Below are 72,089 nucleotides of genomic sequence, written 5' to 3'. Positions count from 1 at the left end.
TTCAGAACAAGGAGGTGAAGCTGGTGAAGGTGCAATGGCAGCACCACAGGGGCTCCGAATGGACCTGGGAACCGGAGGACGAGATACGAGACCACTACCCGAAATTATTTGGGCCAACAGACTTCGAGGACGAAGTCTAGTTCAAGTGGGGGAGATTCTTAACGTCTGTTCCAGGTATTGTTTAAATTATGTAATATTTTAGGATTTGTGCATGGCCTCGATGAGTTCGAGAGCTCTGAGTCGTCGAGTAGAGATTATTAGGAGGACGCGAGATTTGAATCCTACTCGACAAGTCGGAAGGCTCTGACTCGAAGAGTAGGCTCTGTAGAGAGAAACCCTAATTTTCAGGGGTTTGTACCATATTTAAAGGATTTATGGCTCATTTGTAGCCTCCCCCATTGTCTTTACAGCCCAGAAAGAAACCCTAGCCGCATATTTTGTCACACCCCCGAACCAGGACGATGGAAACGCCTGGGGCGGATGACTTCATGTACAACTGAATATGAATGGAACTTATCAAACAAACATCATACATTGGAAACACACACTTACATTTTTTACATATTGAATTTGTTCATCAATTACATAAAAGTAAGAAAAGTAAAATTTCTTGAAGTCGCACCACGTGATCTCATAGCCGAGCTTATTACCTGTTGTTGGATCCCTGAGAATACAAGTCGTTTTAAAAAGCATCAACTAAAAAGTTGGTGAGTTCATAATCATTTTTGTATAAAAAAATAGATTTGTACTTGTATAGAGTAGTTCTCATAGTGCTTTCAGAAATCCGATATTTCAATTTAAATAATTGGAAAGTCTCATTCTGATATTGCCATATTTATACATAATTTTAGGCAATATTTATATACATTTCTATTAATATTTTGGTTATTTGCATAGAATTATAGTACTTATAGGGTTAAATTGTTATTTGCAGCGAAAATGGAGCAATTTCGAAGAAAGGGACCAAAATGGACAAAGCATGGAGCTATGAAGGCTTGAAAGAAGAAAGATATAAAAATCAGCAATAATACGTACTCACGACGTGAGAAATTATAGATTCACATCATGAGTGGAGTAATCTAGAAGATATGCATCATGATGAAAGAATCATTGTCGAACACGTTTTTCTCATATTCACGTCATGAGACTTATTGGTTTACAACGTGAACTCGACAAAATCAGAAACTATAAATATACTTGGCCATTACGATTTGGGAGACTTTTGGCTGGTTGGAACGTTTTCAGAAGACGATTTTTAGCAGGAGAGAAGTTCTAGAATAAGGGTTTCAAAGCCAAAGGAGTAAAAGTTCTTAATAGTTTATTTGTTTGGTACTTATGAACATGTTTATTAATTTGGTTTATGTTTGTTTGATTGTTGCTATGAGTAGCTGAATCTAACTACTCTTGTTTAGCTAGATGAAGCTTCAGACATATGGTTTAGCTTAATTATTAATGGATTTGATTAGTTGGTAAATTTCTTATGTTTGATTTGTTATTACCTAGCATGTTAATATTTGTTCTTTAGTTGCTTGAATTCATGTTCTGTGTAGCTTAGTGATTATTAGATTACATGAACTTGAAACCTAGTGATTTATTGAACATTAAATTGCTAGAGCTAGGATCGACCAAAATCTTAGACTGTAATTGAAGTAAATAAATTTATTTGTGCTCGAGAACATAAATTATAACCATAATTGTGTTTGCCTAATCTTACATAGCAAATTCATAATCTACAACTTATTATGTGTTTGACTGTGTGTGACCATATATAGTTTTACATGAATAAGTTAATATTTGTAAATTTAGACTTAAATTACTAATACAATAATAACAAACTTGATAATCCATAATTGTTAGCTAACCATAAATAAGAAGTGGATTCGAACCAAACAAGAGTGTTTTTAGTAATTGATTGAAATTGAGTTAAATTCGTCTGATCTTGCAAAATCAGATAAAAACCCTTCCTTTGTTAGCAAATAGGTTAATTAAGTGGTAAATAGAATAACTAGTTAGCACTGTTCCCTATGATCGACACCCGACTTATTTCACTATTCTATAAATTTGACTAGGTACACTGCCTAAGTGCAATTTAGTTGGTAAGGAAGTTAGGTTATAAATATTAAAATTAGTTGTAGCTAATTTCACGCATCAAGTTTTTTGCGCCGTTCTCGGGGAACGACTTAGTTAATTACTATTTTATTTAATTTAAATTAATCGATCCTTTTTGTAGGGTAAAACTTGCAGAGAGTTATTTTTTCTGTTTCATTTTTTTTCCTGCATTACAGAACTCACGAAGTGAGCCTTATTGCTCACGACCTGAGAATTGGATTCTTAGTTTTATTTGTTTTAAGTTTGTCTTTCTTAGTTCAATTTTACGTTTTTATCTTTTTGTTTTATTTTAGGAGATCATGACCAGAGGCTCTAACACACCTTTGGTACCACCACTTGAAGATCCAGATTCGTCCATTCATAAAAAGAAGGATAAGAACATGAAAGAAGATCAAACACCAAAGAAGACACCCTTACAAGAATTCAAGTCAGTGTTCTCAAAGAAGCCGGGGAAGAAAACGGAAGAGTCGATTTCATCTTCAAAGAACAAGAGCAAGGTTGAAAACTTAGATCAAATACCTATCCAAATCGAATCCAAATACGATATTGAGCATGAATTTGAATTACATATGAGTGAACCCAGAAACGAGCCAAGGAACGAGATGACGAACATTGAAGAAATGTCCATGGGAGCTTACAGAAAGAGAATTTGCGATGATGTTGGTCCAGGTTTAGTACAACCTGCCATTCCTACCACTGCCACATTCGAGCTGAAAGGACATATCCTTTAGGGATGTCAAAAAGTCTCGTGGGGGCTCCGTCCCATTTGGGGGATTTTTTTTAAAAAATCACGGGCGAGGGCAAAGTTAACCCCCGTTTTAATTTCAGGGGTGGGGGCGGGGGTAGGCAATCCCATCCCGAAATCCCCATGGGGACCCCGTTAATAAATTACACATATATTTGCATATATTAATTATATAAATATAATAAAAAATAACATGATTTTGAGCTTCCAAAATTCATCAAAAAACATGTTTTTAAGTTGTTAGTATAATTTTTTTAAATGCCATAACTTTTTTATTTTTAACATATAAAATTCTGATATAAATAATTATTTGTTACCTAAAAAATAACTTATTTTAGCCTAAATAACAACTTCTTTTAGCCCAAAAAAAAATAGCCCAAAATCAATTGGGGGCGGGGGAACGGGGGTGGGGCGGGCGTAATAAAGGGGATTCGGGGGCGGGGGCGGGGTCTCGCCCTGGAAGGGCACGATACGCTTCGGAAAGCGTGGAAAGCTAAACCCGGGATACATAGGGTTGTTTGAGATTCTCACTAGAATCGGCCCTGCAGCTTACAAACTCAACTTACCCCACGAGCTAAGTAACATACATCCTACCTTCCACGTCTCAAACTTGAAGAAATGCCTGTCCAACGAGACTCTCGTGATTCCCATCGACGAGATTGAGGTCAATGAGAGCCTCAACTTCATGGAAGAGCCTGCAGAGATTATGGATCGGGAAGTAAAACGAACGAAGCAAAGTCGTATCCCAATTGTGAAGATTCGGTGGAACGCCAAGCGGGGACCGGAATTCACTTGGGAGCGCGAGCATCAGATGAAACTCAAATATCTCCATCTCTTCGCTTAGTAGTTCTATAATAACTTATCTGTTGAATTCTAAATTTTGGGGCGAAATTTCCCTAACGGGGGATGATGTGACAACCCAACGTTAATCCGTTATATACTTTCGTTTCCGCTAACGGAACACGTCATTTACAAAAGTTCCGTAATTTGGAGTCGTAAAATAAATGGATATTTAATCATTTATTTATATTTCATGTGATCATTATCATAGTAAATTAAATATAATGCGTTAATGTTATTTTCATTTAATGGAATAGAGTTATATTATTCAACCACTTAACCCGGGTAAAAAGTTTAAACCCCGTTAAACTTTGGCATCGGGTAGTCGTGTACCGGGTGCAATACCCGAGGCATATATAAGGAGAGTGAACACCTCTTGAAAGCTTTTTACCACTCAAACACTCTCTCTCTCTCACTACTTTCTCTCTCTAGCTCGTTTTCGACTCCAAAACCGCAATTTCCGGCTCCTAAACGTAAGATCTTCAACCCTAACTTGTTCTAAGAATACAATATTGTCTTTATAACTCAAAAATCACATTATTGAGACATGGAAAAGGATTTTACGGCCTAAGAAGCTCCTTAGGCCGTAAACACCCAAAATGTGCCAAATTTCCTTCTTATAAGCTTGGATACTAGTTAGGGGTTTTACCTAGGATTGTTTTAACATCAAAACCATAAGTTCTAGGGAATTGATAAGGGTTTACGGCCCAAGCACATGCTTAGGCCGTAAACACCCTTTTTCCATGCAAAATGCCCAAAAAACTCATCCAATGCATGTTAGACTTGAGATATGATTTTTTAGGAAGTGCCATTTTAAGTTTAGGACCATTAAACACCCCATTTTGAGGGTTAATTTAGAGGTTACGACCCAAGCATAACCTAGGACCGTAAATTCCACCAAACAACACTAAATGAAGGTTTAAAGCCCCAAATTGGTCCTAGACATTAACGAGAAAACATAGGGGATTGATTTAGGGCCTTAGCATCCATTTTTGGGAGTGAACAAGAGTTCACGGCCAAGCTTAGGGGCTTACGGCAGTAAACTCCCAAGTAGTGGCCTCTGGGCCATAAACTCCAAGGGACTATACTCTCGGACTCCCCCGTAATCCCTTTTTGGCCTTGTACAATCCCCGAGAACCACTTCTAAGCCCTAAGACCTCGAATCAATGCTAGAATGTCTAAATGTTTTAATAAAAAGCATAAATGGCTAATTTCTTGTAAAACACATATTCCATGTGTTAATAGGGTCTTAAAAGATGTACAAGTCCTTATTTGGCACCAAACTCTCAACCGACACTTTCACCCGATTTACCGATTTACTCTGTTTCGGGTGAGTTCATACCCCTTTAATGAACCTTTCAAATGTTTTTTTATATGTTTTAGGGGGGATACAAGTAAAATATACATGTTTTTGAAAATTAATCACATGTGATTCACTATCTGTAGTTCAAATCACATTTGAATTACCACTATGCCTTATAAAGGAATTTCGCGTTTTCAAAACTATTTTGGATAAATAAACAATTTTCTAAATGTTCCCTTTGGACAAGATTTTTATTAAATAGATTTCCTTATAAAATGTAACCACACTAATATATTTATATAAGTGAGACTTGAAGGACTTAGGACCGATGGCACGCCTTATTTCCTGTTCTTGTTTGATTGTGGGCTTAGGGTAGTTGTTATCCGTCTGACTGTCGTTGACTTCTTAGTTATATATCGTCTATATTAGTGTTAGATATGAGTATTTTCATTCCATTTGGTACCTAAACCACTAAAGTGATAAGAACCATACACACTAAGTTGACTATAATAGGTATAGTTAAGTCCCCTACTACTCACTACTGCTACTACTTTACACACTGTAATACACACTATTACGAGTTAATATACGAATAAGAGAACACACTACGAACTAGATGAAAGACTACTACACTATAATACAAGATAAATCACTAATTCGGATGATGCACACTAACTCACTACAAAATACACTATTCCCTACATACTATGCCTAGAGTTTTCCGACAGGAAGACGACGCTACATGTATAGATCTATACGGTGCAGACACTATTACATCCCGACTATTAACTTCAGTCCGAGCCGTGCAAGCCCAGGGATGACACTACTTCACTACATTATGCATGACCGAGATGGTCATGGGGTTCTCTATTACTCTCACTATCAGTCATATACAAGGAAACACACTATATCCACACTAAAATACTAAACTAAAGTATGAGTTAATATCCCGAAGTAAATTACTAAAACGCTCTTACAATAAACAGTTTTTCATCAATGAAACTTACTTGAAATATGAAGATTTTCACTCACGATGTATTTTCTGGAAAATATAGGATTTTCTAGGGCTTTTCTACTACTTTCAAACTGTAAATCGCAGCCTACATACTATATGTTCTAATGCATTTTATACAAAAATTCACACTAAACTCTTATGAACTCACCAGCTTTATGCTAATAGTCGTTTTCAAAATAACTTGTATCCTCAGGTCAAAGATAGATAGGTACAGGTGCAGCATTTTGGAGAAGATGGAGTATACAAGATCCATCTCTTATTTTTGTATTACTTTTGGTGTTTGTTGAACTTTACAGAACACACTTGAAATTAAATTCACTATGTAATGAAATGGTTGTATGTTCTTGTTTTTACTATTATGCAATTGTGATGATACTGTACATGACGTCCTCCACCCCAAAACGTATTCCCCCATTATCAGTTTTGGGGTGTGACAAATTGGTATCAGAGCATTGTTTATAGTGAATCAAGTATATCGACCTATAAAAGATATACGAACTATAAACACTTCGGGACTAAAACACTCTGAACAAGAATATATACTGTTAAGTATTTAAAAGATTTAACTAAGTATATATATACACACACCACTATAAAATACAGAAGTCAGTATCGCACTAGAACAGAACAAAAGTATTAAGATTGTTGGACAGCACAATTGGGCTTAGAGACATATGGTCACATCTGGAGGGATGTAGCCTGATCAACTACATTTTTCTGGGAGTGACTAGCATATGCCTAAGTTTGGTTGTGGTGCTGCAACAAGTCTAAAACTTACCAACACTACCACAATAACGTTAGCATAAGAATACTATAGGAGTATTATGTACCTCTAAAATATACAGGTGTGATAACCAAAAACGGTCGTTGCTGGTGGAGCAATAGTTGCTAAATGGATACTTTCCGGTTACATGTGACTAGGGCGTTATAGACTTAGAATCTGTGATCTTTGCTTTACTTCCTGTTCCTTGTTTGGTTGTGGATTTAGAGTTAGGATCACTTATTCGACGGACTATCCTACCCCGGTCACATGTAATTAGTATGCATTATGCAAGTATTGGTCTAACTCGTGACGATCATCTTATAAGTATTTTAGGTTAGTGCGTCTATTAATCTTCCCTTCCCCTTTTCTAGCGTAGATATCATGGCTGGCTTCCACCTTCCCGGCGATCCGTACTACCCAAACCAGGGCAATGGAGGATGGCTCGACGAAGACTCGGACGATGATTACCAAATCCCTCTGGATGACCACCGAGCAGAAGGCTTTTCGGATAGCTCCGACTCCGAGCCAGAAGTTAACAACCTACCTCCCGGAGCTCCGAACCCCAACCCCTGTCCGGTATTTCAGGGTCCCACTCCCTTGTGGGCAATATCCCTGAACCGATGGAGCGAGGAGCAGGGCCAGCCCTTACCTTACAATGAAGACCGAGTTCTGCCCATCATGGTCCGAAGGATCACCAGGAATGTTGAGCAGGGTCAAGCAGCCATTGGTCGAGTTGTAGAAGTGGATGCCAACTCGAATCTCAACACTGTTTGCATCCGCCAACTCGAAGAAGCCATGGACAGGACAAGGAGGACCAACGAGGCTCTGCAACATCAACTAGCCGCATCCCGAGCTGAAGTTAGGAAACTCCGAGCACGTCAAAGGATGCATGATCGACACCTTCAGGAAGTTATGCGTCAACTAGCGGATCTGAGGGTTCGCCCAACAAGTATCCGTCGCCAGTAGAAGACGTCTATTTTATCTCACTCTTTTGTTTAAAGGACTAGCCTTCCCTCTCTATGTTTCGTAGATCACTTGTCTGTAAACATTCCTAGCTTTAAAAGTACTCTAACTAGACCTCTAAATTGCCAACATTTTCCTTATGGTTTGATGTAAGACCTACTATTAGGTCAATTTTCATGAACTTGTATTACATCATAAATACCAGTATATTAGCAGTTAACTACTCTGTTATTATAACTCTCATTCTGATCTTGGATTATGTTGATTTAATCCATGAAACACTCTATTCATATTCACAATAGGCTCTTACTATTGCTATCATTTCTATGATCTTCCAGTGAAATATGCCTCCATGAAAGCGTCCAAGCAGATGAAGACCACCAACTCAAACCTCCCCTCCACCTCCTCCTCCTGCGCAGTTCGATCCAGTGCTGTTCCAAACGGCTGTGACAGCAGCCATGGCTCAAGTGAACTCCGGTGATGCGAGTGGTGGCAACTCTAGATTTGGTGAAGTCCATCAAAGAGTGCAGGGATGCACTTATAAGGACTTCATGAACTGTAAACCTACCTTCTTCGATGGTACCGGAGGAATTCTGGCATTGTCCCAATGGTTCGAAAGAACTGAAGCTGTCTTTGAAATGTGCTCTTGCCCCGAAGAGAGCAAAATCAAGTTCGCAACTGCCACCCTCACTAACAGGGCCTTGACATGGTGGAACGGCCATGTCAGTGCACTCTCCTTGGTCACAGCCAATTCCATGGGCTGGGACACTCTAAAAGATCTCATGAGAAAGGAGTACTGCCCGAGGGGCGAAATCCAAAAACTTGAGGTGGAACTCTAGAACCTCAAGATGAAAGGGACCGACATAATAGCTTACACGGCCAGGTTCTGCGACTTGGCGGCTATGTGTCCCAACATGATCCCATCTGAAAGCAAAAAGATCGAACGATACATCTGGGGTCTAATGCCCCCGTATCGAGGAAATGTTCTAGCCTCACGCCCTACCACCTTCGACAGCGCCAAGGAATTGGCCCAGAGTTTAATCAATCACGAAGTCTCTTCCACTCCAACAACAGAAATCACAACTCCCACTGCACCACCTGAGTCATCTGACAGAAAGAGGAAACGATGGGATAAGAAGAAGGGCAAGAAAACTCAAACCTCCTCCAGGGACCAGCAAATTGTGACGGTCCATGCTACCACTACTCCAACCACTCCTGCACCGCCAAAGCCTTATAGTGGGAATCTGCCCAAATGTCCAAAGTGTCCTTACCACCACAACAGCCCCTCCCGCGAACTACAGTGTTCCAACTGCGGTCGGAAGGTCCATACGATGCGATTCAGCAAGGCCCCTCCCAAACCTATTTCGCAAGTTCCCGATTCAGGAGTGACCCCGACATGTTACGGCTGCGGTGAAGCTGGTCACTTCAAGAAAAACTGTCCAAAGGCCGTGAATGCTGGGGAACCGGAAGACTACTCGCTATTGGTCACAATGAAGTGGTGGCGGATCCCACAGTAGTCACCGGTACGTTTCTTCTCAACAACTCTTATGCCTGTGTCTTATTCGATAGTGGTGCAGAAAGAAGCTTCGTAAACCAAAACTTTAAACACTTACTCAAACAATTCCCTCGACCACTAAAAGAAACATTCATCGTAGAAATGGCTAACGGGAAGACCGAAAGCTCTAACGAAATCTACATAGGCTGTACCCTCACGTTAGACGATCACTCATTTCCAATCGATCTCATACCAGTCTCAATTATGGATTGGTTGAGTCTTTATCATGCCGATATCCTATTCTTCGACAAATCCATTCGCCTAAATCCTCCGAATAGCGAAACTCTATTGATCTATGGAGATAAACCCGGTACAAGCCTTCGTATCATCTCCAGTATTCAGGCTCAGAAATACCTGCGTAAGGAATATCACACCTTTCTTGCTCATGTCGTCGACACAAGTCTGAAAGCGAAAAACCCAAAAGACATCCCCGTCGTATGTGATTTCCCTGATGTCTTCCCAGAGGACCATCCAGGTTTACATCCCAAACGTCAGGTTGAGTTCAGAATTGACCTAGTCCCAGGAGCTACCCCTGTAGCTAAGTCGCCCTATCGTTTAGCGCCTGCCGAGATGCAAGAACTATCCAGTCAACTTAACGAACTGCTCAGTAAGGGCTTTATAAGGCCAAGCTTCTCACCTTGGGGAGCTCCAGTCTTGTTCGTGAAGAAGAAGGACGGATCGTTCCGTATGTGCATCGATTATAGGGAACTCAATAAACTCACGGTCAAAAATCTCTACCCTTTCCCTCGTATGGACGACCTTTTCGACCAACTACAAGGAGCGAGTTACTTCTCTAAGATTGACCTTAGGTCTGGGTATCACCAGTTAAGGGTGCTTGAGGAGGATGTTCCGAAGACAGCCTTCCGAACTCGTTACAGACATTTCGAGTTCGTAGTGATGCCCTTTGGGCTGACCAATGCGCCTGCAGTATTCATGGACTTGATGAATAGGGTGTGTCGTCCATACTTAGATCAGTTCGCCATCGTCTTTATTGATGATATCATCGTCTACTCTAGCAGCGAAGAAGAACACAAGGATCATCTACGACGAGTTCTGGAAACCCTACGATCAGAGAAGTTATATGCAAAGTTCTCTAAGTGCGAATTTTGGATTCGAATAGTTGAATTCTTAGGACACGTGGTTAGTGAATACGGAATCCACGTGGATCCCTCCAAAATTAAAGCTATTGAGAACTGGTCAACACCGAAGACGCCTATAGAAATTCGTCAATTTCTAGGCCTCGCTGGCTACTACCGCAGATTCATCCAAAACTTCTCTCGGATTGCGAAGCCTCTCACCATGTTGACACAGAAGGGCGTGACATTCGACTGGGAGGAGAAACAGGAGAAGGCATTCCAGACCCTGAAGCGAGCCTTATGCACCGCACCAGTATTATCCCTTCCCGAAGGAACATAAGATTTTGTCGTATACTGCGATGCATCAAATCAGGGGCCCGGCTGTGTCTTGATGCAATAAGGTAAGGTCATCGCATGTGCCTCAAGACAGCTAAAGACGCATGAGGTGAACTACACTACTCATGACCTCGAGCTAGGAGCAGTCGTATTCGCACTAAAAATCTGGAGACACTACTTGTATGGAATGAAGAGCGTAGTGTACACTGATCATAAAAGCCTCCAACACATATTGAACCAGAAAGAGCTCAACGTGAGACAACACCGATGAGTCAAACTACTCAACGATTACGACTGCGAAATTCGATATCACCCGGGAAAAGCCAATGTGGTAGCAGACGCGCTAAGTAGAAAAGAGTCCTCTGACCGAAGAGTCAAGTCACAAACAATGACTATCCATTCACATCTATCCGTACAGATTAAGGAGGCTCAACTAGAAGCCCTAAAGCCTGAGAATGTGACGGGTGAATCCCTACATGGAATGGATAAGAACTTGGAGGTTAAGGGTGACGGAGCCTACTATCTCATGGACCGAATCTGGACTCTACGCCACGGAGGTTTCAGAGAATTGGTCATGAAGGAAGCACACAACACTCGATACTCCATCCACCCAGGTTCAGATAAGATGTATTTGGATCTCAAAAAGCTATACTGGTGGCCTAACATGAAAGCATAGATTGCTACCTTCGTGAGTAAGTGCCTTACTTGCGCGAAGGTCAAGGTCGAATACCAGAAGCCATCGGGTCTCCTCCAACAACCAGAGATACCAGAACGGAAGTGGGAGCGGATCACAATGGATTTCATAACCAACCTGCCCAAGATGACGGGTGGGTTGGATACCATTTGGGTCATCGTCGACAGATTGACCAAGTCTGCACACTTCCTACCCATCAAGGAAACGGACAAGATGGAGAAGCTCACAAAAACATACCTTAAGGAAATAGTACGGCTGCATGGCGTCCCTATATCTATTATCTCGGACAGAGATAGTAGATTTACCTCGAGATTTTAGCAATCACTACAAAGGGCACTAGGGACGAGGATGGACATGAGTACATCATACCACCCGCAGACTGACGGACAAAGTGAGAGAACGATCCAAACCTTAGAAGATATGTTGCGAGCTTGTGTGATCGACTTCGGTAAATCGTGGGATACAAACTTACCTCTTGTGGAGTTTTCCTACAACAACAGTTATCATACGAGCATCAAGGCAGCTCCATTTCGAAGCCCTCTACGGCCGGAAGTGCAGATCCCCTCTATGTTGGGCTGAGGTGGGTGACACAGTTAGCTATAGGATGAGTTCCTGATAGCACTCTCACTGGTCCAGAGATCATCCGAGAAACAATCGAGAAGATAGTACAGATTCGCAAACGATTAAAAGCCGCTAGGGATCGACAGAAAAGCTATGCAAACAAACGAAGAAAACCCTTGGAATTCCAGGTGGGAGACCGAGTCCTTTTGAAGGTCTCGCCCTGGAAGGGCACGATATGCTTCGAAAAGCATGGAAAGCTAAACCCGAGTGCCTTTCGAGATTCTCGGTAGAATCGGCCCTACAGCTTACAAACTCAACTTACCCCACGAGCTAAGTAACATACATCCTACCTTCCACGTCTCAAACTTGAAGAAATGCCTGTCCAATGAGATTCTCATGATTCCCCTCGACGAGATTGAGGTCAATGAGAGACTCAACTTCGTGGAAGAGCCTGCGGAGATTATGGATCGGGAAGTAAAACGAACGAAGCAAAGCCATATCCCAATTGTGAAGATTCGGTGGAACGCCAAGCGGGGACCGGAATTCACTTGGGAGCGCGAGGATCAGATGAAACTCAAATATCCCCATCTCTTTGCTTAGTAGTTCTGTAATAACGTATCTGTTGAATTCTAAATTTCGGGACGAAATTTCCCTAACAGGGGATGATGTGACAACCCAACGTTAATCCGTTATATAATTCCGTTTTCGCTAACGGAACACGTCATTTACAAAAGTTCCGTAATTTGGAGTCGTAAAATAAATAGATATTTAATCATTTATTTATATTTCATGTGATCATTATCATAGTGAATTAAATATAATCTGTTAATGTTATTTTCATTTAATGGAATAGAGTTATATTATTCAACCACTTAACCCGGGTAAAAAGTTTAAACCCTGTTAAACTTTGGCATCGGGTAGTCGTGTACCGGGTGCAATACCTGAGGCATATATAAGGAGAGTGAACACCTCTTTAAAGCTTTTTACCACTCAAACATGCTCTCTCTCTCACTACTTTCTCTCTCTAGCTCGTTTTCGACTCCAAAACTGCAATTTCCGGCTCCTAAACGTAAGATCTTCAACCCTAACTTGTTCTAAGCATACAATATTGTCTTTATAACTCAAAAATCACATGATTGGTACATGGAAAAGGAGTTTGCATCCTAAGAAGCTCCTTAGGCCATAAACACCCAAAATGTGCCAAAAAGTCCCAAATTTCCTTCTTATAAGCTTGGATACTAGTTAGGGGTTTTACCTAGGAGTTTTTTAACATCAAAACCATAAGTTTTAGGGCATTAATAAGGTTTTACGGCCCAAGCACATGCTTAGGCCGTAAACACCCCTTTTCCATGCAAAATGCCCCAAAAACTCATCCAATGCATGTTAGACTTGAGATATGATTTTTAGGAAGTGCCATTTCGAGTTTAGGACCATTAAACACCCCATTTTGAGGGGTAATTTAGATTTTACAGCCCAAGCATAAGCTAGGATCATAAACTCCCACAAACAACACTAAATGAAGGTTTAAACCCCCAAATTGGTCCTAGACATTCACTAGAAAACATAGGGGATTGATTTAGGGCCTTAGCATCCATTTTTGGGAGTGAAAAAGAGTTCACGGCAAAGCCTAGGGGCTTACGGATGTAAACTCCCAAGGAGTGGCCTCTGGGCCGTAAACTCCAAGGGAGTAAACTCTCGGACTCCCCCGTAACCCCTTTTTGGCCTTGTACAATCCCCGAGAACCACTTCTAAGCCCAAAGACCTCGAATCAATACTAGAATGTCTAAATGTTTTAATAAAAAGCATAAATGGCTAATTTCTTGTAAAACACACATTCCATGTGTTAATAGGGTCTTAAAAGGTGTACAAGTCCTTATTTGGCACCGAACGCTCAACCGACACTTTCACCCGATTAACCCGATTTACTCGGTTTCAGGTGAGTTCATACCCCTTTAATGAACCTTTCAAATGTTTTTTATATGTTTTAGGGGGGATACATGTTTATGAAAATTAATCACATGTGATTCACTCTCCGTAGTTCAAATCACATGTGATTTACCACTATGCCTTATAAAGGAATTTCGCGTTTTCAAAACTATTTTGGATAAATAAACAATTTTCTAAATCTTCCCTTTGGACAAGATTTTTATTAAATAGATTTCCTTATAAAATGTAACCACACTAATATATTTAGATAAGTAAGACTTGAAGGACTTAGGACCAATGGCACGCCTTATTTCCTGTTCTTGTTTGATTGTGGGCTTAGGGTAGTTGTTATCCGTTGGACTGTCGTTGACTTCTTAGTTATATATCGTATATATTAATGTTGGATACGAGTATTTTCATTCCATTTGGTACCTAAACCACTAAAGTGACAAGAACCATACACACTAAGTTGACTATAATAGGTATAGTTAAGGCCCCTACTACTCGCTATTGCTACTACTTTACACACTATAATACACACTATTATGAGTCAATATACGAATAAGAGAACACACTATGAACTAGATGAAAGAATACTACACTATAATACAAGATAAATCACTAATTCAGAATTTACACACTAACTCACTACAAAATACATTATTCGCTACATACTATGCCCAGAGTTTTCCGACAGGAAGACGACGCTACATGTATAGATCTATACGGGGCAGAAACTATTACATCCCGACTGTTAACTTCAGTCCGAGCCGTGCAAGCCCAGGGATGACACTACTTCACTACACTATGCATGACCGGGATGGTCATGGAGTTCTCTATTACTCTCACTATCAGTCGTATACAAGGAAACACACAATATCCACACTAAAATACTAAACTAAACAATGAGTTAATATCCCGAAGTAAATTACTAAAACGCTCTTACAATAAGCTGTTTTTCATCAATGAAACTTACTTGAAATTTGAATATTTTCACTCACGATGTATTTTCTGGAAAATATAGGATTTTCTAGGGCTTTTCTACTACTTTCAAACTATAAATCGCAGCCTACATACTATATGTTCTAATGCATTTTATACAAAAATTCACACTAAACTCTTATGAACTCACTATCTTTATGATAATAATCGTTTTCAAAATAACTTGTATCCTCAGGTCAAAGATAGACAGGTACAAGTGCAGCATTTTGCAGAAGATGGAGTATACAAGATCCATCTCTTATTTTTGTATTACTTTTGGTGTTTGTTGAACTTTAGAGAACACACTTGAAATTAAATTCACTATGTAATGAAATGGTTGTATGTTCTTGTTTTTACTATTATGCAATTGTGATGATACTGTACATGACGTCCTCCACCCCAAAACGTATTCCGCAGTTATCGGTTTTGGGGTGTGACACCACCACACCATATACTATTAACCTACCAAGATCTATACAAAAAGAATGCCTAGCCCAAACCACAAAAGTATAGCCTTTCAAGAGTGGGTTGTGGAGGTGATGGAGGTTGGGGTGGAGACCTGTTATGATGCTTAAATAGGGTGCAAACCCTAAAGATTAGGGTTTCCTCCAAACGGACCTACTCACCAAGTCCAGGCTTGCGACTCGTCGAGTAGACCACTTAAGATCCGTGTCCAATCTGGCATCTAATCGATGAGTTAGGGCTACCAACTCGTCGAGTAGCTCTAAAAATAAATACTTAAATATATTAAATGTGTACCAGGAACGGGGCGTTATAATTTTCCTCCACTTGTCTTACACTTCGTCCTCGAAGTCTGTTGTGTCTGAAAACAACTCCGGGTAGTTCTCCCTCATCTCCTCATTGGGCTCCTAAGTCCACTCCGAGCCCTTACGGTGTTGCCATTGCACCTTCACTAGCTCGACCCTCTTGTTCCTCAGCTCCTTCATCTTGCGATCCAGAATCACCACCGGTCTCTCAATGTAATTCAGATTGTCATCAACCTAAATATCCTCTAAGGGTATAACCGCCGTGTCGTCCATTACGCACGTCCGTAGCTAGGAAATGTGGAAGGTGATGTGGGTTGGTTGAGCTAGGTGGGTAGATCCAGTCTGTACGCTACCTTGCACACCTGGGCTATGACTCTGAAGGGACCGATGTACCTGGGGCCCTGCTTGCCCCGCTTCCAAAACCGTATGACACCCTTCCGAAACTCCAAGTCTGAATGCCACTTGTTGGCGTAACTCTGCTGCCGACTCTGAGCAGTCTGGAACCTGCTCCGGACCTGCTGGATCCGCTTGGTGGTCTTGTGTACTACCTCCGTACTCCCCATGACCCTCTGACCGACCTCACCCCAACAGATTGGGGACCTACACTTCCTCTCGTAAAGCATCTCAAAGGGACGTCAATCTATACTGGCATGGTAACCTTTGTTATAAAAAAATTCCACTAACGGAAGATACATATCCCAATTGCCACCAAAATCTAGAACGCATGCTCGAAGCATGTTCTCGAGAGTCTGAATCGGCCTCTCGCTCGGTCCGTACGTCTGGGCATGGAAAGCGGTGTTGAAATGGAGATGATTACCCATCACTTCGTGAAACCGCTTCAAAAATCTGGAAGTAAAACGGAAATCCCGATCTGATACTACCGAGACAGGTACTGTGACAACCCAATATTTTGAGATGATAAAATGTAACGCCAGTCAAATTTAAGCCAAAAATTAACTTTCCTAAAATCATATTTGGGTTAAATAAAGTGGTAGGACTCGTTTCATGGTTTGCGTACATATAAAGAACACTAAAATCCGAGTTATAACGAAGAAGTTATGACCAATCTAAAATTCACGGCGAAAGCCGGCAACGCTGGTAGACGTAAAATGCAAAGTTTTGATACAATAATTTTTAGCCTTAGGTATCTAAACAAAAGTCGTAGATTACGTTAAACCGTGATCATGCATAAAAAGAACGCCCAAATCTGACTTCGTATGAGGAAGGTATGATTTTCCGAAGTTTCTAACCTAGCAGTAGACAGCTAAAAACTCGAAACAGAAATCGAGCGATCTTTAGCCGACACAACCTAAACGAAAGTTGGAGAGCCCGAAAATAGGAGTATAACAATAAAAAGTCTGATGCAAACGGACTTCGGATAAAGAAGTTACGGATTTTTAACGAAGTTATCGTGTCCCGACCTATTAATTAAAATATAATTAAAATAAAGTCAAAATTAGCCGACGGAGTCTAAATGAAAGTTGTAGAGTATTTTCTCACCTTCGTGTGGATATAAAGAACGTAAAAAACGGAGCTTGTATGCAAAAGTTACGCATTTTATAAGTTCTTGGCACGCACTTCAAAGTCTTATCCGAAGGAGTACGCCCTGCGTACCCTCGTACGCCCCGCGTACTCGGATACAAGGCTCCGAATCAACCACGTCGACTAGAACTTCGCCCGAGTATGCGGTAAGCAGTGATGCAAACGAACGCCCCGCGCACCATCGTAGTACGCCCTGCGTACGAAGAACGCCCTGCGTAAGTCCGAACTACGCCCTGCGTACCGAGGACCTCCAGCTCCTATAAATAGGCTGCGAGGGTGCCGGCTATTTCCACAAAAATACCTCATTTCTCTCTCATTTTTCGCCTCGTTTTTCGTGTCGACCACATCCCGACTTCCCGATTTCATATTCAAGCCCCGTCGAAAGTCCGAAGCCCCGAGATTCCCGAGAATCTCGTCACTCTCCGGTCGAGGTGCCGCCCGGGAAAATCTCGTTTTCTTCAAATCACGCACTTTCTTCAGTGAGTTCATACCCCTATAATCTACATTTTTAAATGTGTTATCAATATTGTTTTAATATACACTTTTAAGGAGGGGGGGGGGGGGGGGGAATACAAGTAAACACACGATTATTATCGTGTGTAACTCAAAGTTTCACAAAATACTCATTTTTATCAAGTAAATCATATGCGATTCACAACCATTATATGGAATCTTTCGTACGGAAAACATAACAAGATATCGTCTGATATATATTGAAATTAAATATGTTGTTATACGTATACGAATCAAACAGTTTATTTATACCTTGAGTACAGGTGTTCATTTATGTCACCACAAAAAGTTACACATTTCATAACAAGTGAGCATTACACTAGGGTTACTATACAAACGAAACGAACTTTTGGAAAAACTATAATAGTTTACGACAAACATTTATATATGTTAAAAACTCTTTATCAAACTGTCTTATATACTTTATGATTCCTTTCAAACGTTGTTAGAATCATGTTTCTAACATAGGTCTTCCTATATTTAAAACTGTTCTTATCAAACAAACTGCTTTCAAATCATTTTATAAAATGACATCAAGTCATCATTTCTTATTATTAAACTTTTCAAAGGTTTTAAAAAACTTCTTTTATATTTTTTTTGTGCTTGCCTATATATGTATACTTATATAAGTAATGTTTGAAGGACTTAGGAGGGCTAGCTCGCTTTATTTCCTTTTCCTCATTGGGATGTGGCCTTAGGGCATCGGTTATTCGTCCGAATGTCGTCTAAATATTAGTTATATATATCATATGTACATATATAGACATAAAAGTTTCCGTCAGTTCGTTCAGTACCTTTGAGTAGCAAAGGCATATTTCGATTATACACACACATTATCAGTAACTATAATAGGTATAGTTAAGACATACTATTTACCATTCCAAGTACCAGGAATCATACAAGATTCAGTCTATTCATGAGTCAATACAAATACATTACATACTATGTGAAGAGATACAATTATATACAATTACAAGGCATACAATTTCAAGACATACAATTACAAGAGATACGATTACATAAGATAGTGTACTAGATATTCATACTACAAGTACTATATCAAGGAAATACTTTCATGTACAAAAACAAAATGGACTTTTCATACGTAAATCTATTTAATACTAAGAATTGTGGGACATTTCAGCTTCACGTACGTTCGAGTATGCATTTTAAGTCTTGTATTATATACCATAATCTCTTGGAGGGGGAGCGTGATACTTGTGTATAGATCTATACGGGATTGACAATCCCGCACCTAAACTGTTAGCTACAGTTAGACCGGCAGGTATGGGGTGACAAATGTCATAACATTCCAACGCCTGAAGAACGTTGTTACAGGCCATCAGTGTCAATAGCATGGTTATAAAACTCACATGGAGTATTAAAAACACGTTGATTTACGGAGTTATCATATACCTTAGCAGTTATAACTGTACACAAATCTACTGTTTTAGACATGAAAAATATCATGGTAGTACATCTTTGGGTCTTTTAAACTACCACCCACTTATAAACAAATTTTGGATTTCTGAAGCAATCATTCAAAACAGTCGAGTCTTGGTAGAAGACTATAATTTATACTAGTAGAAAATATGGGATTTTCTAGGGTTTTCAAACATTTACAATTACTTGCAAACATGTTCGTTGGTACAAACTTTCCTTCATACATTACAGATTTTTCTTTACAACTTTACAAATCAAAGTCACATAAATACTTATGAACTCACCAGCATTATTGTTGATACTCGCTTTCAAAATAACTTGTATTCCCAGGATACGGATAGACAGGTACGACTACCAGGTTCTGTGAAGACGGAGCAATCAAGACTCGTCTTTTATTTTTGAATATTCATTTTGTAGAATTATACTATGAAAGAACTCAAATGTAATTAAAATTATACTATTAATGCAATGGATGATGTTGTTGCTTTGTTTACTACTTTGCATTGTTGTGATACATTACATGACGTCCTCCGCCCCAGAACGTTTCCGCCGTTCTTAGTTTTGGGGTGTGACAGGTACTCCGTGTCGTGCCACTACCTCTTGCACATAAATCTCGGCCAGCTTCTTGGCCGAGATACTCTCCTGGATCAATATAAAGTGGGGGCTCTTGGTCAATCGATACACGATGACCCAAATCGCATCAACCCCACGTGTGGTCCTGGGAATCTTAGTGATAAAATCCATAGTAATGTCCTTCCATTTCCACATGGGGATGTCTAACGGTCGCATCATTTCGTGAGGCCTCTGGTGCTCTGCCTTGACCTTCCTGCAGGCCAGGCATCTCTCCACGTACCAAGCTACTTCCCGCTTCATCGCTCCCGGATGGATGGAGAACCTGGAATTGTGGGCCTCGTCCATCAATACCTTCCGCAATCCACCCCAGTACAAAACCCAGACACTCCCATGTAGGGTCAACAGCCCCGGCTGTCATAATTGAAGGAGGCCACCTGGCCTATAATCCGCTCGCACTTTCGGCGCTCCTCCTTCAGGCCCTTGACTTGCGCCTCTCGGATCTGCTTCAGCAATGGAGTAATCAATGTCATCCTTACACAGATGTCTCGGATCGGGGCCACTACCGCCTTGCGGCTCAGGGCATCAACCACTATATTGGCCTTGCCCGGGTGATAAAGGATCTCACAAATGATAATCTTTAACCACATCTAACCACCGAATATGCCTCATGTTCATATTCGGATGATCCATGAGGTACCTCAAACTCTTGTGGTCCGTGTAAATGGTACAACGGACCCCATAAAGGTAATTCCACCAAATCTTGACGGCGAAAACCACAGTCTACAACTCTAAATTGTGTGTCGGATAGTTAGCTCGTGAGGCTTTGGCTGCCTCGATGCATAAGCTATCGCATGGCCCCTCTGCATCAGAACCGCACCCATATCGGTGATCGAGGCATCACAGTAAAATATAAAGTCATCAACTCCATATAACAAGGTCAGAATCAATGCCTCGCACAATCGCTGCCTGAGCGTCTCAAAGGTTGCATGCTGCTCAGGTCCCCAACGAAAAACTACTGACTTCTTGGTCAGTCGGGTCAATGGAACTGCAATCTTGGAGAAGTCCCGAATAAATCTCCTATAATACCCTGCCAGACCCAGAAAACTTCAAATCTTAGTTGGAGACCTCGAAATCTCCCACTGCATCACAGACTCTATCTTGTCGGGATCCACCAGAATACCCTTCTGGTTGACGAGATGCCATAGGAACTGCACCGCGCGCAACCAGAACTCACACTTGGAGAACTTCGCAAAAAGTCTCTCCTTCCTCAGTGTCTCCAGCACCTCTCTCAAGTGCTCCTCATGTTTCTCCTAGGTCTTAGAGTAAACTAAGATGTCATCAATGAATACTATTACAGACCGATCCAGCATCGGTCTGCACACACGGTTCATGAGGTCCATGAACGCGGCTGGAGCACTGGTGAGCCCAAAGGGGATCACCATAATCTCATAATGACCATAACGAGTCCTAAAAGTTGTCTTCTACACATCATCATCTCTGACTCGCATCTGGTGATACCCTGACCATAGGTAAATCTTGGAGAACCAAGATGCACCGTGGAGCTGGTCAAACAAATCATCTATCCTCGGAAGTGGGTAACGGTTCTTCACCGTTACCTTGTTCATCTCCCGGTAGTCTATGTACATGCGATGTGACCTGTCCTTCTTCTTCACAAACAGGATTGGGGCTCCCCATGGTGAACTGCTCGTCCTGCTAAAACCCTTGTCTAACAGCTCTTTTAGGTGCGTAGACAACTCTTTCATCTTGGGAGGAGCCAGCCGATATGGTACCTTGGCTATCAGATCCGCAACCACGTCAATCCTAAACTTAACTTGTCTCTCTGGAGGTATCCCAGGTAAATCCTCTGGGAATACGTCTGAGTACTCTCGCACTACTGGTACATCATTAACGGTCGCCTTACCCTTATCTCGGGTATCCATGACATAGGCGATGTATCATGCGCAACCCTGTTGAAGGTAGCGCCTCGCCCTTGCTGCCGAACAGAGAACCGATCCGTGTTGTGGCCTCTCTCCCTGGATCACTAACCCTCCACCACTAGCAGTGCGAACCCTCACTAACTATTGCTTACAATCAATCACTATCCCATTAGGGCTCAACCAACCCATGCCCACTATAACCTTATTCCCACGCAAGGGAATAGGAACCAGGTCTACTGAAAACTGTTGATCGAATAGTTGTAGCGTACATCCTCTGTGAACCCACATGACCCTGATGATCCTGTCATCCGCTATTTCCACATCCAGTGGACAACCCAGCTCCCCCAATGCTCCTACAAATAGCTTGCTGAGCACGAGCAACACAAAAGATCGGGTGGCACCCGTGTCAAACAGTACCAATGTTGATATATCGTTCACTAGGAATGATCCTATATAAAACACATAAAACATGTGCAACAATCAAGAAAAATAAAGATATAAAGAGAGAATACATACCAGTCACAACATCGGGAGCCGCACGTGCCTCCTCGGCAGTCAGCTGAAAAACTATGCTCCTCACTGTGGATGCCTCAGTCTAACCCTGATGGCCATCTGTATTCCTCAGTGTGGCATGAGCAGGTGTCGCCACTTATCCCGCTGCTGCTAAACTCGGGAACTGGGACCGCTATGTCCCCTATGATTGCACTGAAAGCAAATCAGATCTGATCTTGTCTTAGTGGTGGCAGTTTTACAATCCTTGCTCATATGACCAGTCCGGCCGCACTTGAAGCAGCCCGAACTCCCTGCTTTGCACGCCCCCTTGTGCATATTGCCGCATTTGCCACATTGGTTGTGGCCCTGCTGGATCCTCGATCTATGATCTGACACCTTGTGCTTTTTGCCCGCACTCACTGTCTACAACCCCCCGGGTTTCCTCTTCCTCTCTGTCTCCAAGTCTAGCTCCCTCTCCTAAGCTCTCGCAATCATGTCTTCCAGCGTCTTGCAAGCTGGAATGGCTCACAAACTGTCGTATTTGGCTCCTCAACATCTCATTATATTGAGCTTTTTTCATATCCTCGTCCGCCACATTCTACAGAACAAGAAGGGTCCTCTCCTTAAACTTAGCGGTGTTCTCAGTCACCGTCTCAATGGTCTGCTATAAATCCTGGAACTCTCTCGCTAGCTGCTGCACCTCAATCACCGGTGCGAACTCAGCCCTGAACCTGGCTGAAAAGTCGCACCAGGCCATCGCATCTAAAGTTGAGACATCACCAATGGCATGTCCGACCTCCTCCCACCAGTCGCGTGCTCTATCCTTTAGTAGATAGGAAGCAAGTCGGACCTCGTCCCCCTCGGGACATCTGTTTGTATGGAAAGCGTTGGCAATATCAGCCAACCATCTGTTGCTAGCAATGGGGTCCTTAGCTCCATGGTAATATGGAGCTCCACATGCTCTGAACTCCCTGAAAGTCATCGTACGGGCCCCTAACATGGTCGCCATATCAGTGCGGAAAGCACTCAACCTCTTATCGAGAATCTCTAGGATACCCTCCTTGACCGTACCAAAGATCACAGGAGTCTGGTCTAGTATGTAACGCATGATCTCTGAGGAAATGAACTCCCTATTCTGCCCGTCTAGCTGCTCAGATCCAGAGTCTGAGCCTAATCCCTCACCTGAACTACCAACTGCTGATCTAGGGCATAAAACCACCATTCTGAAAAACACATCAGAGTGCTAACATAATCTTAAAGGATCACATATACCATAAGCTCCATGGATTCATCTCATCCTTCCTTGACTCAAGTACAGATCCTCTGCTTTCAGTAGTACGGGCCCATACTACCTTCCATATTTATCTGTATTTTCCTCAAGAACTACCTTGACTCCACCAAGTCCCTTCTACTAATAATGCTTCACGCGCTGCTCTCACCCTAGGCTTTCCCTAGGGTAATCACCATCCCGCTCTCCACCATCAGCTGCATAAGAAGTCCCTACTATCCTCCCCTAACTATCTCATGAATACTATTACATATCACTCAGACTAGATAATTCTTCAAATGCGAGATCCTACCCTACAACGGTTGGACTCAAACAAGAGCTACGAAATAGAGCTAGACCTAAACTTCTGAAATTATTTAGTCCTTGCAATATGTAATTTAACATATTCATTTACTAGTTAGTAAAAGATAGCTAGAACTCCTAAAATCACAAAGCAGACAGCATTCGAGCATTGAGTACACATAATCAAGTATATACTAATAAGGCTACCATACTGACTAATCTTTACTAGCATGCAGTTCATAAAGCTGATACACATATAACAGGCACATAAGGCATCCTGCCAAGATCCTTAGTCCTAATCTAGCATGTTGTTCTCATAAAACTGATAATCATATCATAACATAAACTTGTATGGGTAATTTGGGAGTACTTACTTGAGCTCGGTTGATAGCATGCACCACACCCTTTTCTTTTTTCAAAGTTCTTTTCAATTTTAAAAATGCTTTTCATAAAAACGATTTTCTTTTGAAAAATTTTATACCAATTCCTTAGTTTGAGTTCGATACACCCGAGAGTAAAAGATAGCTAGAAGTCGTAAAAGCACAAAGCAGACAGCATTCGAGCATTGAGTACACATAATCAAGTATATACTAATAAGGCTACCATACTGACTAATCTTTACTAGCATGCAGTTCATAAAGTTGATACACATATAACATGCACATAAGGCATCCTGCCAAGATCCTTATTCCTAATCTAGCATGTTGTTCTCATAAAGATGATAATCATATCATAACATAAACTTGTATGGGTAATTTGGGAGTACTTACTTGAGCTCGGCTGATTGCATGCACCACACCCTTTTCTTTTTTCAAAGTTCTTTTCTCTTTTAAAAATGCTTTTCAAAATAAGATTTTATTTTGAAAATTTTTATACCAATTCCTTAGTTTGAGTTGAGATACACTCGAGAGTGTGCCCGAATCCCTCAAACCAAAGCTCTTATACCAACTTGCAACATCCTAAAAATATAGTGTAACACCCGTAAAATTCAAGCCAATTTTAAACTTTTAAAAACATTTAGAAACCAACAGTTATTACCAATTTGTTTTCAAAACAGTTCTACATCAGAGTATCCCAGATACATAGTAATAAAAAGTGAGGAGTTGTACGATCACGCCTTTGCCTTGCCACGATCCCCTGATGTACCTGAAACAATAAACTGAAATTGCAAGCCCGAAATCTTAGTGAGTTCCCCTAAAATACCGATACACATACAATCCACATAGCAATATCAACATTAACATATCGTATCAATCAAAACATCTAGCATGCACTAGGTCCATAGCTTTACAAGCTAGACTACCCCCTGGGCCCTCAGTACGAGTCTGGAATGCCTACTGGGCCTTCAGCTTGTATCTAAAATGCCATCGAGCCCTCAGTACGAGTCTGGAATGCCAATCGGGCCCTCAAGTCGTATCTGGAATGCTCCCGAGTCCTCGGTATGAGTCTGGAATGCCTACCGGATCCTCAGCTCATATCTGGAATACTCCCGAGTCCTCAGCATGAGTCTGGAAAGCCTACCGGGCCCTCAGCTCATATCTGGAATACTCTAAGGTTTGTTGGCTACCGCACGGAGCAGTACAACCTCAACCCATCCCACATAACATGTCGACATGTAACAAATAAATACACATATAGGAAATCAGACAATATCACAGGTAGTCCTACAGACTTACCAAACTAGCATATCAACTGGAATACATCACTAGCATGCAATACTAAGTCATAATCAACATCTAATACTGTTAGGATAATACATCCAATGGTCCGGCCTTGGTGCCTTAGACCCCTTAGTATAGTGAGGATAACTCACCTGGTACTACTGAAGTCCTGCAGATATAACCCCAGCTGGTGGTTGACAGATTCTCGCACTGTCAACATAAAATAATACCCAATTAATAATTGGGTTCCAAGCACAAGGTTCAACTCACACTATAAAATCCCGATAGCCAAATGATGGGCTAAAGCCCAACATATGGCCTAAATTTCCAAATTGGGCCTAAACCTCTACATAGTCTTTCCTTAAGGCCCATTTAATTATCCCAATCCAATTCCCATGACCCAATATCACATGATCATAAAGGCCCATTTATGGCCCAATTTTCCAAATTGGGCCCAAGACTCTCACATGGGCCTTATCCTAAAACCCATATAATTATTTAGTCCATTTGCTTATTCTTGGAAGTCCATTAATAGTCTAATTACCAAAGCCCACTAGGAAGGCCCAAATCAAGGCCCAAATGAGATTAGGGCTTTCACATGAAATGATGATTAGGGTTAAGTGTGCCTACTTAACTCATTCAGGACTTAATCCATTAAGTCCAATATTGCTTTTAGGTTAATTTTGCAAATGATTATTATTTAATATTTTAAGTTATTAAATAATCTCGTGTGTGTCCCAATTAATTCTCAAAATTAGGGTTTTCCAAACCCTAATTAAAGTTTTCCAACCCAATACTAGCCCATTAGTCCATTCGTTGGGCTTTTAGGTCACATTGGGCCTTATTGGGCCCATTAGGGTTCCATTGGGCCCACTAGGTCAGGACTGGTCCAAAACCCGGGCAACCGCCCAAGGCCCACGACTCGAGGGCGCCCAAAATTTATGGGCTATTTAGTTTGTTTATTTATATATATATATATATATATATATATATATATATATAAAAATTATTACCTAAATGATTTGTAGGGCCTAAAGTTGTTGAAACTCAAATTAACTCAAAAAATAAACAATTTAGTTTGCTTGTTATTGCTAATTGAACACGTCTATATTGAAAAATAAATGATATTTTTTTGAAATTTTATTATATTTGTCTTTAAAGGACTCTTTTTTTCTTTTCGCCCCGGGCCTCGTATATGTTTGGACCGGCCCTGCACTAGGTTTTCTTTGGGCCCATTAGGGTTTCATTAATCCTACATTGTCCAAACATCCCCAAACGAGGTCCAAACGCAATCAAAGCACACCGCCACCCGACACGGTGACCGGTGGCGGCAGGAGGCGGCAGCCACCACCTCACGGTGGTGGTTGTAGGTTTTTCTATTATTATTCCGATTACAATTACAATAATACACAAAATAGACCAAAAATAAACTTCTAATAATCACACCTACAACCATCTTCTGGCGGCAGACGGTGGTAAAGAGTGGCAGCCACCACCTCACGGTGGTGGTGGTGGCCCTCTTGTGACTCCGGCCAACACAACTACTTACACACGACACACACATGACATACACTCTTATGTTTGCGAGATAAGCCCAACCACCCACCTGTTGGCGCATGAATATGACAGCAGCAGTTGTTTCACGATGGCAGTGGTGGCGGTGGTTTCCTTTGGTTTCCAAACATGCAGCAACACACTCAAGCTAACTGGATACCCACGAACTGACGGCACACGTCTTCAACATAAATAGCAGTAGCGGCACCATTGGTCGGAAACGGAGGCGGCAGGTCATGGCTGACGACGGAACAAAAAAGAGAAGCGAAGAGGGTGGCGTAGCAGCAGCGAGGTTCTATCTCCTCCGACTTCATCGTTGTCGGCGGTGCTTGCGCTCGTGGGGATCCGACGGTGGAGTAGCAGCGACCAAGTGGCAATCTCCTCACCATGGCGGTAGCTAGAGGGTCTTGGCGCTTCTAAAGGTCCCACGGTTCTAACATCGACGACAGCTCCTCCGATGAGGCTCATTCGACTGGTCACGATGGTTCCCTCCCATCTACGTGCGACATCCGGTGACATGAGTGGTGGTGGCGGCGTCTGAGAGCAAGGAGGGGGGGTTAGCGGATGAAAAGTCCCGATGATGGCGGTGTAGAGGTTTAGGTAGGGTTAGGGTTTCGTAGCTTATATACCCGACACATCCAAACTCATTCCCATAATAACACTCTTAGTCCCTCCTTATCCCATTTCTTTCAAATAAAATCCAGAATTTACCATTTAAACCCCTTCCTTTTAAAATCCTTTCATGTTCAGTTCAAAAGATGCCAAATAGCCCCTCCTCTTACAAAACCTTTTCAAAATAAGTCCCTTACTTACACTTCAAACCCCGAAACCAACATCCCCGTAACTATTGTTTGTTTTTGGGCTATAATAATCTAAAATAATAATAAAATTACCTCTCGGGTTCCAGATATATTCTTTAATTATTCTATTTAAACAGTATGTTACATATAGTCCAAAATTTTCATTTTTAAATCATTAATAAAACCATAAACCATTCATCGCCATAAAGAAAATCAAGAAAAATGTATCTCAAAACATCATCTCAAATAATGTATCAAAATCAATGAGAAAATATCATAATCTAAAACAATCCCAGGCTGAAACTTTGGTGTGTGTCATGCGATCCTGAAACCAAAACTGAAAATTGTAAGCACGAAGCGTAATGAGCTCCCCCCAAACTACCACATACCATACACTGGGCCTTGCCAGCTACATCGGTCCCCGCCCAGCATCGGACCGAAATCTGGTATACATATAAAGACATCAATAATGCAAATTACATAAACACATAACATAAGCATATCCTTGGCCTATCCCATTACATCAGGCCCCGCCCGACATCGGCTTACCCGGCATCGGGCGCTGCCCGACATCCGACCGCATTGGGCATCGGTCCCGGCCCGGCATCAGGCTTGCCTCAGCATCAGACCGAATTCCGGCATACATACATCATATCATATAGCATAATCACATATCTTAAGCATATAAACAATCCTCGGGCTCGCCCCGTCATTGGACCGTAGTCCGGCATACATACAACATAACACACAAGATAAACGTTCATCGGGCTTTCCTTGGCATCAAACCGAAGCCTGAAACACATAACACATAACATGCAAGAATCATAATGACATCAAGCATACAAAAACGCTTCTCGGGACCGCCCCAGCATCAGACCGATGTCCATAACATATAAGCTACATCGGACTTGAGTCCGGAATATGCTAACATACATGAATGGGGTGGCATTGGTGCCTTCGACCCATTCCTACTGGAGGAAAACTCACCTCGTAAGGTTGACTGCTGAAACTCGCATGAAGAATATCTGACTACTGCTCCGGCGACTCCCCGACTATTAACTGCATAATACACTTAATTGAAATCTAATAATCTTTCTCAGGGTAAAATGACCATTTTACCCTTGGTTAAAGTCAACATTTAGGTCAAAGTCAAAGTCAAGGTCAACTCTCAGTCAACCCCAACTCGTCGAGTTTTTTCCAACTCGGTGAGTTCATGCACTACTCAGCCTCGTAATCAACTAAGTCAACTCGTCGATTCCCTTCCCAGACTCGTCGAGTTCTTCCTGTCATAACATCGAGACATATCGACTCTAACTCATCGAGTTCTTCAGTTTCCGAGTCCTAATCTTGTCTAACTCACTGAGCATCTCCTAAACTCAATGGTTTACTCACAACCAGAAAAGGGGTTAGGGTTCGCGACCCAACTCGTCGAGTCCAAGAACAACTCATCGAGTCCTCCATGTGACATATCCATTCAGTCAATTCTAATCCATTCCAATGCTTATAATTCATAGATCTGGACTCCTTACACTAGTATTACACGTAAAGTTGCTAACTTTATGTGCATGCATGGTTCTATGAAGCTAAAACACCTAATACAAGCCAAAAATGAAGGTCTAAGTCATAGAATGGATTCATGGCTGAATAAAGGTGGCAACTTTAAACTTCTAAAGCTCAAGGGTGCCCAGATCTGAAGTCCTTTCATCCCCAAGAGTTCAAATCTGGGAATAACCTTGGAAATGGCCAAAAAATGACAACATACAAGCTAGGGAGGAGATCTAAGTTAATAGCAACCAATGTATAAGCTTTATACCTATATGAACATACAAATGAGTCCTTAGCTCTGGATCTCCAACCTTCCTTCTGCAACTCCAAGCCTTTGCTTCCTTCTTCTAGCTTTAAATCACAAAAATGGAAAGCAATGGCTCAATATCACACAAGGTTGAGTAAGGTTTCGAGAGTAGGTTATGGAGGTGATAGAGGCTGGGGTGGAGACCTGTTATGATGCTTAAATAGGGTACAAACCCTAAAGATGTTGGGTTTTGAGCATTCTAACACTCCTAAGTGTACATGCAACCCTAAATACCTTGGATCTATGTTTTCTCTATTATACATGCAAATATGAACATCCAATGTATTATCCTAATCTAGCATAAAAACAATGAATATAACAAGATAGAATACACACCTCTTTGATGTAAAATGTCTTCATGAAGCTTGAGTGCCTAGTGCCCCAAGTGTGACACCTCAAATCGTTCACACAACATCATATGCACTTGGAAGACTTAGAGAGAAACACCACACTTCTAAAATCGGCTAGCCCTTTTCTATTCTAACTTAGTGGCCGATTTTTGTCAAATAATATGATCTTATATAGTTGTTACAATTAAGGTAAACCCTAATTGTCATGACTTTCCATTTTCCTTGGATCCATGGGTTCAAATACACCATGGAGCATCCATCGAGCATCCTATGGGTTTTAGCCCAACTTGATAATCCATGGAGCATTAGCCCACTATACAAGTATGTATGATTTACACAATCAACCCATATATTTAATTAGTCTTCTTTTGATCACTTAATTAATTCTAGATTAATTCTTGATCAATACTAATTAAATAATCTTATTAATATATTAGAACTTATAATAACTTAATCAACATTAAGTGTTATTTCTCTCATTACAATCTATCCAAATGCATGATGCCATGCAACCCAAATAGACCTTGTCGGGTCGGGTCAAGTCTTACCAATTATAGTTATGGATTTAGACATTAATCCAACAGTCTCCCACTTGGATAAGTCTAAAATTATTGTTGCGTATGACTTCAAGAACCAACTAGCAATCGTAGCTCTCAAAAGCTTCCATCAAACTCTGACCTTGTCGATGATCTCTGACCTTTGTCAATGACTTGTCCATTAGATAAGGGATCATATATTCCTCCATTCTAGATATCATATGGACTGAGACATGGATTATAAATCATTCTCTCTATCTATCTGTTGTTTCCTGATTTCTGATTTATGATGACTGACTGATTGAACAAATCAAATCAGTCCTGGCTTGGCCAAGCACTCACATGTGTCATCGCTAAATCATCGAGGGGTCCATAGATATCGCTTTTATTCTGAAGGTAAAAGGAATAGATAAACTTCAACTCATATGGCTTGTTCTGCTACTTGTTGAATCATACACAAAGACACGCTTTATAACATCGAGTTACCAATGCGTTTTCGCGCAATCAATGTACAACCAACTCATAGTAACAAATCATATCTCTAGGTTTGAAGAATATAAGATATTATCGTCTCATGATCACTCGTGATAAAATCCATGAAGTGATTCAAATGAGCGCGGGTTGAATCCAATACTCAGAACTTTTGTGCACTCATGAGCGTTGTAGCACAACTTTGTCCACCAAGTTGGATCTCTACAAGCCAACCCATGACAGTCTTGATTCATATCTACTTCCAACATATGACCGAATGTGGATGGTTTAAATAACTTAGTCATTTCGGAAGAATAACCTAGTTATTATGGAAGTCAAAACATGCAAAGTGAAACACAAGAATAAATGAATCTAATGTGGTATCAAAACCTATGAAATTAAATAGACCACTTCTATTTATCACCATATTGATTACTCATTATTCATTGTTTCGGTTTTATCAACTTTATACTTGAATTAAAACACTAGGTATCCCATGCTCGAAGCATGTACACTATGTTTTCCTAAACAATAGCTTTGCCATACACCAAGTATGCACTCTATGTTTGTCTATGATCCTTACTTTGTGAAATAAACCAATTGACCAAACTTTTAATGATTCTAATTTCACACTCCCAAATTGAAATCTGTTAGATTTTAAACTTAAATGCACTACCCTCTTGCAATGAATGTGTATAAAGTCACAAAGACTTGTCAAAAACCATTATAGGGTATTCCAATGAAGACCTACTCCATGGACACAAAGCCTTATGTTCAAGGTATGCATTGCTTAGAACATGCTTCTTGCACTAAGTTTTTTTTCTAATCTTACACAGATTACTTCCATCTATAGAGACAACTCTATATTCCCATTTTGACTACTACTTCTGAAAAAAAAAATTGCCTTTTTTCAGACTATGTCAATATGGCCCTTCCAATATTAACAGTATACTTCCAACTGTCCTTGAGCAACCAATCTTTGGTAAACCTTAGATTATCCTCGACAATTGCTTAATCACTTTAGTCATGTCCAATTCTAGACATTTTCCCAAGGCATTTGGAAAATTCAGAAAGAATAAATATTATAGCACAAGTAATCAATCTTGTACCCAAAGAAAATGGGACACGATTCATGATGTTTCACATAAAGACATGGTTCTAGACCATTCTTTTGCCATAATAATTTTTGTTTGCCATATTCTCAAAATTTTACTATGAAAAGGGATGCCGTAATCATAATCGAATTTTGAGAACGCAATATATAGAATTTTCTTAAGTTGAACCAATCCAACATGAAATTCATATACATATATATATATATATATATATATATATATATATATATATATATATATTCATGACTAAAGGTGATTAAAATCTCAATATAAGCTCTTTAGAATGATTATAAACTCAATCTAAGCTTTTCATAATTGAAATGAAGTATAATTTCCTCTCCCTTAATTATAGCAAAACAACTTTTTCAACCCCTGCAACATCACGAATTGAAACTTTTGTTTTCTATAATTAACATTGCTAACTTGCAATACTTATCATAATTATCATTCTCCCAATAACATGATGATTATTAGCATAACACTTATGCTCCCACTAGCTTTGACATGTACTCAGAAATCAGCTATTGACTTTTTTTTTACCAAAGTTTAGATTTTTGATACTATATTGCTTTGATAAGACTTTATGAAAATCATACACCTTATCTTAGATAGCTCACAGGTGTGTCTAAACAATTCCAGAACTATGAAAAGGGATTCCGTAATCCAAGTCTTAATTGTTTAGACCTTTGTTATTTCTCATAAGTCCATGTTAGTGTGCCTACTAACAACTTTGAGAATGCAAAGATTACTATCTACTTACAAATATACTTAGTGGAAGTGTTTCCTCACCATCATTTTCATGAATCGGAGAGAAACCTTATGACACTTAGATTTTTATGGTGTATGAGTTCCTACCCATATGAATTTGTCAAAACCTTAGTTACAAGACACGGGTAATGACAAATCCAAACACATATGGATTGAACTTGTGCAATCTTAAGTTCTTTCCATTTGGTAGCACAAGGGCCTGCCATTGCTTCCAAGTAGCTGTGCAACCAATTGAGGACTCTAATAACTCATATGCAAAGCCAACTTTAAATGGAATGGCCACAGAAATGTCAACACGATAGGTTATAAACCTCAAGTCGTGTGCTAGTGAAGAACCTCAGGTTTTATTCTTGATTAGTTATTGAGACTTTCAAGACCTTTAAGACTCCCACTGTCCTCTAGACATATAAGACTCTCTTGTCAAATATTCAAGGGATAGTGCGGATTCTTTATCAAGACAAACACTTCACACAATTGGCCTAAGTTGGTCTTTGTTTTATCCAAAACATCACAACTTACCAACTTCAAATGTCCAAGAGTAGGACACTTTTACTCTTACATTTGACACGTGTTTTTAAACCTTTCATTAAGATATGTCACTCAAGTTACAATCTTAGAGTACAACTCTAAGGATTGTTTTGGAACGAAGTATGACTCATCTTCTTGATTTAACCACTTCAACAATTCATAACTCTTCTTCTTACCTATCAGAATGCACTTAGAGGATGACTTGTGATAAGGTCTCTTAATCATTAGGATGATCATATAACATGATACTAAAGTACTCTCCCATCTTTTCAGATTTGAGAAACTTTTATCCTTCTGCCTAATTTGATTCTTCTCATTCGTTCTGCCATACATCGAAAAAATTTCAATGTATCAGAATTACACTTAAGCCTGTAAGTATAACCATATTTACTAAACCTTAGTAAATCATGACGAATAGTCTTATCCATCTTTTGTGGTGGACTTTGACAAGTGCACAAGAATGTGTACTCGATCCCTTAGTCCTTTACTTGACTCACACATCCATGTGAACAAGTAATTAGTCTTAATTTTCCAATGCTCGAAAGTTCTCATTCATCATACTATACAACTTGCATGATTCCAAGTTTCGGTTCAATTGAAACTTGGGTGATGAGAATCTTTCCTTATTTGGTAAATTTAGACACTACCACAAATGAACGAATCAAATTCATATTTCGAGTCTTGCTATTAATGGAATCTTATAAGCAACAAAAATTTTCACAGATGCCATTGTAAGGATATTTTTAAAATAAATAAAATCAGAAATTTTCCTTTTATTTTAAAACTTTGCGGAAGAACTTATCCTTACAATCCATATGAAAACCATGTTGTTATCTATTCCTAAGAAATATAAATATCATAACTCTTAAGTAATAGCCCAAAATTCTGATCACCGAACCATGCGATTGAAATCCATCTTCGCGATCAGAATCAGCATGTACTTAATAGAGTTAGACAATGGACTTTACCTGAACTAAAGTCAAACTCATTGACTTTACCATCCTTTGGTAAGTTTGGCAGTTTCGTAACCAAAGCCCCTTCCTTTGGCTATAGAAACATATGGACCCTTAGGTAATAGTACATAGGACTATCTCAGACTTAGCCTTTCTCTTTACCATTTTGTCAACCAAGTTGACTATGGCCAATCCCTTTCCATTGGGAAGAGAATGTTTTTCTGGATTTCCTGTGTCACTATTGTCCCTGTCCATAAGGTTTTTGGAAAGTTGATCTCCTAATCACATTTGCTTTACTTGCCTTCCAAATCATTGTTGATTCAGCAGTACCAAGCAAATAGATAAGATCATTAAGGGTCTTGTCATAGTCTGTTTCATAGGAGTCCCAAAGGAACTCACTATGTAACTTAGAAAGTGATTGAACCACCAACTTTCTCAAGACTTTGACATCCGACTCTCCCGGCTTGTCAATATGTGACTTCATCTCCAAGATGTGATCACACCTAGACCTCGCCTTGCCAATAGGGCTTGAGTGACCTTGAACTTGTGGGTTAGGGAGAATAATTAGAGGAGGTGGGGGAAGTGAAGTTCCAAGAGATTTGGGAAGATCATAGATGTCTTAACTAGACATCTTTTGGGAGATATTCAAGATAGTTGATTAAAAGTCCTTAATATAACACCCAATTCGAAATATTAAAGCTAGGACCCTACAAACTATTAAATAACTCAGAAGAGGGATGCCGTAATTCAATCTATAAAATATTTGAAGGTGGGTGAATGACGATTCACCAATTTCCACCATGGAAAAACGAAATAATTAAGTTTTAATTGGATTTGAAACTCCTAGATCTTTTGAGATTCATTGAACTTTTCAATGGCATGTTTTAATCTTGAGTGTGCCCTTCAAGTTTTATGACTGGTATGCCGAGGATCACAAAACAAGGTGTGAAGTAACCATGCAAATAACTTGGTACTCTTAAATGTTTATCACCCAACCGATGTGTCGGTAAACCACACACACTCCACCAGCCTATGATTAAACTTTAAGAAACCCTTTTCCTACCTTGTTAAATGAAGCTAGTGTGCTGGTAAACCACACACGCTCCACCAACCGACTTAAGCAAAGTGCAAAGTGTAATTTCATGGGTTAGCACCTTATTCACATTTTCCTAAGTAACTAAGATTGGGAATTATAAGTTTTTAGTTACTTAGTATTTATCATTAATACTTTTAATGAAGGGAGAACTTATAGTCTTTGTCCTATCCGTTCGGCTAACGACCCTCCACCAGTCAAGGAAGCGGTGGGTGAGAGTGGACACCCATTAAATAACCATTTTATAGGCAGTAACCTTATACCCCCCTTATAGACCGGCTTTGTGAATGAGGCCTACTAACGGTAAGACTGACTTTTACTCTTATACATATATATAAATATTATTGACTTATAATATTATAAAGTATAAGGATTGAATTTTAACTTTCAAAATCCTAAGGGCTTAACTTGGAATTAAAGTATTCATAAGAGAAAATTTTTCAAATTCCAAAACTTGAGGGAAAGTTTTGAAACAATTCAAAACTAATTAATTCCATAACTTATGAGTTTAAAGTAGTTTTTATTAAAAGACTCTTCAAGTTCCATAACTTGAGGACAAGTTATGGAATACTTTAAACTAATTAATAAAAAAAATTAACTTTTTTTTATTGTAATTTATGGAATTAATTAAGGTTACATTTTTTTATTATTATTTATTATTTAATGAAGAGACTCTTGAACTTCCATAACTTGAGGACAAGTTATGGAATCATAAAACCATTTAATTAGAACTAGACTTTTCATTTTGTAATCTTTGCCAACTTTTATGAGTCTTATGATTCTTAAATGTGACTTTTCATATAACTTGAGGACAAGTTACAAAAACATACTTTGGAATCAACTCTTAGATTAAAATGGATTGAAAACAACTATTTCACAAAACTTTTCTATTAATCTAAGCAACTCATATGAACAAGATAATTGGAATCAACCTTTTTCATGTAATTAGCATAACACTTAAACTAATACAAAACACGAATCTATTGACAATTATCTCTTTGAAATTGGATTAGCATGAACATTACCACATAAAAAATAAGTTTATAAGTCCAAAAACAATTTAGGGTAATGTTCCTAGTCCATTTCTAGCGAAAAAAGTCGAATTTATGTTGTCTGGGGGTCCAACTCGTCGAGTGCATGAACCAACCCGGCAAGTTGGATCGTTTTTTATCACTTTTAGGCATGGACTCGCCGAGTCTCCTGATGGACTCGCCGAGTCTGATGATCAGACAGCAAACAACTTCGATTTTTTGAGCAGTTTTGCAAGTATAACAAGAAAACAAGCCTAGGCTCTGATACCACTGTTGGGTTTTGAGCATTCTAACACTCCTAAGTGTACATGCAACCCTAAATACCTTGGATACATGTTTTCTCTATTATACATGCAAATATGAACATCCAAGGTATTATCCTAATCTAGCATAAAAACAATGAATATAACAAGATAGAATACATACCTCTTTGATGTAGAATGTCTTCATGAAGCTTGAGTGCCTAGTGCCCCAAGTGTGACACCTCAAATCGTTCACACAACATCATATGCACTTGGAAGACTTAGAGAGGAACACCACACTTCTAAAATCGGCTAGCCCTTTTCTATTCTAACTTAGTGGCCGATTTTTGTCAAATAATATGATCTTATATAGTTGTTACAATTAGGGTAAACCCTAATTGTCATGACTTTCCATTTTCCTTGGATCCATGGGTTCAAATACACCATGGATCATCCTATGGGTTTTAGCCCAACTTGATAATCCATGGAGCATTAGCCCACTATACAAGTATGTATGATTTACACAATCAACCCATATATTTAATTAGTCTTCTTTTGATCACTTAATTAATTCTAGATTAATTCTTGATCAATACTAATTAAATAATCTTATTAATATATTAGAACTTATAATAAATTAATCAACGTTAAGTGTTATTTCTCTCATTATAGTCTATCCAAATGCATGATGTCATGCAACCCAAATGGACCATGCCGGGTCGGGTCAAGTCTTACCAATTATAGTTATGGACTTAGACATTAATCCAACAAAAGATTAGGGTTTCCTCCTGACGAACCTACTCGCTGAGTCCAGGCTTGCGACTCGTCGAGTAGACCACTTAAGACCCGCGTCCAACCTGGCATCTACTCGACTAGTTAGGGCTACCAACTCGTCGAGTAGCTCTAAAAATAAATACTTAAATAGATTAAATGCGTACCAGCAACGGGGTGTTACACCTTCGGTCTATATCAACCGGATAGCTGCCTAGCATATCTGGGTGTTGGCCTCCCATTCAGTCTCTTTCAACCGGATAACTGCCTAGCATATCTGGGTGCTGGCCTCCCCTTCAGTCAGTTTCAACCGAATAACTACTTCGCATATATGGGTGTTGGCTTCCCCTTCGGTATGTTTCAACCGGATAAGGGGAACTATTTCACCCCTACCCTTACCACATAATAACATAGCATAACATACATAAATATACTGTCAGGCATATCTAGGTGCCCGACCTACCCCTTCGGTATCTTTTAACCGGTATCGGGGGACTATTTCACCCCCACCTACTACTATCACATATATCATAGCATCCTAGCACATAAAGCATATCAGATAGTGGAAACCCATACAATTATCACATAGACAATCATCTCAAACATAATCACCTACTGGTGGGCTAGCATTGGTGCCTTAGAACCACCTCTACTGGAAGGTAACTCACCTTACACTGCTGAAGTCTTGTGGACAAAACCCTGGCTACTGGATGACAACTTCCCGAACTGTCAATATCAAACAATACCCAATTAATAATTGGGTTCCAACACAAAAATCACAAGTACATGCTTGGGGTAAAAGACTTCTTTACCCCTATCTTAGCTTGATTCAAACTCAAGGCCCAATCCAAAGGCCCAAAAGTTAAACTATGAATCAAAGCCCAACATATGGCCCAATTTTCCAAATTAGGACTAAACATTTACATGGTCCTACCCTAAGGCCCAACCATTTATTCTAGTCCAAACATTTTGCATTCTAATGGCCCAATATCTCATAATCATAAAGGCCCAGTTATAGCCCATCTATGTCCCAATTTTCCAAATTGGGCCAAAACCCCTCACATAGGCCTTACCCTAAATCCAATTAAATTATTCAAGTCTATATGATTGTTCTTGGATGGCCCATCAATATCCTGATCACTAAAGCCCAATAGAAAGGCCCAACTCAAAGCCCAAGTGAATTTAGGGTTTTCACATTAAATGACGATTAGGGTTAAGTGTTTCACAGTTAACCTATTAAGGACTTAATCATTTAAGTCCATCACTCTACTAGAAAAATCATATGGTGTGGTCGGGCTTAATACATAATCCAATTCTAATGTCCCAAAATGCGGGTCCCGACAAGTCCAAGCCCAAAATCCCAAAATTAGGGTTTTCTAAACCCTAATAAGGGTTTCCAACCTAATCATAGCCCAATAGGCTCAAAACTAAGTCTTTTGATCAATTAGGGTTCATTAGGCCTACTAGGGTCTCATAAGGCCCATTAGGGTTTCATTAGTCGGGCACCACCCACTACCACTTCGGGTAGTGGTGGTCAACGACATCACACGGTGGTGGTTATGAGTTTCTTTTATTATTCTAGCATCGGTTATAATATTAAAAAGCAAAAACCCAAATAACACACACAACTAATACAACCACACACACACAACCACCCTACTGGTGGTGGTGGTGACTAGGGGTGTCAATTTATGACACGACACGACAAAAATACACGACACGAAACGAAATCGGGACGAAATCAAAATTCGAATTCGTTTTCGTGTCGTGTTTGTGTCAAGTTTAAAAAACACGATGTCGTTTTGTGTCGTGTTCGTGTTTACAAATCCACACGAAATTGACACGATTGAGCATGTATTTGTCGTGTTTTCGTGTTTGTCGTTTTTATCGTGTTATATATGATTAAATATGAATTAAATAAAATAATAGTTTTGTAATATTATCTTTGTCGTGTTGTGTCGTGTTGTCGTTTTTTAATTGGTTCGTTTTCGTGTTAGTGAAAAAAAACACGACATCGTGTCGTGTCGTGTTCGTGTTACAAAAAACCTTGTCGTGTCGTGTCGTGTTAGACAAAAACACGACACGATGGCCCGATTTGACAGGCCTAGTGGTGACTTCCTTGGTTTTCCAGCCACACAAAACAAACACACACTCCAAATTGTAGACTACACTCCAGTCACCCACATGGTGGCTCATGGCGGCGACAGTGATGATTTTACGATGGTGGCGGTGGTTTCTTTTGTTTCCCAGTCAAGCAACAACGACACCGGTAATCCCTTGCTTGGAAAAATGGATGCAACCAATACTTGGTGGTGCATGACGACGGCAGCAGCAATCCTAGCTGCCACAGCGATGGCAAACGGCGGCGGTGACGTAACAGTAGACTAAAAAGGTGGCGAAGCAACGATGAACCGAGGGAGGAGAAGGGATGAGGTGAACGATAATAGAAGCAACGACAGAAGGAAGAGGAAGATAATGACGGAGGAGGGTGGCAGCGGATGGGAAGGAGAACTAAGCCTTGTTACATAATTATTGATTTTAGGGCTACTATTAATTTATTTAATTATTTATTTATTTAATAAATGAGGTGTTACAACTGATCCCACATCGGCTGAGAAGGAGAACTAAGCATTTCCTTAAAAGGGATGTGGATACCTTCCCAACGCGTTTTAAAGTCGTGAGGGCAGCAGATCCCATAAGAACTTTGCAATTAAGTGTGCCCGTTCGAGAGCAATTCAGGGATGGGTGACCCCCTAGGAAGTTTTCGTGTCGGGAGCCCAAAGCGGACAATATTGTGATGCGTGCCAAAGGGGTTGTTACAAATGGTATCAGAGTTGGGGCACGGATCGATGTGTTCGACAAGGACGTCGAACCCTATAATGGGGGTTGAAGGTGGGTTGCACCTGCTCCCACATTGGTTGGGAAGGAGAACTAAGCATTTCCTTAAAATGGATGTGGATACCTTCCCTATCACAACGCGTTTTAAAGCCATGAGGGCAGCAGATCCCGTAAGAACTCTGCAGTTAAGCGTGCACGGGTGAGAGCAATTCAGGGATGGGTGACCCTAGAAAGTTTTCGTGCCGGGAGCCCAAAGCGGACAACATTGTGATACGTGCCAGAGGGGGTTGTTACATTGACTGAAATACCTAACAACCTGCCAGAACACATCTTTCATAACATAGCCTTATGCGGTCGAGCCCTGAGTTTAGTAAGAACATCCACAACAATTGCAGGTTTTGAAGATATTACAAGGGTCGATGCATCAAAAACGTTGTCATGCTGCAAAAAAAACAAAAAAATAATAATTTCAAAACAATTTCAAAATGAAACAGGTCCTCTGGAACACACCGTGTTCAACATTCCGAACTTTTTCTTCGGATTCTAGAGTAGTTATCTAATTCCAGACATGTCTTGTGTGTTCCGAAATGCATTTTGTATGTTCTGGACTACAAATTTTTTATGTGGAATAATGTAAGGCACTAAAAACTACATAATTTAGGCACATTCAAAGTTTAAAAGTAACATTTTGGACATATTCTCCGTGTTCTGAGCTAGGTATTCGTGTTTTGGACTAGTTCTTCGTGTTCTTGACTCACTTATTTACAAATATATTCAGAAATTTGAATAATTAGAAGCAAAGTAAAGAATTTGCCCATAAAACTTTCAACTCACCGAAATCAGATGACATATCTTCTTTATCCACTTAGTCTAAAATATGATGATATTCCAGTTTACTTTCTGGAATAGCTTGTATGTATCTGGAACCTAATCGGATTGGGGCGGACCGAATAACATCAATCCGAAATCGAGTATGAAATATTTCATTCCGTAAAAAATTGTTATTTTTCAAATAAAAAAATCAAACATGTTTAATTTTCAAATTAAAAAATAGTTAGAATAATCAATTTCTCTAAAATATAAAAATATAAATGATTAAAATGACAAATGGAAAGGTTATATAGTGAGAAATTGACTTATAATGGTGATTTCCTTTTCATTTTGATTACAACTTGGTAACTTCGTTTTTTTTTTACATTCAGGTAACGAACTTGTTGGAAGTATTCACATATGATCATTATGACCGACGGTAGCAAGTTACAATCGGTCATAATAGTATATATAAACACTTCCAATAATTCATACACATATATTTACAAAAAAAATATACCCAAATATGAACAAAACAAAAAAATAACTATCATGATAATTCAATTTTCTTTCTTTTTATTTTACCTTCTATTTTTTATTTGTTATAAAATTTAACCTAAATGGTAAATATTTTTAAAACCACGTCATTTTGATAATATCTTTTTAAAATACACTATTTTGTAAAAAAAATAATTTTAAAAAATAAATAAAGAAATAAAAATTTCATAATTGACAAGGAAAAAAACATCATCATTTTACAGAATTTTATTGTTTAAGATATTAAATATAAAAATTAAAATTATTAGAGACTAAAAATAATAAAGATAGAGACCACTAACATGAAATAGACCATAATCTTCAATGAAATCTACTCCATGTATTACAAGAATTTAAAATATAAAAAATAGAAGTAACTTTTATCGATATCGATAGTATTTCTCTTATCTCGTATATATAGAACTAGGTGTGAGACTCATATATTAAATGGGTTTAATTAAAAAAAATATGAAATTTTAACAATTTGAAAATTTTGAATTTATAAGAAAAATAAAAAGAAAAAATTGAATTATTAAAATTATTGAAACTTTAATGTATTAAATACATTACATATATAAACCTTTTTTAATAAATACTTTACATATATATTACATTACACATTAAATTTGGAATTTTAATTTAATAAAATGAAAAATCCAATAAAATGACAAATGGAAAATAAAAAATTCAAAAATTTTAGAAAATGTCAAGTGTCCAAATGAAGGAGAAGATGACATGTGGAAAAAAAAAAAAAAAAAAAAACCTTCATTTATTATAGTAGATTGTTTGATAATTATGTTATCAAAACGGCTCTTAACATGTCAGTCATCAATTTAAATGCACATAGATTGTTATAAATATTGCTTTAAGAAAATTTAACTAAATCTATTAATCTATACTATGATCGATCGACTTAATAAAAACGGAATTTGACTTATTATGTTAATGAGCTTGTTGGGTAACTTCGTTTTTTTGTTGGGATATATTCACATATCTAGATTACTTGTTATATCTGAGCATGTAAGTTGTCAATTTAAATGTTCATAAATTGTTATAAATATTGCTTTAAGAAAATTTAACTAAATCTATTAATCTATACTATGATCGATCGACTTAATAAAAACGGAATTTGACTTATTATGTTAATGAGCTTGTTGGGTAACTTCGTTTTTTTGTTGGGATATATTCACATATCTAGATTACTTGTTATATTTAAATACTTTCAAAAAGTTTGTTATTAAAAAAATAAAAAAATAAATCTCTAACAAAACAAAAAGATAATTATTAGATAAATCCCCTAAATTATTTTCTTAAAAAACTTTGTTGATCGATTAAAAGAAAGATTTATTTAAGCTCTCTCGTATGATAAATGACAATTTTCTTGAAAAGGTAAAATTTTAGGAACAACTTTTTGTTATATGCAATTTGTTTCTCTGCTCCATTGATTCCCGTGGTGGATTCTTTCTCAAGAACAAATCGCAGATGACGACGCCCTCAACAACCACACCATCACCACCACCACCACCACCACCATCCACGACCATCACCGCCGCCCAAATCCGCCACGCGATCCGCCCATGGTTCAGCGACTTCCTCTCCGTCTCTTCCCTCTCTCTCCCAATCTCCTTCCAGGAACTCTCCCTCCGTATCCAGAAAAACCTATACGCCTTCCGAGCCAACTACCTCCTCATCTCATTACTTATCTTCATGCTAACCCTAATTACCCGCCCAATTACCTTAATCTCCTTCCTTATTATCATTGTCGCTTGGATTTTCCTCGTTAGGGATGAGCCTTTGGTTGTTTTCGATTTTGAAATCGGCCAACGATTGCTTGTGATTTCGTTGCTCGCGGTTACTGCTTTTGCCCTAGCTGTAACTAGGGTTTGGTGGAACGTTTTTCTGTCGTTCTTGATCTCGATACTTGTTGTTTGCTTGCACGCGATTTTGAGGACCCCTGATGACGCTGATGACATGGAATCGCCATATGGAGCATTGCTATCAGTTGTTGATGACGATGGACCTGGAAGAGGACCATATACTCTGGTGTGATCTGGTTCCAATCAGGTTAGTGATCTTAGAGATGGGATTTTCAGAAACAATGTACTTTCATTATGTAGATTGATTGCCAATGATATTCTTTAAATACTTACATTTGAATTAGGCAATTAACAAACCTTTTGGTGTAATTTGTGCCCTGTTTGTCTATCATTTTGCTCTATAAGATTTCATTGACTGCTTGATTTTGGGTGCTTTATTGTATCTTTAAGGTTTTTGATTGTAGAAAAACCATGATAGTAGCCAAGACAATATCAAATGCAGAATTAGTTTCTTTCTTTCTCTGATTTTTCTTTTTCATTGAGTTGCAATGATTGACCATATCAATACTCCTTCCATCAAAAAATGAACACAACAAGAGTAACATTGAATTTCCTTTTGGATGTGACCATAATCCGCATATACTTTTTTTAATTTTATGTAAAAGGTTCTTAATTTTTGTCTTTATTAACACACTTAAATTTATTTGCCTGATAATCAAATATTTAAGTGTTGTAATGTTTTCTTAAAAGACATAGTGCGTCAAAATGCACGATATAATTAGGAAAGTAAAAGAAAATTGATAATTTTATTCCAAGTAATGAATTGTGTATTTTTGTAGATTAAGTTGGATGATTAATATTATCCTTTCGACTTTTGAAATAGGAAATTTATGATATGTGTGAGTTTTAACTGCTGAATATAGAAAATAAATAGTAATGGTATTCTTTCAATTATATTTTCTATCTTCTTAAAAGCTCATATGAGCTTTGGGTATTTCAACGTTAGTTTTTTTTTTTTAAATATTACATTAGAAAAAGTCTTAGATAAATTTTTACCATTAGAAAAAGAGTTTTTTTGAAGTTCGATCCAACCATTTATGTGACTTGTAGATTCTGTCCATGTTGGCGTTTACATTTTATGACATTTCATTTTACACCATACTTATATTTAGATACTAAATTGTTATTATTTTTTTACTTTTTTTTAGTGAATTGATTTAATTAAATATACAAGATAAGCATAAATATATTTTATAAAAATTTATATCGTTAAAAAGTAATTATCAAAAATATTTTAAAATACACAGTATCAAAGGTTTAAAAGCATTGTAGTTATATAATATTTTATTGTTTTTTATTTATTTAAATACTAATAGAAGTTAAAGTTACTTTTTATATGATATTTTATTGTTTTTTTTTTTATTTACTTAGATATCAATGGAAATTAATGTTATTTTTAAAAAATATCACTAATGCTTAAAAATGATATATTATATTAGCAAGCATGGTTTAGAATGTTAATGACATTCTTCAATCTCCTTCACCATACAAGTATCCGAATTAATGTTGCTAAAATCGCGATCTTGGTTGTACGATCCTAAATATGAAAAACGATTCGGATTGTATACGGATCGTAATTGGGATAGGATTGCAGGTAAAACTATAGGATCGCAGGTAGCATCGGGATCCGATCCAATCTCACCTTCCTTGATTTTTTTTTTTTTTTTTTTTTTTGAAAATGAACAAAATAAATTCATCATTTTATGTCTTTTACCCTTTATCAGTTTACAGTTTATCATTTTTTGTTGTGAGTTGTGACTAATATTTTGAAGGTTATATAGTTTTTAAATGAAAAAATGAGTGTTTGAGATATTTTTCATGTTCTAAAATTATTAATTAAAATTATGTTTTATTTTATGGAATCTTAAGATCTCGATCCCTATCTTGCAAACCCAAAAACATACATATGTTCTCCATACTTTTTCAATTCCAAAAATATACCAAAATATAATCACACCCGTACCCACCCATTCACCCGCATCCCCACCCCATACATACCCAACCACCTACTTACATATAACATACCCAACCACCTACTTACATATAACCATTTGGAATGTTATAAAAAGGACATTTGGTGTTGTTGAAAAACACTTCAAAATACTAAACTATTAGTTGAGACGTCAAAAATGTTTATTTTTGCATGCATTTTGTGTATTGCATAACTACATAAATAGAGGTTATGGTAGACACTTTATTCACTATATATGGTGATGAAAGTCTTCAAATATCTCGTAGAATGTTTGAATCAAGAGGATTTTCCTTTGGATATACTAATCAAGATGAAATGCTTAAAGTTAAAGATTCAACTTATAATATCTTATGGAAAAACTATATCGTCAAAGGCATTTGCAATCTTGATGTCATTAAAATAGTAAAACTTATCTTATTTGTTCTATGTTTACTTTTTATATAGACAGACGTTGAATTTTATTTTGATTCTTATTAAAAGATGGTAAAAACTAACATGACACATGAAGCCTACATGAAATAAACAATTTGAGTAAGAGTTTCAACCCGTTTAACCACAAGGGTTGACATAACCAACATGAAAATATAAAAACATGATGTTAGAGTTGAATTTCAATTAAAAATAACTCGTTTGGTTTGTATTTTTCAATTTTTGTTATTTCTAATATTACAATATTTTAGTGTATGGTTTAGGGTTTAAGGTTTATGTAGGAGGGAGTCGTTCCCATTGAACCCACTGTCACATCAGCTTTTCTCTTTGATTTTACTTTATCTTTCCGAACCCACAACACACGGAAATCCTATCTTTCTCAACCCACTCAATTAAAAAAAATATACGAAATAATCAAGGTAAAATTTTAATTAGCAATAGAGTTACCACCGGTACCACTCTCTCTTCGGTGGATTGTTTAATTGATTTCACGAACCCACTTCATCCTCTCTCTACTTTCTATCTCTCAATTTCTCTTGTACCATATGTTTTAAGACTTGTACCTTAGTTGTTTAGTATTTTTTTTTAATTGAGTGGGTTGAGTGGGTTGAAAAAGATAGAATTTCCGTGTGTTGTAGGTTCGGAAAGATAAAGAAAAATCAAAGAGAAAAACTGATATAGCAGTGGGTTCAGTGGGAACGACTTTGTCCTCCCTTAGTAGTATTTAGTTTGTTTCTCAATTCACTCTTACTAGTTTTTAGTTATTGCGGATCCAATATAGTTTAGGACCGGTTTACATTCCTAATTTGAGCGGGGTGATTGTGTAGCCAGTTGGGTGTGTGTTTTGGGGTAGGACTTAGGGAGGAGGAAGTCGTTCCCTCCAATCCATTGAACTCACTGTCACATCAATTTTTGTCTCTTCTCTTCATATTTTCCAACCCAAAATATACTAAAATCCTATCTTATTTCTCAACCCACTCAATTAAAAAAAAAAAATACAAACCTAAGGTACAAGTTTTAAAACACATAGTACAAAAGAAAATGAGAGAGAGAAAATAGAGAGATTATGAAGTGGGTTGGTGAAACCAATTAACCAACCCGTTGAAGTGAAAGTAGTACAATCGATAACTCTAATGCTAATTAAGATTTTACCTTTGATTGATTTGTTTTTTTTTTTCAATTGAGTACGTTGAAGGGATTCAAAAAGATAGGGTTTTCGTATGTTTTGGTTTGGGAAAAAATGAAGAAAAATAAAAGAGAAAAAGTATGGGTTGGTAGGAAATTATTCCCTCCCAAATTAGGAGGGTTTGTAGTTAAGAAATTGTTTAAAATTGAAAAAACATGTAAAACATTAATTATCAATTTTTCTAACAAAATAGAATGTTATAAAACATGTTTGGCTCTATCTTTTTATAAATATTTGACAAAATTGTAAAAATGGTCCCTGTATTTAATCCAAACCATGATTTTTTTGGATTGGTGTCTTTTTGAGCTAGTTTCGTTGGGTTTTTGGTCCCTGTATTTAACTTCCGTTAAAAAGAATTCGTTAACCCCCTCATGTGCCTTCCATGGGAGGGTATTTTTGTCATTTTACTTCTAAGGACTATTTTTGCAACGCTTTCTTCTACCTTTTATCCCTCATTTACATTCCCAAACAACAATCAACTCCCCATCTCCCTCCTCCTTCCTTCTGCTCCATTAAACCTGCAAAAAACATTGTTCCTTATCCACATAACCTAATTGAAGCAAAAGGAGACAGTATCATAAACACACAAAAGGCCTTGATGTAAGAGTTAAAGCATACTCTGCTTTGCCTCCTATTTAATAACTTTCTTTTGCTTTATCATCATCATTGTTCTAGTCTTTTATCATCATCTTTTTTTATAATCATATTCAATCTTCTTCTTAATCACAATCCCTGAATAATCATTGCCAATTTCTTCTTTTCACATGATTCAGTTAACCAATCTACTCTTACCCTAAACAAAACTAAATTAGCTCGAACTTTTGCCAAAGCTTTACATATTCGATCTGCAAAAGTCAAACATGAAACGCCAATCACAAACATCTGTCAAACAAAGTTCTTCGATGAAGAAGACGATAAGTTTCAGAGCGATTATGGATGCGTTCATAACGAAAGTTTTTTCAACAATCTCATGTGAAAGTTGCGTATTCACAATTTCAATACGCTCAATCTCCATAAGACACCGACGAAATTCAGTTGGTCGATCAGATCATAGTGTCGGAACTGAAAAATTTATCGAAGTTAAAGCAATTGTTCTTGAAGAAACACCTCAATGACAGTTCACCGGAAACCACCATACTACTGGCAGAGATTCGTGAACAAAAGAATCTCTTACAAATGTATGAGATAACCAGAAAAAAGTTAGTCAAAAAAAAAAAAAAAAAAAAAAAAAAAAAAAAAAAACTCAAGGATTCAAAGATCATCTTTTTGAAAGAGAAATTAAACAAAGATAACAGAGAAAACAAATCGATCGAGAGAAGAATAAACTCGAGTGGGCCATTATCGTGTCATCATCCGTTTACCTTAAACGATTTTCCCTCTGCTCTTCGTCAAACAACGAAATCGATTAGAAGTTTCGTGAGATTTTTGATCGGAGAAATGGAAATCGTCGATTGGTATATCGACGCCACCACCGACGCAATCCAACCAGATGTTTTTACAGCGAAATGAACCATAAATGCTACGCGTTTGAGTCGTTTGTTTGTCGAGTGATGTTCGATTGGTTTAACCACCGGTGCTTCTCCATATTCGACGATGTTTTTTTGCAGGTTTAATGGAGAAGAAGGAAGGAGGAGGGAGGTGGGGAGATGATAGTTGTTTGGGATTGTAAATGAGGGATAAAAGGTAGAAGAAAGTGTTCAAAAATGGACCCTAAAAGTAAAATAACGAAAATACTCTCACATGGAAGGCACATAAGGGGGTTATCGAATTCTTTTTAACGGAAGTTATGTACAAGCACCAAAAACCCAACGAAACTAGCTCAAAAAGACCGTCAATCCAAAAAAATCGTGGTTTGGACTAAAACCCCAAAAAAATACATACCACGTGGACCATTTTTGCAATTTTGTCCAAATACTTTGTTAGAAAATAGAAGTCTCCTTAAAAAACATTTTCTAACTAAAGTAGAATGTTATAAAATATGTTTGGCTCTATCTTTATAAAAATATTTTGTTAGAAAACATAAGTTTTTTAAGTATTAAAGTCTTCCACAATCAAAACATACCCTTGATTTCTCATTTTTAACCATGCACCTTATTTATTAATAATTGTCCGTCCATTTAATTATCCTTTAACACATGGACAACGCCCTTTCACATCCATCATATAAATATATAATTGAACCTATGTTTAGTTCAAGCATATCGATTTTAGTTGTTGTTCTCTTTTTCTTGAAGAGTATTTTTATCCAATAGGGTTTAAAATTTATTTATCTTCTACATCAATTTCGATTTTATATCAACCTAACTGAATTTTTGTATATAATGCCATCTTATTCAGGAAGCTCATGACTGATATCACTGTGAATAATTACAATGCAATGCCTTGCACTAACTTCACTAAGCAAATAATAAATGTAAACCTTCTTTGAAAATAAAATTTATATTTATTTGATGGGTTTTTTCCCACAATCACATTCACCCATCATTAACACAAATCCTTATGTTCAGAATCATCTTTTGTAACTTCTTGAAAATGTTTCTTTGAGAAATAAAACCCGAAAAAAGCAACGCAACGTTTTAAATCTTCAAACACTACGACGAAATATTTAAAATAATGGAAAAAACAACAATGAATATGACTAGATTAAAATAAACAAACTTTGTATTTTCAAAAAAACATGGAGGAGTTGCTAAAAAAGATTAACGAACATGGTCTTAAAGAACATGTTGTTCTATGCAACAGAAGGCATTGTCATAGCACAATCTATATAGGCCTACCAATAAAACCACAAAATGAAATCTAAAATCACCTATAAAATAAAATAGCACAATCAAAATCAACGAAGTACTCAAACTTAAATGTAAACATCATAGCAAGCAAAACTCAAACAATGATACCTCAAATTCATTCAAAAAGTAGATGATGATGATGATTCTAGATGCAACATTTGGTTTAAAAGGTCTAAATACATCATAACAAAAATCAAATTACTAAGGTGATGTAAAGAAACCAACTTACTGCTTCATTTCAATGGAATAAACCTGGAAGAGTGTGTAGCACCAATACCGGGTCTTCCATGCTTAACTGGCTTGTATGAAATTGAAAACTCAGCAAGGTAATGACCAATCATCTCCGGCTTAATTTCAATCTGATTGAATGTCTTCCCGTTGTAAACTCCGACAACGCTTCCGATCATCTCTGGAACAATGATCATGTTCCTCAGGTGAGTCTTCACCAACTCAGGCTTCTCACCAGCTGGCGCCTCCCGTTTCTGTTCACAATTCAGATTTGAATGTTCGACATTAGCATCTATCAACAAAAGCCCTAAAAATTGATGTCAAGGAGCAGAACTTACAGCCTTGCGAAGCTTCTTGATCAAAGCCATCGGCTTCCTCTTCAAACCTCTCTGAAACCTATCAAAACGCGAAAAAAAAAATAAACAAAATGGATCGTAATTGGAGTAGATAGTAAGATTGTGGCTTAAAATATGAAGAATGGATATGCACCTTCTGCGAGCACGAGCAGTGAAGAGCTTGACAAGCTCATCGGTAGACATGTCAAGGAGAGCGTCGAGATCAACTCCCCTGAAACTGAACTTCTTGAACGTCCTCTTCTTGGGCACTCCGGCAGCTGCGACATCAACCTCCACTTCCGCCTACAAACAGCAAAATATTTCATTACAGAATTGTAGAAAAGCATTAGTAAATCTAACGAGATTATCAGAACATGGAATAATACCATTGTTGATTGCTGCTGAGAACACTAATCTGCAAGGCGCGGCTAGGGTTTGCGAGAGGGATGATCTGAATTGATGCTTGGTATATAAGGGTAAGGGTTGAGGCCTATTTTTGATACGAAATGTTGACACGCTTCGGTGTATTTGGGCTTCTGTCCACTATCATTGGCCCATCTTTTATACAGCATAATAACATTTATCCTTCAAATTTTCTAAAAAAATTATATTCTTCGTTTAAAAAAATAACCTACAAAAATAAATAAATTGTCCTTTTGTAAAACATATAAATAAATTGTCCTTTTGTAAAACATTTATTTCTAAATTGTTAAAATGACACCCTTAATTTATTAATGTCATATATATATATATATATATATATATATATATATATATATATATATATATATATATATATATATATATATATATATATATATATATATATATGGAAATGATCAAATGAGAACACCTAAAAGGTTGAGAACACGATAACAAATCTGATACATTAAATATTTATAATCTAAGGATGTCATTGATCATTAATTTAAAGAAAATAATAAATGAATTTAATTGTTTTTTTAATTAAAAAAAAATAAAAAAGGGTATTCAAGTAATTTTATGATGTCATCCAATTTGAATATATCGGGTAAGTTTGGAAATTAAAAGAAACCGTTCCTATGTTTTAGTAATCACAGCTAACTTCCAATCTTTTGGATGATTCGATCATATCTTGAATGAAAAATAGCGTCACAGCTAAACGATTATACGAAAGTCGATTAATATTGTTCATCCATGAAGAGGTATTTTGCATTGAGAACTCCGTGAAGCGTTGAAGGTGGAGGAATGTCGTCGTTGATCAACCGAAGTGGAAGAAGTAAGCTTTCTAATCTTTTTTGAATGTCGATTGAGTGGAAAACGGGTGTATTAGTGTGTTTATTTTTTGTTAATGTGTACATTTTACCGATTCTTAAAACCCTAGAGGTTGGGTTTTTCATTTTTTCTTTATATCATCGATTATGAACTGTAGTGATTCTTCATCTTTGATGATTGTTGATTTAAATGTTGTGTTTTACAAATAACACATTGGTGTATTTGAATGTTTAAATGAAAATGGTAATTATAGATGAGTTTCGAAGTTACGGTGTTCTGATATTGAATGTGTGTAAAAATCAATAGTTTATGATTGTGTTTGAAAGTTCTAAGATGCGTATAAATGTGTAATCGTAGTTGACTACTTTGAACTGAAGTAAGGTTACATAAACCCAAAAATTAGGGCTTTTTTTTACTTTTGTTTTAAGAGTCTTATTGTTGATCAATGGCAAAATAAATACATTATAAGTAGGACAAGAGGAGTAATTGATGTTAGTATTCGATTGTGAATGGTGTTTAGTGGAAAAATAATAACGAAGGATATAAATGTCATTCATTACTAACGATTACTTGTAAAATCCGATTGTTTGTGCGACAGAAGTACTTTTCTAGTATTAATCCTTGTTGTTGGTTGTATATTATGTATATTGTCAAAGTCATATTCAGTTGTGAATGGGTAATTTATTGAGTATGTATGTGGTTTTGATCTTGTACATGATTTTCTATGTAAAGAATAATGGTGTAGGAGTCCCTACTGTTTTATGTGAGTAAGTTATTTACACTGTTTGTTTATTGATGATTATTGTAAACATTCCTCTGATTTTGGGGACAAGAGGAGTAATTGATGTTAGTATACGATTGTGAATGGTGTTTAGTAGAAAAATAATAACAAAGGGTATAAATGTCATTCATTACTAATGGTTACTTGTAAAATCCGATTGTTTTTGGGACAGAAGTACTTTTCTAGTATTAATCCTTGTTGTTGGTTGTATGTTTTGTATATTGTTAAAGTCATATTCAGTTGTGAATGGGTACTTTATTGAGTATGTATGTGGTTTTGATTATGTACATGATTTTGTATGTAAAGAATAATGGTGTAGGAGTCCCAACTGTTTTATTTGAGTAAGTTAATTACACTGTTTGTTTATTGATGATTATTGTAAACATTCCTCTGTTTTTTGGTATGTGTTTAATTGTGTTTGTGTTTAGTAGGTATAATTTATGATTATTTGAGTTGTTAATGATTCAATTTTGAGTTATAAATGATTAAGGTGTTTTAGTTCTACTATTAGGTAGAAAGAAAAGCGAGAGGATATTACTAAAGACGGCATTCAGCAAATTCACTAATGAAGAATCCAATCCATTGCTTATTGATGTTGAAGATGAAGACAATGAAGGAAACGAACTAGTACACCCTCATATTAGAAGAGAAGGACAAAATAAGTGTTCAACACCTAAGAAGAAAACTAAAAAACAAATTGGTGGTGATGATGATTATATGAAATTTAAAATGTTAAATATCAATTGGAATCTATAGTGATTATGTGTCTTATTTTTTGGACAGGTGTGGGGGAACGTGTTAAATGCACACCAGCTCATTCAATGCGAAGGGATCTTAAAGTTGTAGTTTTGAGCTCAGATTCAAGTAATGTACTTGTTTAGAAATAAATTTATTTAGAGTTTGATGTTGTAGTTAGTTTTAATAACTTGTGTTGTTTTGTATTTATTAATAAAAAAGAACATGAAATCCAAAGTCAATGTGAAGAGGTTTGATGGAGGAAATTCAAGGTTTTCAAAAGCTAAAAAAATATACAGAAAAAAAAAATGTATGACTGATGATTTCATGTAATGTAACTTGTATATTAAAGTATCTTCAGTTATGATTATGTTGTCTAATTATTGGCAGGTTTGATTGAAAGTTATGACATGACAGAAGATAGTGGACTAAACAGGGAAAATGAATTGAGAACAAAAAGACGTTTTGATAGATGTAAAATAAAAGGTGATGAAGTTGTTGTTATAAACTCATTTTCAGGTAGTGTTTTTTTTTAATAAATTTAGTATAGTATTGGTTTGGTAATTTATTTATAATCATTTATTGTGTTAAATATGTCTTAACAGGAAAAGATAATGTTACTGTCAAGAAGCTTGATGAAGATGAAGACTCTGGTTTTGAAGATGACAAACCTGTGGTAACAAGGAAAAAGAGAAGGCAGCGTACTTCATTCACAGATGATGACAAAGAAAATGTGAAGGAATTTAAAAGACAAAGGAATAAAGAAGGAAATGTAGTGAAGGCAAGAAAACTGCCTAAAGTTGTAGCAAGTGATGCAGAAGAATCAAGGCGAATACAAGTACGGACATCTCCAAATGTTTTGTACAGTTGTATGCATAACCTTAGCAAGGAACAAGAAGCTTATATTTCTTCTATTGGTCTGGGGCATTTGTTGAATATGAAAGTGGATGGGTGTGCATCAATTATGGGGCATTATATTGTCAGGAGTTTTAATGCAAATAGGATGGTACTCAAACTTCATCATGGAGAGATACCAATCAATCGGCAAGTTATTCACGAAATGTTGGGTCTGCCTTTGGGACATGTTACAATAAAGTCCATGCCTTATAGAAAAGTCACAGACGACACGATAACTGTTTGGATAAAACAATTCGAAGATGAAGATAATATTAGACCAAGGGCAGTTCAACAAGTTATTATGCAATCAACACGTGCAGATTTAATGTTTAAAGTAATCATCTTTGTCCTGTTGTGTAATACACTAGGTCAGTCGATGAGCATAGGAACATGTGACCTGTCGATGTTATCAAAAGTGACGAAAGACCTGGATCTAAGTGACATTTATTGGTGTGTATATGTTTTTGATTACCTTAAAGGGACAAAAAGTGCATGGAATCCAAACAACAAAAAAGGATTCTATGTTGGGCCAATTATATTACTGCTGGTAAGATTTGTTTTAAATTAAGCTGCCATTCAATATTTGTAGCCTTATGTGTGCAGATTCATTAAAGTGTATTTAAGTAATACATTTTTTATTTGTCTTTGTTGTAGTTGCTATACGTAGAAAGTGTTCGGTGCGATTCAGTGAAGATTGTACGATGCAGACCAGCAATATGTTGTTGGAATGTTGATAAACTACGTAAGCGAAAAAGAGTAGATTGTAGGACAATTGGTTTGGGTATGGGTGAATTGCAAGATCCATTTCAAGTCATCAATGAAGCATCGGGAACTGGTAATGTAGGGCAAGAAAAAGTTCAGGTAATATTTTATTGTATTGAATAATGCATATGAAATTTATTATTTGTTATTTTGGTATAATGTAAATTAATTACATTCATACATTATTGACAGGGAAATGATGCAGGAGGTGTAAGGTGTAAGGTAGTAATATAATATAATCATTACTAAATAATTAGTTATTAGTACAACAACTAATATTGTGTTACTTTTCATAGGGAAATCAAGGAGATGATATTTTTAGTGGAAGTGGGGAAAGTGTTGAGGTAGTTTACTACCTATTCACATTTGAATAATGAGTTACTATAGTATTAATTAATACTAACTGACATATTAATGTTTTTATTTGGTTTGTAACGTAATTCTATTGTGGTGACCTAATTAGACAACTATTTCAACAATAAAGGAGATGTACGACATGATATTGCAGCAAAAGAAAGTGTTGGAAGACAAAATAAATGATGCTGTCAAGAAATATCCTGATAATCAATTGGTCAAAGAATGGAAAAACAAAGTAAATGATTTGTTTAGTGAAGTTTCCGCATCAGAGGAACCAGAACAATCTCAATGGTGGTATGATAACGAGGCTGAAATTGAACGTACGCTAATTCTAGCTACAACTAACAAACAGTTTGACAACTCCCCGATAGCAAAATGTAGTATTCAAATGTCACAGGAATATGCAGACTTCGCGAATAGATCTGGAACAAAATCTTTTAAGAATACACCACCATCTAAAATGGAAATGCCAATTCCTTTGTCTGTAGTACCATTCAACAATGATGAACATTGGGTTAGTAGAAGAGGTTACATGCCTCACATGAAATCCGAATATCTGAAATCTCCTTACATTATACGGGCTGTTGATATCATCAAAGGAGTTCCACGGCAGGAAAAACGTGTAGCAGAATGGATATTCTCTCTCAAGGGAGAGCCAAAGTAAGTTGCATTTAAAATATTTTTAAAATTACTTAATTTTGTTGGTTGCTTATTAAAAATAGTATTAATTGTTCACGACTTTTGCAGTGATATAGTTTTCCACACTTTGGATGATTTTTTCTGCTCAGAGGTTTCACATGGAAAGTTTTTTTTCCAACATGTGAACTATTTGGCCATGTCATTGATTGTTGGAGTCAAGTGTTGAATCTTGATGAAAGTAAGCGTGCACCTGAATCACCTCTGAGAGTTTATTGCAAGACAGATGTGACGGTATAGTTTAATATTGTTCAATGTTGATTATACTATTTTTTAAATACAACATATAAAAAAGTTAATGAGTTTTTAAAAATCGATCACAGAATTCGTATCTTGAAAGTGATTTAACAGAAAGTCAATGTAAAGATAAATTCATTGAGAATTTGGTGCTTTCTATTGAAGATATGGACGCAAGCCTACGTTTTGTTGGATTGGTAAGAGATATATCTCCACAGTTTACTTACGTGTGTATTTATCATTGATCAAATATGAATATTAAATAAAGTGAATACAATTGTAATGAATAAACGTTGCAGCTTTTCCTACCAATCATTCGTTCCTTCCACATTTTCCTTTTTGTGATCAATCTACAACACCCAAAGTTTGTAATCATTGACAATAGTAAAGTTGATGATCCTGATGGTGAGAGATATGGTCAATTGCCCCAAATCATTGTAAGTGATTAATAAAAATTACTTTAGATAGTTAATAAAATTTCATATGTGTTGACAATGTTTTTTACATTTTCATAAAGAGTACATAGTTGATTACTTAAAATCTCATAATCATCCAAAAGTTGAGATGTTTTCGCATGTGATGCCACATAGATTGGAAATGCCTTGGAGAACAATAAACAACATCATTGATTGTGGTATGTTTACGATGCGTCACATGGAAACATATATGGGTGGAAGTATGAATGAGTTTAAAGTTGGATTCAAGAACGAGTCTTCTTCACAAGATGATCAACTTGTTAAACTGAGGACAAAGTATTTATACAAAATCATCACTCATGAATATAATGTGCAAAAGGATTATGTGCTGCGAAAGGTTAATGAATTCCACAAGATTCCTTCAAAACAACGTTCTCAACTGTTGGCCATTGCAAAGGAAGAAATTCACAGGAGATTGGATGATTTAAGTTAATTATGTTAAAAAAGTTATTTTAGTTATGACTTCAATGGTTTCTTTTGGATAGTTTAAAAACAATGCTTTTGTATGCTAAGGATATTAACTTGGGTTGCTGAACGTACAATAGTTACTTTTGGTTTGCTCATTTTAGTAATGGACTAGTAATATTTTAGTAGTTATAATTTTACATTAACATTTGAAAAATTAAGTTATGTTAAAAAATGATGATTAACATTGATGGTATAGTTTTAGTGTATATTCAGGAATGATTCGTACTAACAAACATTTGTTAATATGCTATGTTACTATGACCATACAATCATAATTTTTAATAATTAAAGTAAATATATCTATATTATATAATGATTGTTGTTGGGTTTATATCTTAAAGTATGTTGTTATTTAAATATTGAATAATAGCATAAACACTTACTTGAATTATTCATAACATATTATACTTTAAATGCAAATTGTTTTAACTTAAACAGAAGAGTATTTAACAATTTTCATATCATCAATATGTTGAAAATATTTAATGTATTTATGATGTTATTCATTATTGACTATACTTAAGGGTTTAAAGTCGACCATGGTTAAACTTATGACTAAAATTTACCCAAACGCAAACGTAAATCAATATATGATGTATAGGTGTTTTAAAAGTCAATCGTACAAACATTTGTTATTAAGATATACTACTAACAGCATACAATAAACTATGAGTGTTGCTTGAATAGTATATGACAGATAATATCATTAATCTGTTAAGATTACCAAATTTGGCATTGCTATTATTCATCATTGAATAAAACAAAACGTTAAAAATAATGAAAGTGTTTTAAGATAACATAACCTACTAAATCATAGAAACATGTTCTTATTCATAAATGTAATAGAAAAGTAAAATCTATTGGGAAAACTGAAACGACCCAAAATTTTCGTTTTTCACTATAATCAAAACCATAATATGAGTATCATAACATAAAAAAACATACGCGATGTATCCCAAATCATAATAAAATACTGTGCGGAAAACTGTATCATACTATATCAAATCCAAAACAACTAAAACCATCCCCAGGATAAAAGCTAAGCTGTGGTGTGTGCGATGCTATCACCCCGAGCTCTTCCCTTTGCTTGCGGAAGTACCTGAAACCAAAACTGAAACTGTAAGCACGAAGCTTAGTGAGCTCCCCCAAAATACCACATACCATAAAATAACATATAAACACATATTGGGCCTCGCCCACTGCATCAGGCCGAAGCCCGGAAACTGCATCGGACCGAAGTCCGGAACTGACTGGGACCTTGTCCCCTGCATCGGACCGAAGTCCGGAACTAACTGCATCGGACCGAAGTCCGGAACTGACTGAGACCCTGTCCCCTGCATCGGACCGAAGTCCGGAACTAACTGCATCGGACCGAAGTCCGGAACCGACTGTGACCTTGTCCCCTGCATCGGACCGAAGTCCGGAACTGACTGACTGAACATGGCATAGCATAACACATCAACTAGCATGAACACATATACGGCATACTACATCGGGCCGTAGCCCGGAACACATAACACTTAACGCATAAAACATAGCACACAAATCCTGGTCGAGCCACGAACGCATCAAACATACTAGCTACTGCATCGGACCTAAATCCGGAAACTACTGCTAACTGAACGGGCCGGCATTGTGGACTTAGACCCGTTCCTACTGGAAGGAAACTCACCTCGTAAGCTGGCTGCTGAGTGTGTGGCTCGGGAAGCTAACGGCTGCTGCTCCTGAATCTCCTCGGCTACAAGTCCATAAACACACTCAATCAAATACTAAACACTGCGCTTGGGGTAAAATGACTCTTTTACCCTTGGTCAAAGTCAACTCTCTTTTGGGCTGACTCGCCGAGTTGGGCCGCCTAACTTGCCGAGTCCTAGTCTCACTTCTCAGTTCTACACGCTGCTACTCGTCGAGTGTGGCATCGACTCGACGAGTACCCACTTGATCCAAGAATTCAGACAATCTTCATCCGACTCGCCGAGCCGGATGAACAAACTCGACGAGTTGTTCTTGATCTTAAGAAGATTGCCTTGGACTCGCCGAGTTGTATGAACAACTCGCCGAGTCCCTCCATCACTGAGTCTACCCTCAACTCGCTGAGTCCACTCTCTAACTCACTGGATCCACTCGACACTGATAAAAATGAAGGAATCGGGAACTCGCGACCCAACTCGCCGAGTCGTTCTTCCCGACTCGCCGAGTTGCCGCCATGCAACTGATTTTTACTCGATTTTGTTTGAATCCAACACATACAACTGATAGATCTGAGTCCAATAAGCTGATTTACCACGTAAAGTTTCCAACTTTACGTGTACAACCTCATGAATAAGGGAAATAAGGCTAAAAGATGCACAAAATGGGTAGATCTATGGTTAATATGCAAAGTAACTCCAAAAAGGCAGTAGATCTGGGCTCTACAACACCCAATCATTCAGATCTAAAGATATCTCGACTTATTAAGGCATTCATGCAACATAAGGCTTGGAACAAGCATCAACTAGATCCTAGGAGAGCTCTAATGGAGGTTTAAAGCATATAACAAGAGGGGAAATCCGAAAATACCTCAAATAACTCAGATTTGCCCTTGGATCTTTGCACTACAACTCTTCTCCTTGCTCCTTTCTTCTTCTCCTTCTTCACACCTTCACAAAATGGCACAAAAACACTTATAAGCTCTCAAGGTGGATTAGGGTTTTTCTCACAGTGTTCTCAGGGTGAGGGAGGCGAGAATGGGGCTATAAGGTGACTTAAATAGTGGGCAACCCGGGGATTTAGGGTTTCACCCAGATGGATGGACTCGCCGAGTCAGGGATATGGACTCGCCGAGTCCCCGGCTCACGCGTGCTCGAAGTCGCGACCCTACTCGGCGAGTCAGGCTATGAACTCGCCGAGTCCCTCTTGCAAAACTTACAACAATTACCAATGAATTAACATACCGGGAACGGGTCGTTACAATTCTCCCCCACTTGTCTCAGACTTCGTCCTCGAAGTCTGCTTCGGCTGGATCTGCAAATATCTCCGGGTAGTGCGCTCTCATCTCCTCCTCAGCCTCCCACGTCCATTCAGACCCCTTCCGGTGCTGCCACTGCACCTTCACTAGCTGAATTACCTTGTTCCTCAAGGTCTTGATCTTCCGTTCCAGAATCGCGATCGGCCTCTCAATATAATTCAGGCCGCTATCAACCTGAATGTCCTCTAGGGGAATGACTGCTGTCTCATCCACCAAACACTTCCTTAACTGCGACACGTGGAAGGTGTTGTGTATCTGACTAAGCTCCTCGGGAAGATCCAATCGATAAGCAACCCGACCCACCCGGGCCAAAACCCTGAAAGGACCAATAAATCTGGGGCCCAATTTGCCCCTCTTCCGGAACCTGATGACACCTTTCCAAGGTGAGACTTTCAGAAGAACCATATCTCCCACCTGGAACTCCAAGTCTGAACGCCTCCTGTCGGCGTAGCTCTTCTGCCGACTCTGCGCAGTCTGCAGCCTACTACGGACCTGCTGGATCAACTCAGTCGTCTTGAGCACCACTTCGGTGCTCCCTATGACTCGCTGACCGACCTCACCCCAACAAATCGGGGTCCTGCACTTCCTACCATATAACATCTCAAAAGGAGGTCGATCAATGCTCGCATGATAACTGTTGTTATACGAGAATTCCGCTAACGGAAGATACGTATCCCAACTGCCCCCAAAATCTAGAACACATGCCCTAAGCATGTCCTCAAGAGTCTGAATCCTCCTCTCGCTCTGCCCGTCAGTCTGAGGGTGGAAAGCGGTGCTGAAATGGAGACGAGTACCCATCTCGTCGTGGAACCGCTTCCAGAATCTGGACGTGAAACGAACATCTCGGTCCGACACCACCGATACCGGCACTCCATGACGTGCCACAATCTCCTGTACATAGATATTGGCTAACTTTTCCGCCGATATACTCTCCTGAATCGGAATAAAATGGGAACTCTTCGTCAACCGATCGACTACTACCCATATCGAGTCCACTCCACGTGCGGTCCTGGGGAGTTTGGTGACAAAATCCATGGTGATATCCTCCCATTTCCACACGGGAATGTCTAACGGCTGCATCTTGCCGTGAGGTCTCTGGTGCTCCGCCTTGACCTTCCCGCAGGTCAAACATCTCTCAACATACCAAGCAACGTCCCGCTTCATGCAGGGCCACCAATAATCAGGTCGAAGATCTCGATACATCTTCGTCGCTCCTGGGTGGATAGAAAATCGAGACTTATGAGCCTCGTCCATCAATACTTGCCGTACCCCACCCCAGTACGGTACCCACACCCTACCATGAAGCGTCAACAAGCCCCGACTGTCGTAATCAAATGAAGCTACTCGGCCCACTATCCTCTCACACTTCTGCCTCTCCTCCTTGAGGCCCTCCATCTGAGCCTCCTTGATCCGCTCCAACAACGGAGTGATCACTGTCATCCTCATATACAGATCTCTGATAGGGGCCGTCGACACCTTGCGGCTCAGGGCGTCGGCCACCACATTGGCCTTCCCTGAATGATAAAGGATCTCACAGTCATAGTCCTTCAGCACGTCCAACCATCTCCTCTGCCTCATGTTCAAACTCGGTTGATCCATAAGATATCGCAAACTCTTGTGATCCGTGTATATAGTACAGCGGACCCCATAAAGGTAATGTCTCCAAATCTTGAGGGAAAATACAACTGCCCCCAACTCCAAATCGTGGGTAGGATAATTAGCCTCGTGAGGCTTCAACTGTCTCGAGGCATAAGCTACCACATGGCCTCGCTGCATCAATACTGCTCCCATACCTGTGATCGAAGCATCACAATAGACTACGAAATCCTTTACTCCCTCTGGCAAGGTAAGGATCGGAGCCTCGCACAATATCTGCCTGAGAGTCTCGAACGCCGCCTGCTGCTCAGGCCCCCAACGAAAAACCACCGACTTCTTGGTTAGTCGGGTGAGCAGCACTGCTATCTTGGAGAAGTCCTGAATAAATCTCCGATAATACCCTGCCAGCCCTAGGAAGCTCCGAATCTCAGATGGAGACCTTGGGACCTCCCACTGCATCACGGCCTCAATCTTGGCCGGATCTACCAAAATACCCTTCTGGTTGACTAGATGACCAAGAAACTACACCTCGCGCAACCAGAACTCACACTTGGAGAACTTTGCGAAAAGTCTCTCCCTCCTCAAAGTCTCCAACACCTCCCGCAGGTGCTCCTCGTGCTGCCCCTGTGTCTTGGAATATACTAAGATGTCATCTATGAATACTATCACCGACCGATCCAGCATCGGTCTGCACACGCGGTTCATGAGATCCATGAACGCGGCTGGGGCATTGGTGAGCTCAAATGGCATCACCACAAACTCAAAATGACCATACCGGGTCCTGAAAGCAGTCTTCTGTACATCCTCATCTCTAACCCTCATCTGATGATAACCGGAGCGTAGATCGATCTTGGAGAACCAAGACGCTCCCTGAAGCTGATCAAACAAGTCATCTATCCTCGGAAGTGGGTAACGGTTCTTCACCTTTACTTTGTTCAACTCCCGATAATCAATGCACATACGATGCGACCCATCCTTCTTCCTCACAAATAAGATCGGCACTCCCCAAGGCGAACTGCTCGGCCGAATGAAACCCTTGTCTAACAGCTCCTGAAGCTGTGTAGACAACTCCTGCATCTCAGGGGGAGCAAGTCGATACGGTGCTTTGGCTATCGGAGCCGCACCAGGAACTAGGTCGATCCTGAACTCAACCTGCCTATCTGGAGGTATCCCTGGCAAATCCTCGGGAAACACATCCGGGTAGTCACGAACAATAGGAACATCATCAATCGTCGTCTTGCCCTTCTCCCGGGCATCCAAGACGTAAGCTACAAAACCGGCGCAACCCTGCTGAACATAGCGCCTAGCCCTTGTGGCGGAACAAAAGGTCGGTCCTCGCTGGGGCCTCTCGCCCTGAATCACTATCTCTCCCCCACTGGGAGTGCGAACCCTCACTAGCTGAAGCTCACAATCAATCACCGCCCCATTGGGGCTTAGCCAATCCATGCCCACAATAACTTTATTCCCACGCAGGGGAATAGGAACCAGGTCCACTGAAAACTGCTCATCAAATATCTGAAGGGAACACCCTCTATGTACTCTACCGACCCTCACGGTCCTATCATCTGCTATCTCAACCTCTAATGGACAATCCAGCTCCCCTGGAGCTCTGCTAAATCTCTTGCTAAGCACAAGTGATACAAATGATCGGGTAGCCCCCGAATCGAACAATACCAAAGCAGAGATGCCGTTCACCGAGAACGACCCTAAATAAAACATATCATCAAGTAATATTCAAACGATATAATAACAATTAAAAGATGAAGGAAAGATACATACTCGTCACCACATCAGGAGTCGCTCGCGCCTCCTCTGCTGTCATCTGAAATGCCCTGCTCTTCGCCACTGGCGCATCAGATCGGCCCTGCCGGCCATCCGTAATCCTCAAGGTGGCAGGGGCAGGTGCAACCACCTTCCCTGCTGCAGCTAAACTGGGACACTGGGACTTTTTATGTCCCCTTTGATTGCACTGAAAGCAAATCAGATCTGATGCTGTAACCGTAGTAGCAGGGGCCGTACAATCCCTACTCAAATGCCCAGTCCGACCGCACTTGTAGCAGCCGGAACTCCCTGCCTTGCACGCCCCCTCGTGCAATCTCCCACACTTGCCACACCGACCGTGGCTCTGCTGACTCCTAGACCTGTGATCTGAAACCTTGGGCTTTTTGCCCACACTGCCTGAACCCGAAACCGCCTCCGGTTTCCTCTTCTTCTCCATCTCGAGATCAATCTCCCTCTCTCTAGCTCTGGCAATCATGTCATCCAGCGTTTTACAACTGGACCGGCTCACAAACATGCGGATGTCACTCCGCAACATCTCATGATAACGGGCCTTCTTCATCTCCTCATCGGCTGCATACTGTGGAACAAGAAGAGCCCTCTCCCTGAACTTGGCGGTGATCTCCGCCACTGTCTCTGTAGTCTGGGTAAGGTCCTGAAACTCCCTAGCTAACTGCTGCACCTCAATGACTGGTGCAAACTCCGCCCTGAACCTGGTAGAGAAATCGGCCCAGGTCATGGCATCCAATGCTGCATCATCCCCGATGGCATGTCCGACCTCCTCCCACCAATCCCGTGCCCTGTCCTTCAGAAGACAGGATGCCAATCTGACCTTGTCCCCCTCGGGACACCTGCTAGTGCGGAAAGCGTTGGCCACATCCTCCAACCATCTAGTACTCGCTATGGGGTCCCGCGCCCCATGATAGTCTGGAGCTCCGTATGCCCTGAACTCCCTGAACGTAAGTGTGCGCGACCCCATCACGTCCGCCATCTCAGCACGGAAAGTACTCAATCTCTCATCCATCAGCTCTAAAATACCCTCCTTGATCGAACCGAAGATCACAGGAGTCTGCTCCAGTATGATGCGGGTAACCTCGGAAGAAAGGAACTCTCTAGTCTGCTCATCCATCTGCCCGACCTCCGGGCCTGATTCCCGATCCTAATCCCCCTCCGGCATCTGAGTTGCCGACTGCTGGTCTCGGACGCAAAACTACCATTCTGAAACATATCATAACAACATCAGAACACTGAAATATCTCAAGGGATCATGATACTACTACTAGCTTCCTGGTCTTGTCTTGGCCTTCCTTGATTCGAGTACGGATCCTCTGCTTTCAGTAGTACGGGCCCATACTACCTTCCACATCTATCCGTACTTTCCTCAAGAACTGCCTTGACTCCACCAAGTCACTTCTATTACTGCCATTCTCTGCTACTCTCATCCTAGGCTTGCCCTAGGGAAACCTCAAGCTCAACACGACTGGTCCTCAGCTGCTGTAGGTCTCCTCATAATGCCAGTTAGCCACCACCTAAACACCATCACATGTGATGAGGATCAGATAATCCTTCAAGTAAAAGATCCGTCCCTACAACGGTTGGACTCAAACAAGAGCTGCGCAATAGGGCCAGTTCCAGCACTCTGGGATTATTCAAACCTGATCACATGTGGTGTGACGTGTTCACCTAATGGCTAACTCCCATTACTCAGAACCCCACCAAGCACGAAGCAAGCAGCATTCGGATAAGGGAAACAGACTCAGGCCAAACTATTCTCATAACAAGAAACTGCACTAGCATAGGATGCTAAGCTTCCACTAACAGGCATAACCTAATCAGGCTATCCTACTGCTGTCTACTCAGTACTAGCATGCAATACTCATAAAGTTGTAACACATAAGCAGGCACATAAGGCATTCTCCTAGATCCTTAGTCCTATACTAGCATGTTGTTCTACTGAAACTGAAACTGAACAATTAACTTGTATGGGTAATTTGGGAGTACTTACTTGAGCTCGGCTGACCGCATGCACACACCTCTATCTTGTTAAAAACAATTCTTTCCTTCTAAGTGCTTTCAAAATTCTTTTTGGTAAAACATTTTTATTTTACTAAAATCTTTTATTTCCCTTAGTTTGAGTTCAGATACACTCGGAAGTGTATCCGAATCCCTCAAACCAGGGCTCTGATACCAACTTGAAACGACCCAAAAATTTCGTTTTTCACTATAATCAAAACCATAATATGAGTATCATAACATAAAAAAAAACATACGCGATGTATCCCAAATCATAATAAAATACTGTGCGGAAAACTGTATCATACTATATCAAATCCAAAACAACTAAAACCATCCCCAGGATAAAAGCTAAGCTGTGGTGTGTGCGATGCTATCACCCCGAGCTCTTCCCTTTGCTTGCGGAAGTACCTGAAACCAAAACTGAAACTGTAAGCACGAAGCTTAGTGAGCTCCCCCAAAATACCACATACCATACAATAACATATAAACACATATTGGGCCTCGCCCACTACATCAGGCCGAAGCCCGGACACTGCATCGGACCGAAGTCCGGAACTGACTGGAACCTTGTCCCCTGCATCGGACCGAAGTCTGGAACTAATTGCATCGGACCGAAGTTCGGAACTGACTGGGACCCTGTCCCCTGCATCGGACCGAAGTCCGGAACTAACTGCATCGGACCGAAGTCTGGAACCGACTGGGACCTTGTCCCTGCATCGGACCGAAGTCCGGAACTGACTGACTGAACATGGCATAGCATAACACATCAACTAGCATGAACACATATACGGCATACTACATCGGGCCGTAGCCCGGAACACATAACACTTAACGCATAAAACATAGCACACAAATCCTGGTCGAGCCACGAAGGCATCAAACATACTAGCTACTGCATCGGACCTAAATCCGGAAACTACTGCTAACTGAACGGGCCGACATTGTGGCCTTAGACCCGTTCCTACTGGAAGGAAACTCACCTCGTAAGCTGGCTGCTGAGTGTGTGGCTCGGGAAGCTAACGGCTGCTGCTCCTGAATCTCCTCGGCTACAAGTCCATAAACACACTCAATCAAATACTAAACACTGCGCTTGGGGTAAAATGACTCTTTTACCCTTGGTCAAAGTCAACTCTCTTTTGGGCTGACTCGCCGAGTTGGGCCGCCCAACTCGCCGAGTCCTACTCTCACTTCTCAGTTCTACACGCTGCTACTCGTCGAGTGTGGCATCGACTCGACGAGTACCCACTTGATCCAAGAATTCAGTCAATCTTCATCCGACTCGCCGAGCCGGATGAACAAACTCGACGAGTTGTTCTTGATCTTAAGAAGATTGCCTTGGACTCGCCGAGTTGTATGAACAACTCGCCGAGTCCCTCCATCACTGAGTCTACCCTCAACTCGCTGAGTCCACTCTCTAACTCACTGGATCCACTCGACACTGATAAAAATGAAGGAATCGGGAACTCGCGACCCAACTCGCCGAGTCGTTCTTCCCGACTCGCCGAGTTGCCGCCATGCAACTGATTTTTACTCGATTTTGTTTGAATCCAACACATACAACTGATAGATCTGAGTCCAATAAGCTGATTTACCACGTAAAGTTTCCAACTTTACGTGTACAACCTCATGAATAAGGGAAATAAGGCTAAAAGATGCACAAAATGGGTAGATCTATGGTTAATATGCAAAGTAACTCCAAAAAGGCAGTAGATCTGGGCTCTACAACACCCAATCATTCAGATCTAAAGATATCTCGACTTATTAAGGCATTCATGCAACATAAGGCTTGGAACAAGCATCAACTAGATCCTAGGAGAGCTCTAATGGAGGTTTAAAGCATATAACAAGAGGGGAAATCCGAAAATACCTCAAATAACTCAGATTTGCCCTTGGATCTTTGCACTACAACTCTTCTCCTTGCTCCTTTCTTCTTCTCCTTCTTCACACCTTCACAAAATGGCACAAAAACACTTATAAGCTCTCAAGGTGGATTAGGGTTTTTCTCACAGTGTTCTCAGGGTGAGGGAGGCGAGAATGGGGCTATAAGGTGACTTAAATAGTGGGCAACCCGGGGATTTAGGGTTTCACCTAGACGGATGGACTCCCAGAGTCAGGGATATGGACTCGCCGAGTCCCCGGCTCACGCGTGCTCGAAGTCGCGACCCTACTCGGCGAGTCAAGCTATGAACTCGCCGAGTCCCTCTTGCAAAACTTACAACAATTACCAATGAATTAACATACCGGGAACGGGTCGTTACAAAAACGACTGGGCAATTTTAAGCTGCTTTTGACTCTCGTGTAAGTCTTACTTTGCAAGTCCTCCATTTATGGTTAACATATTGATTGCAACCTGTGCACATTTTGGTTTTTTTCTTTGCAGCTGCAACGACTTTCTCAATAGCACTAACCATTCTTTTCTTAGTTTCACTACCTTTGGTACGTATAGATGCAGGTGGATGGATATATATTTCATCAGGAATGTTGCGTATTCCAAGCATCCGAATAATTTCTTCTTCATCGTCAGATGATGTTTGGTTTGAATTGCCAAACTCCATTGCTGCCTACTTCAACGTACGTGTTTTTTCAACAAATTCCAACAATTTCTCTTTGCTTCTTTTGAAATGATCCAAGCAGTATTCAATATTGTTTGTCACAACTAGCATTTTTGCTAGGAAATTCTACTCTCATGTAATCATTTACCTAGTGTGATAACTTGTACTCTAAGTGAATACTATGCTCCATTCCTATTCAAATATATCTCACATGTTCAAATAAGGGTTGGAAACCCTAGATATCCCGACTCAATTTCATTATGGACTATGATCCTCTTATTGGACCTAATGGGCCAATAAACCCTTAACTTAATTCTTTTAAGCTAAGAGTCTTAAGTTGGGCCTTATTTGAACTCACATTCGTTAAGATGTAGTATTTTGGGCTTTAATGGGCCTAGAATGATCCATCTTATTTCTAATGGGCTTTATTGGGCCATAAAAACTCCAATTAACTTTAAAGGCCCAATGGGCCGGAAATTTTATGATTTAGCCCCAAAAATCCTAACTAAATTTTAATGGGCTCAAACTATTCCATTCCCACTCCTTGGCCCAAAGATCTCGGCCCAACATCAATTAAATAAATAAAAAAAAAGATGATTACTCACTAATAACCATTAGTTAATTATACCATTATCTCACATACATTTATGCAAATAGAGATGGACCTCCAAGTAAAAACCAACTCACCCCCCTTTATTCTTCTTAAATCTCGGCCATGAGGCCAAAAACCATCACCACACTTATTTTGCATACACAAATCTCTAAAGAAAGCTTCCAAGAAGTCCCACATTTCCTCTAAATTTTCGAAGCTTTATGTGTATCTTCAAGAGGTTCCCATCTAGATCATCATCTTTTGTAAGTTGTTATCATGCTTAAGTCTTTGATTTTCATCTTTAATCTAAAAACACTCCCTTATAAAGCCTCATTTCGTGATCTATGTTTCATAGAGCCCAAAATCACTCAAGAAGCTTACTAGGGCCGAAAACCACACCACTTTCTTCTTATCTTCATCAAAACCGAAATCTAAATCCCAAGGCGAGCTTCATACCCCCTTATTTTCTGTTTTTATAAGTTTTTGTGGGGGAGAATACAAGCAAAGGTGTAGATCCATCATTATGTGTATGTTTTGGTTGATTTCTATGCTTATATGTATGTTTTGTATGATCTTGATGCTTGATCTAGTTATGAATTGCTAAAACCCGAGATATATCTTATACTAGCATAAAATATACTACTACATGCAAAGTATACCAAGAAAGATAGCCAAATGGCTTGACAACACTCATTTTGGGCTAAAAACTCATTTTTTTTGACACAAAATGCTAAAAATACAAAGTTGAAGGGCCTAAAATGAAATATTACGAAATCTGATGGGTGAGATGAGTCAAAACAGTTTCCATAATGTATTTTCTGAAAATATACTATTTGGAAGGTTAAAAGCATAAATTTCAAGCTTAATGGGCTAAAAATGACAATTTCGGCCCAATAGAGCCCATTATGCGAAATTTTCTGTTTTGGAGGGCCAAAACTGTGTTTTTCTGTAAAAAAAATGGACCACTAGTGTCACAAGTACTTTTCAAAGGTTTAAAGTGCTTTTCAAATTTATAAAGGATCAAAGTTGCAAAAATTTTCCAATTTGGGTCAAAAATGTAAAAATTGCGAAAAAGAGGGGTTACAACCGAGAAAACTGCAAATTCAAGGACTTAAACTGTTTTCAATGAAAAATATGCTGAAAAATATTAATTTCAATAATTTTTGGTGTTAAAATGTCAAGAAAAATGGTTTAAGGACTAAACCGGAAATTATTTTACCTAAAGGGGTGAAAAAGTAAATTTACAAAATGAAGAGGGGTTGTAAACAGAAAATTTTCAATGATAATTCAATACACTCGTTGTGAACAAAGATTGACACTACGACTCTCGATAAATTACAATACACAATATCACTAACAATCGTTACCAAACGAATTGATTCGGTCTCGAATCAATAACAAATCCAAAACTACTAACACTACAACGCTCAATACACAAATGGAACTCTTGGAACTCTTTACTCTCGTGGAATTACTCAATACGTCGACGTACACTCCTTAGGCCCAAAAGTTGCAAATCATGCTTGTCGAGCCTAGCTAGCCCGATGATATGATCTTTAGGCCCAAAGGACACTTGCTTACATGTAGTTGGGTCTAATACGACTCGACCGCGTGTAAAAGGACTTTCAATGGCAAACATGCTGCTGGTCCCCAAGGGTCCTTCAGTGCTGCTAGTAAAGTCGGGAACTCACGATTGCGGGTTGGGCTTCGGGCCCTTCGCAATTGCAATGGTCTTGAACGACGCAGGGAAATACCGAGGGTTTCGCACCTTCTCTTTTTCCCTCCGGTCGTGGGACTACACAAGTCCGGGAGGATTGAGTTGTGTGAATAAGTGCAAGCGACGCCCAAGGGATCGCTGGTACGGTTGTGGACTGTACGTTTTCATTAACGGACGTTACAACAATTCACCACCCACTGTATACTCAATGCCTCCGGAGCTCAACGAATACCTCTAACGTAATGAAATAACAGTACACAAACTAAGTAAAGCAAAGTGATAGGAAAACATCGGGTTTTCCTAGGGTTTTCAACAAGTACACTTATGAACTACATGTCGAATTTCACAACTCTTACGCTTACATCTATAGAATTCAAACAAGCATACTCACGGATCTTCACATATTTTTACGCTATTCTATTTTCAGAAAAATATCGGATTTTCTGGTGGTTTTTTTTATAACATTACAAACATTGGATTTCAAACATTACTTATGAACTCACCAACACTTCACATGTTGACGTTTTTCAAAATACTTGTATTCTCAGGTAACAGATAAGTGAAGAAAGGACGGTATTCTATGATTGTTTTGCGGTTGTTTAAGTAACAATGAACCATGTATTTTGGAATGTAATATTTTGAAACGATGTAATGGATGTGAACGCTACCAGTTGTATCATTCAAATGCTTGGTGATGTATAATGTTATGTTTCATGTATATTCATTGTGATGGTATTCAATTGAGTCACAACAGCCCCCGGACGTTTCCGCCGTCTGGTTCGGGGGTGTGACAGGTTCGTATCAGAGCTCTGTTTATAGTGAACTAGCATATCTAACCATACATTGATATGCAACTATAAACCAAAATTGGGACTAACATAACTCTAAACAAAACAAGTAAAACATAACAATAAAACACCCTTGCTAGTATTAGGAACGAGAACCTAACACCGAACCAAACAAGATAATGCTAGTATCTCGGTTAATCCAGGACTGTTCTTGGTTGTATCAAGGAGCGGATGTAGCCTGATCAACTACATTCCCTCCAAGGTACAACCATCACATGTCTGGAAGAAATCGTGATAGCTAGGGAATCTAAAAACATACCCCTTAATCTCCAAGAAGGGAACCCCAACTAAATCTATGCAATAGTTGTAGAATTATAGGAGTAATTGGTATGCTATTTGTTTTTAGTATTCATAGTCCTTCGTGCAATACGCTATAGACAAGTATCATTAGTCAGGAAAACTCTATCTCCCTAGTCAAGGAACAATAGGGTGGCTCGATCCAGAGGAAGAACCGCAGGAGGAACACGAAGTACAACTCGCCGGTGAACCCGCCAAGTCAATAAGTGGACCTCGAGGAGGAAGAGCCCAAGGGCAGAGATGATGATGACTCGGATGCATAATCTGATGCCATTAACCATCCATGAAAAGCCAAAGTACCGACTTATCGTGTGGGCCCCAGTGGCCCCAGGCCCCCTTGGGCATACGAAATTTGGAAATAGAGTCACCAGCAGGGGATGCGACCACACTAGGGCAGGAACCGAGGTCTCTCCGACCATCGGCCATAAAGGACCCACTGACCAGGCTCTCCCAATCTTGGTCTGACTCACCCGAGGTATTGATAACCAAGCTCAGGACACCCCAAATCGAACGAAACAAATTTTGTTTGCTAATAGGAGGGATGAAAGGCAAACACGGGAAGTGAATGGAGACTCTCGAGCAAGACAGTTGG

At 39.0% G+C, this 72,089-nt stretch overlaps 1 protein-coding gene and 2 pseudogenes across 1 annotated transcript; 2 read left to right on the top strand and 1 right to left on the bottom strand.

Moving 5' to 3' along the window:
• Positions 1-42,992: 42,992 nt before the first annotated feature.
• Positions 42,993-43,854, top strand: LOC145045513 (PRA1 family protein D pseudogene; annotated as a pseudogene).
• Positions 43,855-47,938: 4,084 nt separating this feature from the next.
• LOC145045848 (protein GRAVITROPIC IN THE LIGHT 1-like) lies at positions 47,939-48,691 on the top strand (annotated as a pseudogene).
• Positions 48,692-49,961: 1,270 nt separating this feature from the next.
• LOC144997796 (small ribosomal subunit protein uS19x) lies at positions 49,962-50,936 on the bottom strand. Its single transcript, XM_078957662.1, has 4 exons — positions 50,817-50,936; positions 50,585-50,733; positions 50,434-50,491; positions 49,962-50,349 (listed from the first exon to the last, which is right to left on the bottom strand). The coding sequence occupies exons 1-4, from the start codon at positions 50,817-50,819 to the stop codon at positions 50,101-50,103; spliced, it is 459 nt and encodes a 152-aa protein (XP_078813788.1). The 5' UTR covers positions 50,820-50,936; the 3' UTR covers positions 49,962-50,100.
• Positions 50,937-72,089: the final 21,153 nt, after the last annotated feature.

This window comes from Lactuca saligna, chromosome 5, assembly GCF_052625555.1.
Source record: "Lactuca saligna cultivar CGN05327 chromosome 5, ASM5262555v1, whole genome shotgun sequence".
NCBI classification, from domain to species: domain Eukaryota; kingdom Viridiplantae; phylum Streptophyta; class Magnoliopsida; order Asterales; family Asteraceae; genus Lactuca; species Lactuca saligna.
Note: the sequence above shows the minus strand (reverse complement) of the source record. Positions and strands in the feature narration are given on the sequence as shown.

What these genes read in the sequence shown, in the direction of transcription:
- LOC144997796 (XM_078957662.1), bottom strand. An exon ending in ACTGCTCGTGCTCGCAGAAG is followed by an intron (nt 50,492 to 50,584) that starts GTGCATATCCAT and finishes GCGTTTTGATAG; the next exon opens with GTTTCAGAGAGGTTTGAAGA. An exon ending in TCAAGAAGCTTCGCAAGGCT is followed by an intron (nt 50,350 to 50,433) that starts GTAAGTTCTGCT and finishes AATTGTGAACAG; the next exon opens with AAACGGGAGGCGCCAGCTGG.